At 37.4% G+C, this 72,089-nt stretch overlaps 2 protein-coding genes and 2 non-coding genes across 7 annotated transcripts; 2 read left to right on the top strand and 2 right to left on the bottom strand.

The window, feature by feature from the left end:
* Window positions 1-34,626: 34,626 nt before the first annotated feature.
* LOC141715967 (small nucleolar RNA R71) lies at window positions 34,627-34,733 on the top strand. Its single transcript, XR_012572705.1, has one exon. It is a non-coding gene; the product is annotated as a small nucleolar RNA R71 (small nucleolar RNA).
* Window positions 34,734-41,905: 7,172 nt separating this feature from the next.
* On the top strand, window positions 41,906-45,661 carry LOC141713028 (uncharacterized). Its single transcript, XM_074516223.1, has 8 exons — window positions 41,906-42,352; window positions 42,480-42,611; window positions 42,781-42,904; window positions 43,239-43,675; window positions 44,144-44,220; window positions 44,334-44,469; window positions 44,793-44,996; window positions 45,425-45,661. Exons 1-8 carry the CDS (start codon window positions 41,981-41,983, stop codon window positions 45,479-45,481), a joined length of 1,539 nt encoding a protein of 512 aa, XP_074372324.1. The 5' UTR covers window positions 41,906-41,980; the 3' UTR covers window positions 45,482-45,661.
* Window positions 45,662-47,877: 2,216 nt separating this feature from the next.
* On the bottom strand, window positions 47,878-49,738 carry LOC141713027 (protein yippee-like At4g27745). 4 transcript variants are annotated; one of them, XM_074516218.1, is made up of 4 exons: window positions 49,320-49,737; window positions 49,107-49,223; window positions 48,562-48,785; window positions 47,878-48,159 (listed from the first exon to the last, which is right to left on the bottom strand). In XM_074516218.1, exons 1-4 carry the CDS (start codon window positions 49,485-49,487, stop codon window positions 48,132-48,134), a joined length of 537 nt encoding a protein of 178 aa, XP_074372319.1. In that variant the 5' UTR covers window positions 49,488-49,737; the 3' UTR covers window positions 47,878-48,131. The 4 variants fall into 4 exon arrangements, with proteins under 4 accessions (XP_074372319.1, XP_074372322.1, XP_074372321.1 ...); XM_074516221.1 differs by having other exon boundaries at window positions 49,578-49,734; XM_074516220.1 differs by lacking the exon at window positions 49,107-49,223 and having other exon boundaries at window positions 49,320-49,738.
* A 10,257-nt stretch (window positions 49,739-59,995) lies between these two features.
* LOC141715899 (small nucleolar RNA R71) lies at window positions 59,996-60,102 on the bottom strand. Its single transcript, XR_012572641.1, has one exon. It is a non-coding gene; the product is annotated as a small nucleolar RNA R71 (small nucleolar RNA).
* Window positions 60,103-72,089: the final 11,987 nt, after the last annotated feature.

Raw genomic sequence — 72,089 nt, 5'->3', positions numbered from 1 at the left:
GATTCTTCTAACCTTGAAATCAGGATGATTATTGACTTGCCTTATGTGATTGATGATGATTTCACTAGCCTCATCTTTAGACTTTAGGAAAAATATCCAAGAGAACTTTGAGAAATCATCTACAATTACTAGGCAAAATCTTTTCCTTGAGATGGACAACACATTGACTAGTCCAAACAAATCCATGTGTAGCAGTTGCAAAGGTTCTTCAATTGTTAAATCAAGCTTCTTTCTGAATGATGCTTTGATTTGTTTTCCCTTTTGGCAAGCATCACACATTCCATCCTTAAAAAACTCCACTTGAGGAATACCTCTAACCAGTTCTTTCTTTACAAGCTCATTCATGGTCTTGAAGTTTAGATGGGATAGCTTCTTGTGCCATAGCCAACTTTCATCTTGACTTGCTTTACTGAGAAGACAAGTAACAGATTCTGCATTTGATGAGTTGAAGTCAGCTAGGTACACATTTCCTTTTCTCATTCCAGTGAGAACCACTTTGTTGCTCCCCTTGTTTGTCACAACACAGGCTTCTTTAGTGAAGGTTACTGAATTGCCTTTATCACAAAGCTGGCTGATACTCAACACATTGTGCTTGAGACCATCCACTAAGGCAACCTCCTCAATGATGACATTGTCTTTTGAAATTAAGCCATATCCCACATTATAACCCTTGTTGTCATCTCCAAAAGTAATACTTGGGCCAGCTCTTTCCTTGAACTCTATGAGCAGGGTAGAATCTCCAGTCATGTGTCTTGAACAACCACTATCCAAGTACCACAGTTTCTTTCTGTTTCCCTGCACACATTAAAATCAAATCAAGTTGATTTTGGTACCCAAGTTTCCTTGGGTCCTGCCTTGTTAGCTTTCTTCTTTTGTTTCTTAGGTTTGATCTCATTTGACTTGGGGATATCAGATTCATCCTTAGTCATCTGAGTTGGACCTTTGAAACCATTCATTAAAACAGAATTATCATGCACATTTTGATTGACAGGAAATGGCATGCTATTTGCAAATGTTAGGTCACACACACTGTAGAGGGGGTGAATACAGTGTAAACACTTGGGCCAGCTTTCTCCACAAAGTCTGATAGCAGGGCCTTATTTCCAGTCATATGTCCTGAACATCCACTGTCCAGAACTAGAATATTTTTCCTGTTGCCCTGCAATCACAAAGACCACTAATGATTAGTTTTAAGGACCCAGACTTGCTTGGATCCTTTGGCCTTATCAAGTTTGTTAACATTTGCAGCGGATTTAGCATCAGAGTTTATGTTAACATTGTTCTTATCAGAACTTACACTGTCAGACTTTGAATCAGAATTTACACTAGAAGGAACAATGGAAACTTTCTTCAAAGAAGGTTTTATTTGATAATAATCATAGTACAAACTATGATATTCCTTACAAGTATAAATGGAATGCCATAAACTACCACAATGAAAACAAGGATTTTGTGGTTTATATCTAACAGACTGACTCTTAACTCCTGATTTTGAAGGTAAGGAGTTTATGTTCTTATTCTTCCTGCAAAAAGAAGCCAGATGGTTAGAACTTCCACAGTTATGACACGTTTTCCTAGGAGCATCAGGAACAGGCTTATAATCATTGCTTTTATTCACACCTTCCTTTCCATTCCTATTTTTCCTAGGTGATTTTACCTTGTTTGCATTCTTAACATCTTTCAGCTTATGCTTAAGCTGCTTCTTAGTCATTAAGCTTATGCTTACTTCAGCTGTCTTTTCCTGTTTTAGTTTGTCAGAAGTTAATTCCACTTTAACTTCTGATTTCTCATTATCAAACTTTACAGTTACAAACTTAACAGGTTTTAACTTTGGCTTTTGCTTAACAACAACAGGCTTAATTTCTACAGTTCCTTTATCATTCTTATCCTCTCCATAACCTAAGCCCTCTTTCCAATTTTCACTACTTAGCAAATTTTGAGTTGTTCTACCAGAGTTACTCCAAGTCCTGATAATCTCTCTTTCCTTTTCTAACTCAGTTTTTAGAGATTCATTAATTTTTAGCACTTCATCCCTAACATAAAAAGCATCATCTCTATCCTTCTGAGTTTGATGGAACATAACTAACTCTTTTTCTAAGAAATCATTTCTTTTCTTAAAAGCAAGATTTTCAGAAGTTAATCTTTCACATGTTAAAGTTTGATCTCTATAACTAACAAACATGGTTTTAAGATATCTTCTCAACTCATTAATATCATCAGTATGAAAAGCATAAGTAGTCTGAGGTACCTTTGTTTCAGCAGCTTCAGAACTGCTCTCAGCACTTTCTTTATCAGCATTTGCCATCAAAGCATAATTCTCCTCACTTTCAGAGTCTGAGGTGTCTGTCCAGCTTTTCTTCTTTGTGACAAGAGCCTTGCCTTTATCACCCTTCACTTTCTTGCAATCAGGAGATATGTGGCCTTTCTCACCACAGTTATAGCATTTGACATTGGTATAATCTCCTCTATCAGACTTTCCTCCTCTGCCCTCAGATCTTCTGAAATTCTTCTTATCAGAACTTGTGCCTTTCCTGAAAAACTTCTTTCCCTTCCTGAACTTTCTGTATGCAATATTTGTGATCCCTTTCACCATAAGAGCACACAGCTTCATCATCTCCTCATCAGCATCAGTCTCAGGAAAGCTTTCAGAATCTGAGTCATCATTACTTTCAGAACTTGATGACTCAGTATCAGACTTTGTGAAAAGAGCTTTACCCTTGTCTTTCCTTGAGGTAGCTGCCTTGGGGGATTCTTCTTCAGCCTTAAGAGCAACTGTATTTGACTTTCCTCCTTTCCTCTTGCTTCTTTGTTCTATCTCAAGTTCATGAGTCTTGAGCATTCCATAAATTTCATCAAGAGTTGTTTCATCAAGATTGTAGTTGTCTCTTATTGTTGTTGCCTTCAAATCCCAGCATTCAGGAAGAGCTAACAGGAATTTAAGGTTTGAATCTTCAAGATCATACTCCTTATCAACCAATGACAAATCATTCAAGAGTTTGACAAATCTATCATATAAATCAGTCAATGACTCATTAGCCTTTGAGTCAAAGTGTTCATACTCTTGAGTGAGTATTGTCTTCCTGTTCTTCTTAATTGTATCAGTTCCTTGACACCTTGTTTCCAGAGCATCCCATATCTCCTTAGCAGTCTTGCAGTTAATTACCCTGTTTGACATTACATTATCAATGACACTATGCAATAAGTGTCGTACCTTAGCATTCTTAGCAATTGATGCGATATCTTCAGCAGTATAATCACTCTTCTCCTTTGGTACGGTCTTTGCTGCTTCACCTGCAACTGCAACAACGAGCTTGGTTGGTTTGTGAGGCCCTTCCTTGATTCTATCAAGATATTCTGGATCTGTTGCTTCCAGGAACATGGTCATCCTCACTTTCCATATGGGATATTCAGATGGTCTCAGTATGGGAACTCTGATGGTCTCATACCGACTTTGAATTTGTGTCTTTGGTGGTTCTTCAGTTTTGGTAGGCTTAGTTGGAGTTTCTGTGTTAGACATGATTGTGTTTGGATCTTAAACTGTATGTGCGTTAACAGATCAGCTCTGATACCACTTGTTAGGTCACACACACTGTAGAGGGGGTGAATACAGTGTAAAGTACAATCAAATCGAACTTTAATATCTCAAGTGACAGAAAACAAACTTTATTGAAACAATAAACTCTGTTACAGTATGGAATTGTTACCTCTCAGTGATGAATAATTATCATGAGAGCTGCTAGGGTTACAATGAATAATCTTCTCGAATATGATAACACTTATAGTGTAAACTCTATGTCTGTGTTTATATACTACACAGTTACAAGATAATCACTAATTGATATGGAATATAATTCTGCTTCCTAAAATATATCAATCAGATATCTTTTCTTCCGAGTATTCTATTCTTCATAGAACTCCTTCTTCATGCATATCTCTTCTTATGTTTATCTTGATCTTCTTTCCTTTAATCAGCTACTGTCCTTATCTGAACATCCTTCAGCACTTAAGTTCTGATCTCCATCTACTGATGATTATCTCCTGATAATATAAGTACTAATATTCTTAAGTCCTGACTTCCAGTAAGTACTGATTTATCCTGTTTAAGTAAGATCTGAAAACTAAACATAAATCATATTAGCCATGACATTATCAAATATATCTAACAGCAAATATGTTATTCCAGTAGGGCATGCTAAATGGCATTTGAGGCATATTAAATGCAGCATAATAAGGATTAGGTGCAAATGGCATATTAACAAATTATGCATTCATATTCTGTGTAGACATAGCATTCAAAGGCATAGAAGGCATAGCACTCATATTGGAAAAAGAAGGTGGTACAGTCATGGAAGTAGGCATGGCAAGTTTGCAATTAACAGACAGATGATTAACACTACCATACTTAACACAGAGTTTTCTAGGAGCATACATATCAGGTGTGTAGTTGTTATATTTATTAATCCCTACTTTCCCATTTCTATTGTTTTTCTTTTTAGCCTCTATTTTAAACTCAATCTTTTCTAGTTTGTCATTTAATTGCTTGATGGACAGATGACCAACATTCACTTTCTTCTCCATCTTCACTTGACTAGACTCTCCTAAAATAAAGTTTTTGGAAACTGATCCATATTTTTTATTTAACTTGGCAAGTTTGGCTTTACTCACATGTTTGCTCACAGCCGATGGATAAGGATTTATGTCACTCGACATATAACCTTTTTGATTATCCGACAGATGACTCTCATCATCCGTCGAGTCTACATCTGTTAGCAATCCTTCAACCAAATTGGATTCTAGCTTCTCTTTATTCCTTTTTCCAGGATGCATCATAAAAAGACTCAATACCTTAAACTTTGGTGATTTGAGCATGGACATCTATAGATGATTTCCATCCCCTAATTACCTCCTGTTCACGATCAAACTGCTTCTTCAAAATTTCTTCTTTCTTCAAGAACTCAGTTAATTCCTCCTTAGCAATCTTACATTCTATTCTCAATTTTTCAAATTCAATAAACTGAGACTCTAGCACATTATTCCTCTCACTTAAAAACAAATTGTTTTCTTTGATTTTAGCATTTTCCTTAGTGAGGGACTTAAGTGTAACACACAAATGATATAATTTTGTAGACATGTCATTTAATGCATCATTACACTCAGCTTTAGATAAATGTGTAAGGTTAGTGGTGATTACCTGATTACTTGAAGAACTTGTCTCTCTTTCATCAGACTTGGCCATTAGGGCTAGATTGACATAGTTGACATCTTCATCCTCATCCAGACCAACTGCTGCCCAGTCACTTTCTTTTATAATAAAAGCCCTTTCCTTTTGTTTGAGAAACTCAAAATACTTCTGTTTATAATCCACAGGCTCAAACTTTTTCTTGCTGGAATCTGATTTTCTACACTCACTGGCAAAGTGCCCTGCCAAGCCACATTTAAAACATTTGAATTTTGATTTATCCATCATGTTTCTATTTGGCTTAGCTGCTCCAAAGTTCTTCTTGAACTTGAGCTTGGAAAATCTTCTGGAAAGAAATGCAAGATGTTCATCAATATCATCCATATCATCTTGGCTCAAAGAATCTTCATGTTCTGCTACCAGGCCCTTGCCCTTATTTTCACAGACCTTTGAAGTAGACTCAACAACTTCTATCTTCATCTCCTTCTCTTTCTCTAACTCAGCAACTAGTGCAATGGATCCTCCTTTCTTTCTCCCTTTCTCCATTCTTTCATCTTGCTCTATTTCAAGCTCATAAGTCTTTAGAATGCCATACAGTCTCTCTAGTATAAACTCCTTGTATTCTTGTGAATTTCTCAAGGAGACTGTCATTGGTTTCCATTCTTTTGGAAGGGATCTCAGGAATTTGAGGTTAGAGTCTTTGGTTTGGTAGACTCTTCCATGCAGCTTCAGAGCATTTAGTAACTTTTGAAATCTACTAAAGATATCAGTGAGAGTTTCACCTTCTTCACAGTGGAAATGCTCATAATGTTGAATTAGTAACTGCATCTTATTTTCTCTAACTTGTTCAGTACCATCACAGAATATTTGAATGGTGTCCCAAACCTCCTTGGCTGTCTTGCAATTGATGATGTTGTCAAACATGTCACCATCAACTCCATTGAATAAAATATTCATGGTCTTCTTGTCTTTCCTGACTTGTTCAATATCAGGATCTGACCATTCATGCCTTGGCTTGGGTTGATGGCTTATTTCCAGTTGTAGCTCTCAATGGTACGTGAGGACCTCTCTCTATGCAATCCACATAGGCCTCATCTTGAGAAATTAAATGAAGATTGTTAGTCCCTTAACAATGTAACAAAAATTACAGAAGGGGGTTGAATGGAATTCTTGAAACTTTTTCTTGAATAAAAATGTTCTAACTCAAATATATATAAGTGTGAATTGATTAGCAGAATGCGGAATAGTTACTTGAAATGAATCAAAACACAAGTAATTAAAAACAAGAGTCTTTAAAAACTTTCTGGTGGATTTGAATGATTCCAACAGAGATATATAATATATATCGAGAGAACTCTGTGTGCAAAAAGCTCACAGCTGCTTACAAAATGATAACAACTAAGAACAAGAGAAATGCTAAGAATACAGCTTACAAATGTTTCTCTCTTGGTTGCTTAGTTCCTTAGTTCCTATTCTATTGGTGTTTCTTGGTTTATATATTACCAAGATTACAAAGTAATAAGACAGGATAATAAAACAAAAACTATCAAGTCTAATACAATGTTATTCCATTACTCTATTCCAACATCTTTGAATATTGTCATAATATCATGGAAATGGCAATGCTTCTTTGTTCTCGAAAACCCAGTTGAATAGGCTACCACATTCCATTTGCATACACTCGACACATGTGACTCTGTTGTCACTGTTAACAGATATTTGAATTCTTTATCCGTCGGGTTTATGATCATCCATCGAGTTATTGATCATCCGTCGGGTTGTTGATCATCCGTCGAATTTATTGTTGTTTATCCGTCGGGTAGCAATCAGGCACTTGACTCTATTTCATTTATGCAGAATTACAAGACATCATCTATGTACAATTAATCAACCAATTCTGCATATCTAGTTACAGTCAACATGACTTAAGTACTACTACAGATTCTAAACAATGTGTATGCAGAAATGTGCTACAGACTTATTGTTACATAAGCTACTCACTCGATCGATAATAAGTCATCATCCGTCGGGACTGAAATGAGTTATCCGTCGGGACTATAATCCTTATCTGTCGAGTGCTACATTTTCGCTAAGTAAAATCTACCAAGGTGTTTTGTTCATGAAATCATCAAGTACACAACATATACACAACAATCTCCCCCAATTTATGTATACTGGAATTGTAGCCATAAATTAAGAGATACTTGATGATAACAAAACACCCTAAAAATACAACTTTAAAAGAAAGTAGATGATACTGAAAAGTGCGTCAATTAACAATATGTACAAAGTTTTGCTCACTGTCATTTTCAAGATGCTCCTCTAGCCTGAGCAGATTTATCTAGTTTCTTGAAGGTCTGGATCTCTTTCCAAGCTTTCTGTTGTTTTCTTCAATCTAATTTTGGAGCTGCCTGTGGAATTCCAGTTCATCAGATTCTGAGAGATTTAACTTTTCTTGCATTTCCAAGATAGTCTCATTGCTAGAGATGCTCAATTAGTTTTCTAATCTGAAAAATCTTCTCACTCCTTTGTCATCCATTAACTCCATCAGCCAGTAGGGCCTTAGATGCACTCTTCTCCCTGTGTAAGGGATGATTAGAGTCTTTGGGAGTGCATCTTTAGATCTAACACTCCTTAGTTCTTCAATCTTCTTCAGTACCAATCTTCTTGCAGTAACATTGAACCCAAAGTTCTTCTTGAAAGATGAATAAACCTTAATCAGTACAGCTTGGCTTTCTAGAAGGATCCTGTGAAGTGGCCACTGAATCTCCTTTCCTCCCTTGTACTTGAACACTAACCTTTCAGGTAGGTTTCTGTATGCATCAATTCCTCTCACTTCATCTAGTTCATCTAGATAGAGATTTAGATCAGAAAACTCTTTGATGTTACACAAGCACATATAATCTCCTTTGTTGACTTTAAATTGAGCTTTGACTAGAGATTTGGATTTGAGAGGTGACAACTTCACTTTCTTGACTGCTCTTGACTTTGTTCTTTTTGGCTTGCTGAGGATTGGTAAATTGAAATCAGGAATTGGTATGTTTTCCCATTCTATTGGCTCATCCTTAGGCACAATAGGTTCACCATGAATGTTCCTGTAAGGATCCACCACCTTGATATCTTCAAATACCACAGAGGGTTTTGATGCTTGAGTTGTAGTTGAAGTGGACTCCTTGGGAAACTGATTCTCCAATTCCTTATCAACAATCTCCAGTTTCCTTTTGGTTCTTTTAGCCAATTCCTTGATTCTTGGAGACTTCTTCTGTTGTTCAACTTGCTTCTTTGGATCTTGAGATTCAGTGATTTTAGATGGCTGAGCAGGAATTTGTTTTGTTGAATTTACAGCATGTAGCTTGGCCAAGATAGCAATTTGCTCTTTCTTTTGTTTAGCCTTTTTAGCATCTAGAGCAGCTTGCTTCTTTTCCTGCTTCAATCTAGCATTTTCTTCTCTCTTTGCTTGAGCAAATTGAGGATGTCCAGCCACCACACAAATTTCTTTCCCATTCCTGAAAATTTTAGCAATTCTCTTTTTGGAAGCTAAATCAGCTGGATATTTGTAGAAAGCAATTGACCTTGACAGAAGCTTCTTTTCATCAGGCTTAGGTGTCTCAAACATAGTATCCAAAGGGTTCTTCAATGATAATTTTGGATAATTTACCCTTGATTTCAGAATTATTTCAGCCTTTGGAGATTTGATGCAGGATGACTGTCCCCTTTCCAGATAGTCCATGCTCATCTCATTCACAGAAATTTGCTTGACTTGAGAGTGATGGATGGTTGACTTTACTGGCTCCCTGACTAGTCCAAACTTCTTTTGTATATCCTCATCAATCTTCTCCCAGTTGATTGGCTTCAACTGCTTCATTTCAGCTGATCTAATATTGGCTGCTGCTGCATTTATCAGATCTATACTGTCTGTAACTGGTGGCTTTGAGATAGTAATTGAAGGCAGAATTACTTTACTGATTTGAATTTGAAGCTTCTCCCCCTCACTTGGTCCTTTCTCCCCCTTTATGTTATCATCAAGTTGAGTAGAGGAGGGGGTTTGAGTAGCCACCAATTTTTGAAGTAAATCTGTTTGCTGGGCATGATGAAGATGAATGGCTGTTAAAGATGCTTCCATGGCTGACATTCTTGTATCCAAGGCATCTATCTTGGTTGCAAGATCAGAATTTATCCTTAATTGCCTCTTGATGTCAAGCATTGTAGCTTCTGGAAGCTTAGAATCCATCTTGTCTGAAATGGCCTTCTTCATCTCCTCAATATCACCCTTGATGGTGTTTACATCCCTAGCATGTTGGAAGCCTTGAATTTGTTGAAGTTGCAGAGAGGCTAGATGTAACACCCCCAAATCCGGGCCGGGGATCCGGGTTATCACGAGTTCCATTTCCCTTAATAACACCCAATCTTAATAAACAATCAACTACTCCGTACTGTGACCCCACAATAAACACACACACCACAAGTTATAGTCTCAGAGATGAATATCCAAAAATAACACGAGCCATTTTATTCCACAATTATATGCCATTACACCTTAAAAGGGTTTCTGAATAATTTACATATTCTTTGCCATTATTACAATTCATAAATATACATAAGTCTGGTTCATCAATAGTTGAAAACCTAGCCTATTGGTAGCTCCTACCTCAGCTACGACGGCATCAACACTTCCAGAAAACTGCGGAACGTTTCCTAACCGCTTGTGAATTGGAAGCTTGGTCCTGTTCATCTTTTCTATCTGTTGTTGTGTGATGAAAGAAGAAAACAAGGGTGAGCAACAAGCCCACCGAAATAATATGTATAATAATTATCAATATATGAGCATTCTCATAGTACTCATGAAAGTCTTGGTCAAGAAGAATTGAACCAAGTTTGATATCTTAACGCGACCAAGTCGCAAAATATTCAGTATATATATACATATATACTTTTCACCATCTTTGAAATCCTCTGACATATATAATATACACAGAGTTCCAATTTATAACTGTATAAAAATATCGTTGCAAGGTGATCTCATATATCTAACCTTGTCTCAACATTTTTCTGAAAATATTTGACATGCACAAGATAATCATTTACTAGATATAAGTTTAAAAGATGAAGTTACAAGATACTCCAATATACTTATATCTTTTCCGAATACTAGTTGAACTACCACCGTTCAAGGTATCATCAGTTTCAAAAGTTCATCACATAGATGAGACTACAAGAAAAGGTGTGAATAGATTCAATCTTTGAAATATCATTCAAAAGAAATGAAGTTACGAGATACTTTATTTAGTCCCGATATATATATCCACATATATATCTCTTATACATTTCCTAGAAACCTCAGTTATGTAAAGTATGAACAGAGTTTGTAACATCCAATGAATTTTGGAAAGGAAAAGAATTTTGGCATAAACCCGATATCTTACTGATCAGGCAAAGATACCAATAAGTAACCTTTTCTACTGTAGATGGATGAATTCCTCGCCGGTCATCACCCTGGCCGCATTCGGACCTCGCGCTAGACCGTTACCCGGCCACTCACGCGTGGATGGATTGTCACCCAGCCTCTTACACCTTCATAAACCGTACCCGGCCTGTCGCTTATGCCGACTCAATCAGATGGACTTACTTCCCGAACATTGGGCAAGTAATCAAATTGTTGTCTGAAAACAGCAACCACGTTGCGAATATAAAATACACCACAGAGCCGGATCCCTCAGGTTTTGAGCGAGTATTTAAATCCCCTTGAAATGAAGATCTTAAATATAAAAATGAGTTTTGGGATCCGCTCTAACTTTTAAAATCATTTTGAAGACTCGAAAACATTTTTAAGAATGTTTGAAGTAATGCTGATTTAATGAAATAAATCAGTCCCGATATATTAGAAAATATCTGAATATTATTATTTAAATAATATTCCCATAAGGATAATCCTTATAAAAATAATTGAAGTAAAAGTTTTAAAACTCATACTTGAAATGGATATTAAATAACCAAAAATATACTTATACGAAAGTATGATCTTTATTTAAATAATCGAAAATAAGTTTGATTATCGAAACATTATTCTTTAATAAAATAAAGAATATTATTTAATAAATAAGCGGAGTCATAAGTCCTCAAATTAATATTCAAAATAATTATCATTAAATAAAATAAACGGAGTCATAAGTCCTCAAATGAAAATTCAACTAATATTCATTAAATAAAATAAACTGAGTCATAAGTCCTCGAATGAATATTCAAAGTAATATTCATTAATAAAAATAAAGTTATCGAATAAAACTTATTCGATTAATAGTTTTGAAAACTATATCCATATATAAATATATATAAGAATATATATATATATATATATATATTATACTCGGGAACATCGACTCCCGGTTTTAGAAAATGTTCACCTTGGGGTCCCCTATACAAAGGGTATACGCAAATACTTCTTATCTCTAGCATAGGTATTATGCAACTGAATCAACAGATATATGTATCAAGATTACGAAACAGGCATGCATATATACCATATCACATGCTCCAATATATCGCAAGAATTTGCTAATTAACCATCATGCATCTATCACAAGATAATGCATATACATATATACATCACAACAATAGTATAACGGGTAGAAAACTTGCCTGAGTGTTCCCGGATAGACTTAAGCTTAGAGTGGGTCCGATAACCTATGAACAACAAAATAAGTCGGAATTAAACCCTGGTTGCTTAAGAAACTAGACTTTAACCAATTGAACCTTAATGTTCGTGTTTGCGCTTAACGATTCACTTAAGTCGCTCGAGTACCCTCGGCTCCACCATTTTTAATAAATTAACCTTTAAGAATTTTAAAGCGATTCTTTCGCGAGTACCTTACCAACTGCCTAATCCATTTAAAATAATTGTTTCATATTATAATTAGTCATTTAAGGTCCTTTACCAAAGTTTCAAAGTAAGGCGAGGGGAAATGTTTCGTTCGCGAAACGCCGTTACTTAAAACGGTCGTTTCTCCTAAATCGTACATCGGAATCAAACGAACCACATATCAAAACGAAGCTTGTAACATGAACTATCTAAACATGGCAATGGTCAAAACCTAACAGTGAGTTCAAGGGTTCTGATGTTAAGAACAAAAACAGTCTAAGGTAAATCGGGCATTACGACGGCTATATTTACGCGATTACCCAAATTTATACCACTCCAAATCAACCCACAATCAACATCACAACCAAACTCCATCCATACTTCACCATAACAGCCCCAACAACTCAATATTATCAACTTATACTACTTCCCAATCATGAACTAAAAGCTTACTTAAGTTCTTTAACTAATTATCAAGATTTACAACTCCAAACACATCATAAGACCAACCCATCTCTAAATACACAATAACCAAGCATCTTATGAACCATACAAAACACAAAACTCTAAATATACAAAAGTAGGGCTAGGGTATGAGGTTATACCTTCCTTGGTGAGTAAAAGTAACTAAAGAGCTTGGAATCACCCTTGAATGTCCTTACCAAAGCTTAATCTAAACAAAAACTTAAGAACAAAATTTTAAGTTCTTGAAAAACACTATTCACCCTCTTCTTCCATGATTTTTAGGAAGAGATTGTGAAGGAAATTGAAGCTTAAACTTATAGGATATCTATATCTATACACAAGGAACCTTAGATAATTACCTTGCTAATTAACAAAGCTTGGATCTAGGATTTTGACTTTTTCTTTCTTTGAAGAAGAAGAAAGCCGAGAGCTTTGATGAAGAAAGTGAAATAAACTTTGTGTTTTGTGATTTGTTTGCTTGGTTGCTAGCTTTTGTTATTTGATTAATTACCTTTTTAACCATGAAAAATTGTGTGGTTATTAATCAACCACACCTCCTTCCCTTATGTCATGCTTAGGTCATCATGTGATGTCACCCTCCCACACTTGTCCTCTTCTTGTTGGTTTGATGACATCATCATCCCTAATCTCCTTGATTAACTCTTAATTGCTTGCCTAATGACCGTTGATCTATTATACGGTTCGCTTAACTTTCGTTCTCGTTTATCGTTTGAGGGATCATACCCGGGATCTTATTACTTGGGTTCCCTTAACCTTTCTCAATACATTATATTCCTTTTATGATCCTCTCTTAAAATCCTTGAATTTAAATCCTTTTTATCCTGTTTCCTTATACTAAATTCTTTCGGTATCTGGTGGATTTTCGGGAAAAATCAAAGTGTTCGGATTTGGATTCTGACGATCTTTACATACACTTATATACCATATAGAGTACTAATAAAATCTCAGAATATCAATCAAAGAACCCCTACATAGTGTGGCAAGAAAAGTTTTCTTATTCAGCATAATCAGCAAAATCACCATTCATAAGGGTTTCAAAAAAAATTCCAAAAATTGGGGTTATTACACTAGATGTGCCTGAAGGAGCTTCTTGGTGCTGGCATTTGAAGTGGTTTGAAGAGCAGTATTTGTCTGACTGATTAGTTGGATCAGGGTTGTCTTGAAGTAGTGCTCATCACAGTGCTTTGAAAATGCCCATGATGGCATACCTGATCTTGAACTGGAACCTACTTCTCCCCCTATGTCCATTGCTTCATCTTCACTATCCCCACTTTCATCACCAAAGAAATCAGCTGAGCCACCAGTCTCATAATCCACATCACCAGCTGTAGAGGGCAAAGCTGTGATGGCATCCTTAGCTCTTATCATAGACTGTGTGGTATGCACCAGATTGAGCATCCTTTCTGCATTGTCATTGCCCTGTTCAGCTAGAAGTTGATAAGCTAGAACAGGGTGAGTAAATGCCTCAGCATCAAGGGAGGTGGAATCTATAACAGCTTTAGGTTGCTGAGATAGTCCCTCCCTGTCTGCATCCTGGACATTCATTAACTCACTAGCAATGACATTCATCCTTAAAGCTTCAGTACCTGCATTTCTCTCATTTTCTCTCTTTTATTGCATCAGGTTCTCACCCTGGCTCCCCACCCTCACACCCTCACCTTCACCTTCTAAGGTGGTACTCCTCTCACTTTCTTTTGCCAATCCTGAAGAAGTGGATTGCATAATTTCACTCATTTCCTCTCCTTTTTCCTGGGAGCAACCCAGACTCTCACTCATAACACTCTTCTATCTCAGTCCTAATAGTGATTGTACAACCACTAATTCTTCTGCACTTGAAATAAATGAAGTTTGAAGTTATGCAGAGATACTTGATGGATGAGTGATATCCATCAGGTGAGTGGTTTTGCTATCCGACGGTTAACTGCTGTTAAGCTTATCCGTCGGGATACAATCACTACTCGACGGATGAGCAATATCCATCGAGAGAGTAGAAATGAATGAACTAGGAATGGAAACTATTGTGGACTATGTGCTGATTGAAGATATTTATGGCACAGATGATTCAACAGTTCCTGAAAGAATGGGCAAGTGAGCCAACAAATCATCTAAAAGATGATGCTCACTTGCACTAGATTTTGGCTTCCCCAACAAAGTTAAAGAAGGGGAATCAGGAATTGATGTGTTTATCATATCCACATCTAGTGAGTTTGTGGGTGTGTTTGGTGTTTGAGGTGCTTCTATTACTAGAGATTTTGGCTGTGACTCCACATTTATTGGAGCCACATCAAACTGGATTTGTGAAGGTGCAGTGACTGTGTCTTTAGCACCAATTTGCACAGTGTGTGTACCCTATGCATCCCCAAGGGTTTTAGATTTCTTCTTTCTAAGTTTGGGGTGAGCTTGTGTCCCTAACCCTCTTGGCTTGTGCTCTTGGTTGAGAGCTTTGTTTAATAACTACATCCTTTTGGGAGGATGCAGCTAGAAATGAGCTTTTATCCTTTTTAATCACTGCAGTTTGTTGGGAAACTGCAGTGTGGCTAGGCTGGGAACCACTCAACTCTCCATCCTTATCCTTAGGGTTTCTTTTATGTTCACCCCTTCCCTCACCTATCTTACCCACCTGCACACTCCCCTATTTGGTTTTGGTGGATTTTGCAACTGGCATCTTTTAAGAGATACCAGATGGGGCTTTCTTTGATTTAGATTTTGAAATATTTGCAGGTTTGGTAGCTTGGGTAGGCAACTGTTGGGTCATTGACACAGTTTCCATAGCCACACTAGAACTCAAAGAAATTAGGGAGGTTGGAAAAGTGGTAGGAATAGATGAACTTACCTCACTTACCTGAGGTGCTTCCATTACAGGGAAATAGAACAGTGGCACCTCCTTTCGATGATTGGCCCTGTTCAAATCTGCAATGAGCCTTCTCTCTTGAACCCAACAATTTAATTTGTTATTAGGGTTCTCAAGCACAATACCCTCAGACAGATGGTTAGCTAACATCATAAATAATCTAGCATAATACACATTCTTAACTCTCTTATTTAACTCTCCTAGTTTAAAACCTAACTCAAACAAAACAAGGTCATTGAAATTATAGAATCTATCTGTAACTAGCATGTAGAGCATGTTAAGCATGGAGATATTGACTGAATCAAAATTACTGACTTTACCTGAAAAGACCTTTGTCACTACATCACACATAAAACTCCATTCTTTCCTAAGGCCCAGTCTCCTAATGTCACTTAACTTAAAAGTAGAAAGAGCATAGTTCATGGAATTAAGCATATTGATTATATCAGTGTCAGTGTGTAGTGAGGTCACAGTGTTATCAGGAATCTTGAAACATGCTTTTATAACATCACTATTGATACAGAATTCTTTACCTTTAATGGTGAGTGCGATTGTCTTATCTGTTGAGTTGTATGTAGCAGTGGTCCACATCTCTTCAACAACTTCACAAAAGATTGTAGGTGATTCCAGCATGGTATAGCTAAGCTTGCAATTCTTCACAAAGTCAATCACCTTGTGATAGTCACCAGATTGCTGAATACCCTTGTTTACTAATGCAGTGAAATTGTTCTTCTCATAAATAAAGCCAGTTTGAGACATAATCTTGACAACGGGCGCCATTGTTAGAGATTGAGAGCTTGAAGATAAAGAGTAAGTGCTTTGAAAGAGAAAGAAATTTGAGCAGTTGATTTGAGAATGATAAAAGAAAAGCAATTGAAATGAAATAAGCTTTTATACTATCCCAAAGAATAACTGCTAAAAATAATAAAGTAAAATAAAGTAACCAATGAAAATTGCCGAAAATTTCCGTTTAAAAATAAACTGTAAAAATTCCACACATTATCCGTCGTGTTATGCTTACAAACTGTAAGTATACTCGATGTATAATGTTCAGGGAATGAACGGATGAGATTAAGACAATTCGACGGATGAGGATAGACTGTTATCAGTCGAGTCATAAAATATTCAAGAAAAATAATTGATTTTTATCAGCAAATAGTATACCGACGGTTGATCAAACTCGATGGAAAATGATCATCCGTCGAGATGTAAATTTTGACTTAGCCAAAATTTCATCCAAGACTGAAAAATCAATTAAATTTCTGGCTGTATATTAACTTGCAAATTATCTCATATAGATTTAAGAATAATTAAGCATACTGTTAGGGCAAAAACACGCTAATATTCACGCAAGTATACGCGTTCGCAAGTAATATAGAATACTTTCTAGTTCATTCCCACAGAGACTCAGACTAATTACTGTTCAATTAAACTCACTCACCAATGTATGATTACTTCTCAATGTTAAGACACTAACACTTAAAATTGTTGACTAAATATTAACTACAATTAACTATCTAATTAATCACTTAATTAACACTTCGAATTAACAATATTAAAACACTCATGAGATCACAACTTCATTACTACTTCCTTCAATAGTTATTATTATTACCCTTAGCATGCAACAACGATGATATTAATCGAATAACACGAAACTGATAAAAGCCAACTTTCATTGTACTAATACCATTCTACCAAGCATCCACAATTAAGATAGAAGTTGAATAGGCATCAATTATGTTGAGTTCCTATATGTCTACAGAAATTGACAATATAATGATTGAAGCACAAGTTATTCCTTTTGATTACACAGGGCGAATAAACCGGTTAGAGTTACCCACTAATCATGCACATCATACATGAACCTATGCTAGCATGGCAAGTTCTAAATCTCGAGATCCACTGTCGCTTCACAAGATATTAACACCCTATCTTATATGTTCGCGACGCACATAAGACGAATACGCACAACCAATACTATATATCATACAGTCATCACACACTAAGGTATTAAACAACTAACTAAAGAATTCCATAGTAAATCCGTTACGAACCCATGATCACGATTAGCCCATAATAGCACTTATCGTCATCATGGGTTCATATGAAAACATGATAAACAAACACAAGAGAATAATAACTAAACTAATTATATTAAACCAGAGTACGTCACAAGAGTAATAGGTTCAAAGCAAAGAAAATTAGCATCCAACGTTACAACGAAATAAGAATCACAAGAAAATATGCTTCCTCTTCTTTGCGGTGTGCTAACACGGTCTTCTTCCTTGTCTCTTTTTCTCCTTGCTTAATACCACGATCCCACCTCGTGAAAACGTCTCTAAATCTACTTATATAATAGTCCCACAAAACTCAGATTACATAGAAGTTGGAAGCCAAACAGAAGTAGAAGTCTAAAATAATTTATCAAATTTCCCGACCCTGCGCGGCCGCTCAGCTATGCGCTCAACTTTCTGCGCGGCCGCTCAGCATAGCTGAGCGGGCGCTCAGGACCCTACTGGAATTTTCCTGATTTTGCTCCGTTTCTTCGCTGTAATCTGCCCCTTTCTTTCCTCTCGCAATGCTGAACATATGCCAAGGCTTATTCTTGATGATTACTCCCCCGAAATGCAACTAGTACCCTGAAATGCACAAATACTAGAAAAACGCATCAAATACACAAAATACTTGATTTCAAGACACCAATTTAAGCTATTTTAAGACGTTCTAAGTGGTATAAAATGCCACTTATCACACCCCCAAACTTAAATCGATGTTTGTCCTCAAGCGTCACAGACTCAAAAACAAATAAAAACATGCATGAATGCAATCTATATGAAATGCAGCGATCCCACTTACTACAAACAAACCAACAAAATCTCAACATCTCAACAAATGCAGTTAGGCGACTAAAGATCAATCAAATCATGCCAACTAACATACAGCCAGAAACGTGGTGTGTGCAGATGCTTAACAGATATGCTTCGGAACTAGACCAATTATTATAACTCAACTATCATCAAGGCAATCACATGATTATACAAAGAATAAAAATTCTAGGCACAAAGTGACTTATAACACTACGAGAATCATGGAGCTTATTACGGAATCATGCTTTTTATTCACAACAATAATGCTTATTTGACCATGCAAGGAGTGAGGTCCACAAAAGACTTATACAATGACATCCATGTAGCGAGCGTTAGGTCAGCGGATCCCAGACTCTAAAAGCCTTAGGTCACTAGGCACAAAGTCCCCTAAGAACTTAATAACTCGAATACCAAAGAGCCCACTCGTGATCAATTATGCATAAACACATACTTCTTTTTTTTCTTTTTTTCTTTTTCTCTTTCTTTTCTATATTTTTTTTCTTTTTTTTCAAAATTTCTGAGCAAGTGCGTTTCGCTCCATCTTGCTCAACCCTAGACTACTCGCATAACATGCGAGCCGGCTACTAGCCATTTGACGCCTAGCCATAACTAGCAACAAATTCCATTTTTTACGTCATTTTTTCCTTCTTCATGCCTTTATCACTTAGAACCTATTATCAAATTCTAAGCATAATAAATAGATTAACCTCGAAAGCAATCAGATCATAACAACAATCTAGTCCTTACGCATTCTCTAAGACTTAGTGAAAATACAAGTGTTTCTAGCATGCATATCAACCTACACGACTCAACATCACTTTAATGCTATCACTACACTTGTATCAATATCACAATTCAGTCGGTAAATCATTGCAAAAGGGATCATGGCATATGCATGAGCTACATGACATGATAAATAAATAAAGCTATAAATAAATAAAAAAAACTCATATGGCAAAAATTATGCAACTATATGAACTAAACTACCATGAATATGCAGCTATATGACACACACACAAAATATTCCTTATCTACCACCCCCAAACTTAAAATCTTCACTGTCCCCAGTGAAGGTAGTAGAAAGGAACACAGGGTATACCTACTCGGAGTCATCATCATCATCACCCTCAGTGGGTGGAGTATCAGGCGGCGGGTATGCAGAGTCCTCACCAAAAACTGGCCACTGGATGTCAGCTCCAAGGCCCCGAAAAGCAATCCTTAACGCAAGGGTGAGCTCCTGAGCAAACCTACTCTGTGTCTCGTACATGGCATCCATCCGCCGTGACAACCTCCTATACTGGGCGTCAGCCATCCTAGCACCCTCCTGAGCTCTCGAAGAACCAGCCTCATCACGCCTAGGCCTAGCCATAGTAGCACCTCGTGCTGGACGCCCTCCTGGAAGATGATAACCCAGCCCATGCTCCTCGGGCTCACCACTGGTCCACTCCTGCATCCCATTCAGAGTCCCAGAATCAATCGGAGCGGCCGACAACTGCAACTGCTCATGAGACGGCCAGTTCACTCCCACTGCTCGGCAAAGCTTCATGACCCTGGATGCATAAGGGATGTTCATGTGCTTAGCTCCCCTCAAAAACTTCAGAATTCCTTGGTAGATAAACTCACCAAGGTCCACATAGTACTCCTCATTCAAAATTCCCCACAACAACTGTGCTCTCTCAACTGTGACCTCATGTGCATGCGAAGAAGGCAGAATATTAGCACAAATAAACGCATTCCATGCACGGGCATACCTGTTCATAGCGATCGCCGGAAAGTGACGATACTCATTAGTTCCTGTTTTGAAGGTCCAAAATATGCCCGACTATAGAGAGTAGCACAAATCAAATCCAAGTCAAAATCCTCAGCAGTCTTCTCATTCTAGTTCTCCTCCTCGGGCTTCCTCTCTCGCTGCCCAATCACACGGCGAATCGCCGCTGGGTGATAATCAACCGTCAGCCCTCGGACCACAGAAAACCCATTCTTCTCAGCCTTCGCGTTCGCATAGAACTCATGAACCACGTTCATCGGTACTGCTTCAGGTGACTCACAGAAAGCTATCCACCCCTTCTCAGCAATCATCGGTAGCAACTCACCATCCCTCCCCGATGGTAAAAACCCCCTCTCCTTCAGAATCGGCTTCCCCAAAAGCCTAGTGTATTCCTCCTCCACAGCTCTGTCATTCAACCGAGGCCTCGCAGCAGTACCCCTCGATAAATCAGCAGTAGGGACCGTGCTGCTGCTATCAATAGTCCTTACTCTCTTGGGTGCCATTGAATCTGAATAAAAGTGCTTGAAAATAGTGTTTTTGTGTTTGGGAGAGAGTTTGAGTGTAAAAGGTGTGTGGGAGATGTATGGAATAAGTGTATGTATATATAGGGTATAGGATTAGGTTAAAATTAGATTAGGAGTGGGTTTGAGGTATAAAATCATGGGTTAATGGGAAAAGAAATCGTGGGTAGTGGGGCTGTAATTGGTTTTTTAATTTTCTAATTTTTTTGATTTTTTTCTGAACTTAAAAAAATTCTGGCAGTCGACCCCTGAGTGGTCGCTCAGCAGAGCTGAGCGGGCGCTCAGGGGGTCTCTGGAAAAAAAAATTTGAGCCCGGTTTTTATGATTTTTTTGTGGTTTTGTATAGGTTATTAACTTCTAAGGGTTCCTGTAACAACAATTTATGGGTTGCCTCCCACGCAGCGCTTCTTTTTCGTCATTAGCTTGACGTTGCGTACCTTCCTTAAGTTGACAGTAAAATGGCACTAACCACTTCTCGGTTTGCCGTGTCCCCATAGTAGTGCTTCAAATGCTGACCATTAACCTTGAATGCTTGGTCCGGCTCATTCTCAAAAATCTCCACCGCTCCATGTGGAAACACAGTTTTGACAATAAAAGGTCCAGACCACCTTGATTTCAACTTCCCAGGAAAAAGTCGGAGATGAGAATTGAATAAGAGAACTTGTTGCCCCGGCACGAATGACTCAGGATGTAGCTTCCTATCGTGCCACCTCTTCACCTTTTCCTTGTACATTTTGTTATTCTCGTACGCTTGAAGTCGAAATTCATCAAGTTCGTTAAGCTGAAGCATTCTCTTCTTACCAGCTGCATCTAAATCCTGGTTAAACTTTTTCAACGCCCAATAGGCCTTATGCTCAAGCTCCGCAGGTAAATGACATCCCTTACCATACACCAGTTGAAACGGGGACATACCAAGTGGAGTTTTGTATGCTGTTCTGTAGGCCTAAACAGCTTTATCGAGCTTTAAAGACCAATCCTTCCTTGACGGACAAACAACCTTCTCTAGAATGCGCTTGATCTCTCTGTTAGACACTTCCGCTTGACCATTTATTTGTGGATGATAGGCAGTAGCAACTCGATGATTCACATTATAACGCTGCATCATAGAAGTGAACTTACGGTTGCAGAAATGCGACCCTTCATCACTTATGATTACCCGAGGCGTTCCAAACCTTGTGAAAATCTACTTATGCAGAAAATTCAATACTGCCTTTGCATCATTTGTCGGTAGAGCTTTGAATTCTACCCATTTTGAGACATAATCGACTGTCAGCAAGATGTACTGATTATTGCAGGACGAGACAAAAGGCCCCATGAAATCGATTCCCCAAACATCAAAGACCTCGACTTCAAGCATCACATTTAACAGCATCTCATCCTTTCTCGTCAAATTTCCCACTCTTTGGCAACGATCACACCTTAAAACAAACTGGTGAGCATCCTTAAACAAAGTAGGCCAGAAAAAACCTGCTTACAGAATACGAGCTGCCGTCTTCTCACCACCATAGTGTCCACCATAAACTGTGGAGTGGCAGTCTCGTAATATCCCCTCCGTCTCACAGAACGGGATACATCTCCTGATGATCTGGTCAGCTCCCTGTCTAAACAAATATGGTTCATCCTACATATACCACTTCACCTCATGCAGAAACTTCTTCTTTTGAGCTGAGGTCAAATTAAGAGGCATTATATTATTGACAAGATAGTTTACAATATCTGCAAACCATGGCTCTTCCTCCTGAACTGCGAACAACTGCTCATCCGGAAAAGATTCGTTGATCAATGTCTTATCTTATGAAGTAGACTCGGGATTCTCCAATCTAGAGAGATGGTCAGCTACTTGATTCTCAGTACCTTTTCGATCTTTGATCTCTAACTCAAATTCTTGAAGTAAGAGCACCCAACGAATGAGTCTCGGCTTCGAATCCTTCTTGACAACCAAATAGCGAATGGCCGCATGATCAGTGAATACTGTCACTTTTGTCCCAAGCAGATAAGATCGAAATTACTCGAAACCAAAGAGTATAGCCAAGAGCTCCTTCTCAGTAGTGGTGTAGTTCAATTGGGCCCCATTTAAGGTCTTACTAGCATAGTAGACCACATGAAAGAGATTATTCTTGCGGTGCCCAAGAACTGCACCTACCGCATAATCACTCGCATCACACATCATCTCAAACGGCTCTGTCCAATCCGGTGTTGTAATAACCGGTGCAGTGATTAAACTCTTCTTGAGAGTCTCGAATGCCGTCAAGCATTCATCATCAAATTTAAAAGGAACATCTTTCTCAAGAAAGTTGCACAATGGCTTAGATATCTTTGAAAAGTCCTTGATGAACCGCCGATAGAAACCCGCATGACCAAGAAAACTACGGATTCCTTTCACGGAAATAGGTGGTGGAAGATTTTCAATGACTCCCACCTTGGCTTTATCCACCTCAAGACCCTTGCTAGAGACCTTATGCCCAAGAATAATGCCTTCACGCACCATAAAATGACATTTCTCCCAATTGAGCACCAAATTAGTTTCCACACACCTTTTGAGCACGGCACGAAGATTATTCAAACATTCATCATACGAATGTCCAAAGACGGAGAAGTCATCCATGAACACCTCGACATTTTTTCCAATCATGTCAGAGAATATAGCCATCATACATCTCTGAAAAGTGGCCGGTGCACCACATAAACCAAACGAAACTCTGTGAAAAGCAAACGTGCCAAATGGACAAGTGAAGGTAGTCTTTTCTTGATCCTCTGGTGCAATACAAATCTGATTATACCCTGAGTAGCCATCCAGAAGACAATAATACTCATGAACAGCCAACCAGTCAAGCATCTGATCAATAAATGGAAGAGGGAAGTGATCCTTCCTCGTGGCTTTATTCAGCTTTCTATAATCCATGCAGACTCTCCATCCTGTAACTGTTCTTGTTGGGAACCACGGACTTAGGGTGTTACTACGTTTTATGATAAAGATTACGAAAAGAGGATTACCTTGTTAATGGTTGATTCCACACTCTTCTATTGTATTCCCAAATTCCCTTGAGCGAAGTGTGGCCTCCGTCTTCTCAAGTTATCCTCTCTTCTTGCTCCTTGGTGGCTACAATATGTTTTCACACAATCCCAAGCAAGAAGAGAATAAGAATATATATAGGCTACAATAGGGACCATGGATAATTAGGTTGGGCCTTCTAATTACATCTTGAGCCTAGCCCAATGTAATTAAATATTAATTCAATCCACTAAAGAATTAATATTTGCACTACCTTTCCTAATACCGTAATTTAATTAATTCGGTTCCAATATTATTTGCTTATTAAATTCCCCATGTTTAAAATATCATATGTCCATTAATTAAATAAATTACTGATAATTTATTTAATTAATATCTTTTATCCTTGATCATCCACTCAACCTTTATTTAATTATGCTAGAATAAATTCCACCTGCAGGGTTTCACATAATTAAATCTTTTTGAGCTTTCAAGGGGACATCATTAACCCGAATATTATCAGGATATGGATTCCTTCAATAAATAATATCCACCATGTATATAATTTCATCACCCAAAATATAATGATATAATTCAAAAGAATTATTTCATATATAAATCAAAGCATGTAAATAATATACACGTGTCAATTACTATTTCCGGATTAAGAACCTAAGCATTAATAATAACATAGAATCTTAGTTCTTCTTCTTAATCAGTATTAAGGGAACAATTCTAAATTTGATCCTGTTTAATATACACAAAGTATACTAGTATTATTTATTAGTCAATATAAACTAATCTAAATAATACTACAGCCATACCAGTGGATTGTCCAACACCACATGTGCTGTGAACCTTATTATATTATATAACCGTATTTAACAATCTAATATTCTGTATCCCATTTTGATACTAGATTGTTCACAATATATAATATTAGACCACATGTAAACATTCAAATGATTCTCAAATAAATTGGCCAGAAATAAATGTACATACTTCAAATAAATATTTTCAGTATACACTAACAATCTCCCACTTATACTCAAAATATTCTATGTGTACATCAGTGTTTATTTAATCCACTATTACATAAAAATCTATGTGTCCATCCATCTGACTCCTATCGCTTCCACGTGCTTGTCAAAAACCTTGGTTGGCAAGCTCTTTGTGAAAGGATCTGCTCGGTTGTCTTCTGATGATATGTGAGCCACAACTATATCCCCTCGCTTTACGATTCCTCGTATGAGATGATACTTACGTTCAATATGTTTTGTTGCTTTGTGGTCTCGCGGTTCCTTTGAATTTGCCACAGCACCAGTGTTATCACAATACACCGTCAAGCTCCTAGGCAAATTAGGTACCACATCTAAGTCCAAAAGGAAGTTCCTGAACCATACAGCCTCCTTGGCAGCCTCAGAGGCCGCCACGTACTCGGCCTCCATGGTGGAGTCTGCAATGCATTTCTGCTTTACACTCCTCTATATAACGGCTCCACCTCCCAAAGTAAAAACATATCCCAAGGTTGATTTCCTCTTATCCCTATCTGATTGGAAATCTGAATCAGTATATCCCAAAGGAAATAGATCTGAGGCCTTGTAAATTAACATATACTCCTTCTCAGGTACTTGAGTATAGTTTTTACTGCACTCCAATAATCCTGACCTGGGTTTGATGGATATCTACTATCCGTGCCTACAGCAAAGCAGATGTCAGGCCTCGTACATAACATAGCATACATTAAGCTTCCACATGCTGAAGCATAAGGAACTGCTTTCATGCTCTCTATATCCTTAGGTGTCGAAGGACACTGCTTCTTAGATAGAGCAACTCCATGCTTAAAAGGTAAAAAACCTTTCTTGGAGTTCTGCATGTTAAAACGAGCTAATACTTCATCAATGTAGGGCTCTTGAGATAAAGCCAACATCCTTTTCTTGCGATCCCTTATAACTTTGATCCCAAGGATGTATGCCGCTTCACCTAAGTCCTTCATGTCAAATTGTTTGAATAACCATGCCTTTACTGATGATAACATCTCAACATTATTTCCAATGAGTAAAATATGATCTACATATAGTACTAGAAAAACCACTGCATTACCTTCACTTCTCTTATACATGCATGATTCGCTTGGACTTTGATCAAATCCATATGACTGGACTGCCTGATCAAAACGAATATTCCAGTCTCTAGAAGCTTGTTTAAGTCCATAAATAGACCTCTTAAGCTTACATACCAGATGCTCTTGGCCTTCCTTAATGAATCCTTTTGGTTGCTGCATATAGATGGTTTCTTCAAGACTTCCATTAAGAAAAGCTGTCTTGACATCCATTTGCCAAATCTCATAATCGAGATGAGCTGCTATAGATAAAAGAATACGGATTGACTTAAGCATGACTACCGGTGAAAAGGTTTCCTCATAATCGATACCTTCTTTCTGAGTATACCCTTTCGCAACAAGTCTTGCTTTCCAGGCTTTCACCTTTTTATCTAATCCCCTCTTTTTCTTGTAGATACACTTACATCCAATAGGTTTTATACCTTTGGGTGGTTCCACGAGCTCCCAGACTTGATTAGAATACATTGATTCTATCTCAGATTCCATCGCCTTTTGCCAAAGATCTGCATCTTTGTCTTGTACTGCCTCTTCGTATGTACGGGGATCATCATCATGTTCACCAGGGACCAAGTCTGAAGACTCTCCCAAAAACATGAATCTATCAGGCTGTTGAACAACCCTCCCACTACGACGAGGCACTGGTGCGGTATTAGTGACAGGTTGTACATTATGTTGTGGTTGTTCTACTTGTACTACAGCTTCATGGGTATTATTTGTCCCTCCCACTAGTTCCTCTAAAATGACACTACTCATGGGTTTGTGATTCATTATATAGTCCTCCTCCAAGAATCTTGCATTAGTGCTAACAATGACATCCCGATTCTTCGGACTATAAAATAAATATCCTTTCGTTCCCATGGGGTAGCCTACAAACAACCTTACTTCTGTACGAGATTCTAACTTAGTCGCGTTCTTGTTCAGCACATGTGCTGGACAACCCCATATTCGAATATGTCTTAGACTCGGTTTATCCCCGATCCACAATTCTAAGGGGGTTTTAGGAACCGACTTAGAAGGTACTAAGTTCAGAAGATAAGCTGCTGTCTCTAAGGCATGTCCCCAAAATAACTTGGGTAAATCCGAATAACTCATGATCGATCTAACACTCTCTAAAAGAGTCCGGTTCCTTCTCTCTGCTACACCGTTCTGCTGGGGTGTGCCTGGTGCAGTTAACTGGGATTCTATCCCATTTTCTGATAAATATTCCCTAAATTCTCCAAGCAAGTATTCGCCACCACGATCTGATCGTAGTGACTTGATACTTTTATTAAGTCGCTTCTCCGTTTTAGCTTTGTACTCTTTGAACTTATCAAAGCACTCAGACTTACAGCGCAATAAATAAACGTACCCATATCTAGAATAATCATCAATGAAAGTGATGAAATATTCATAACCACCTCTTGCTTGGATATTCATGGGTCCACATAAATCAGAGTGAACCAATTCTAACACTTGTTTGGCTCTATTCCCCTTTGCCTTGAAAGGCCTATTAGTCATTTTACCTTCCAAGCAGGATTCACAAACTGGAAATGGCTCCACTGCCAATGAGCTTAAAGGCCCGTCTACTACCAGTCTTTGAATCCTCCTCAAGTTAATATGACCTAATCTCAAGTGCCAAAGATATGTTTGGTTCAAACTAGAAGGTTCCTTTCTTTTAGTAGAGTTAGAAGATGTGTTGTTCAATTCCCTAAATTACAGTTGCAGTGCAGGTTGACTAGGATTAATTATATAAAAATTGTCTTGCAATGTACCAGAACATATAATTCGTTTATTCATCATAATAGAAACATTACGATCCAAACAAACATTATAACCATCCAAAGCAAGTTTAGAAACCGAAATTAAATTCCTTCTAAAAGAAGGTACATAAAGACAATTGTTCAAAACCAAAATCCTATCAGAACCAAAAGATAAATGAATAACTCCTACTGCAACTACTGCTACTTTCGTAGCATCTCCCATGAACACGTATATCTCACAATCTCTAAGCATTCTGGATAGTTGGAACCCCTACATAGAATTACAAACATGATCAGTGGCTTATGTATCTACACACCAAGTGCTCGTAGATACAGCCGCTATAAATGTTTCTGTAACTAGAGAAAGAGACATACCAGTATTGTTTGTCTTCTTAGGAAGAGGACAATCATGTTACCAGTGACCTGACTGTTTGCATCTGAAGCACTTTCCCTTAGGCTTTTTCACACCACCCTGAACTCCCACTGCCTTCACAGCTTTCTGTGTCTGAGCCTTTTTCTTCTTCTTAATACCTTTCAGCTTAGAGAAAGAACCTTTCTCAGCCACATTCACTTGAACACTCTGCCGAAATAATCCTTCAGCTGCCTGAAGTTCTGTCAGCAGTTCCGCGAGACTATACTGCCTCTTTTTCATGTTGTAATTCAAGCGGAACTGCTCAAAACTCTTGGACAAGCTCATAAGGATAATGTCAATCTGGGTTTCCCCGTCAAGTTCAGCACCGAGGATCTCTATCTCATTCAGATGCGACATCATCTTGAGAACATGATCCCTTACAGGTGTGCCTTCAGCCATCTGAGTGTTCATTAAAGCCTTCATGGCTACTTGCCTAGCAGCCCTATTCTGATCTCCAAAAAGTTCCTTGAGATTAAAGAGCATATCCGAAGTAGTGGCCATAGACTGATGCTGATGCTGTAAAACACCCGACATTACTGCCAGAATGTAACATCGCGACATCTCATCAGCCTTAATCCACCGTTTATAATACTCTTTCTCATCTTCAGGAGCATCAGCAGCAGGCTGTTCAGGCTTGGGTTCATAAGTGCAAAACTTGTACTCCTCAGCAGTCAACACAATGTCCAAATTTCGTTTCCATTCAATATAGTTAGGTCCGGTAAGTTTGTTATCCTTAAGTATGGTGAATAGTGGATTAAAGCCCATTTTATCCTGAGAATCATGCATAAAAACATCACATAAATAAGGGTGCATTAATTATTAAGATCTAAATTATTAAAATTTAATGCACTAACATCTAAACACCATAAGCTTCTGGTACGCCACGATGTGTGACATGTATACCACCTAATTTTTTTTAAATGTTACTTCGGTCCTATTACTAAACAATATGCCACGTTGGGGTGGACTATATTATTTTTCATAGCTAAGTGTATACCATCATCAAATCTTAAATTATTCGAAATCTATGGAACTTGGTACGCCACGATGGGTGGCGTGTATACCTTCCAATATTCGTAATTTTGCCTTGAATAGAATACTTCAATTCAATATTCATCAATGGTTTGATTTCCAGGTAGTGGAGGAGTCACATCGGTCTCGCTTAAAACCCACAGCCTTACAAGTTCGATGAACCCGTTTTTGACAAAATCGCCCCAAATCAGAAATAAAGAAAATCAGTATTTATTCCTTTCAAAATTTATTAATTTAAGAAGTTTGTTCTAGTAATTTCTATAACATTCTAGACACCATAAATTACATGCCACGATGGGTGACGTATATATAATTGTTAGGAATATATGTATTAGTTTGATAATAAGTTCAGCAAAATACTTAAGTAGAAATCTAGTGTTTGTAGCCTCAACGGATAAGACCATCTTGGCTATCCGTTGAAGGAGTAGCCTTACTTAGCAATAAGTTTGGTATTGTAGCACATCTCACTCTCTGGTTTCAAGCTGTAATTCTTAGATGTTGTTAGGAGATAATCAGTCATGTTGACTACTAATGGATGTACAAGTAGGAGGGCTAATTGTAAATATTTCATGCCTTGTAATTTTGTATAAGTGAAGAAGTGTCAACGGATATTGAAGACCCTCAACGGATAAGAAACTAAGCTTCAACGGATGTCTCTAACGCTTCAACGGATAAAGCTTCAACTGCTAGAGCATCAATGGATAAAGCCATCAACGGATGAAAGCTTCAACGGATGCACTGCTAGAGCGTCAACGGATAAAGCCATCAACGGATGAAAGCTTCAACGGATGCTCAGTCTCATAGCAGTTGATAGTGACAGTTAACAAAGCTGACAGAGGCACATGGATTGACAGAGATATGGTAGCCTATTTCAGGAACAGCAGAAAAAGCAGCCGTTTTTAGTCTGGTTCATAATGGAAAGTCAACAGATAATTCCATATTACACTGGATAAAAATGGAACAGAAACAAGTGGAGAACTATTGTCTTATTGTACTTTATCTTTGTCTTCACTTGTAAACTTGGTGTTATATAAACCAAGTAGTAGCTAGTAATTAGATGAGAATTTTCCCTGAGCTGTTTAGAAATATCAAGAGAGAAAATCATCTAGTTTGTACTAGGAAGCAGCTGTGATTTAATTTTGAATCACAGATTTTCTGAAATAACACATCTCTGGTGGAACAACAAATCTACCAGAAAAGTTTTTAAGTTCTTTGTGTTCATTTCATTTGTGTTTAAATATATATCTGTCTGCATCAGCTCCAAGCAATTTACACACATTTGATCACTCAAACACTTAGTCTTACAAATTGCTCAAAACTTGAAAAAGTTTTGAGATTTACATTCAACCCCCCCTTCTGTAAATCTCATTGTTAGTCCACTGGGAATAACAATAATTTATATTCGTCTTTATGTTAAATTACCTACAACCAATAATGGAGACCATGAGATTTAATTTCATATTAATTCCCTCTCCCACTTAGAATTTTTTTTTTAAATTGAGGAATTTTTAAATTAAATGGGGCCTTATGTTGTTATAATTATGTCTAATCATGCATTCAAAATACACACATAATTTTAGCAACATATAACATTTAATTAAAGCAATAAATAAAATTTATGTCCATGTCGTCCTAATTAAGTTAAACATACAATTTTAAAAGAATTACACACATAATTAACGACACACATAATCAATAAATTAAAGAAATAATTAAAATTTAATGGAAAAAATTAAAATAAATTTTCCACTATTATGGCCCTTGAAAAAAAATCCAGCTCTCAAAAAAAATCTGCCCCAAGCATGCCTCGACGCCCCCAGCAGCCCCCGCAGCCCCAGCAGCCCAGCAGCCCCAGCAGTCCCAGCAGCCCCAGCAGTCCCAGCTGCCGCAGCAGCCCCAGCAGCCCTAGCAGCCCCAGCAGTCCCAGCTGCCGCAGCAGCCCCAGTAGCCCCAGCAGTCCCCGCTTTCGCCGCGGCCCCAGCAGCCGCAGCTGCCTCAGCGGCCGCAGCGCGCGCGCCTGTTGCTTTTTAGTGAGTTTTGTTTTGATTTTGTTCGATCCAAACATCAACAGCAGCCCCTTGTAATCACACAGCGGAACAAAAAACTACCGGAATTGATTTCCGATCGCACATAACTATTACAAAATACCCGGAACAATTACAAAAAAAATAGATCTAATACAAAACTAATTTTTTAAAATCTATTCTAACACGATCAACCCTCGTGTAAATTACAACCACGATTAAACCACGTGGAAACCAAAACAAAAATTAACCACGATTAAACCACGTGGGATCCAAACACATAATTAAAATATACATGGCCATAATAGTGGATTAACAACCTGCATCAAAAACAATACAAGCAAAACACTATATGCACGCATATATAATTACGACATGGACATTATATCATAAAATGTAGAACCCATTACCAGGCTCTTGATACCAATTGTTGGGAACCACGGACTTAGGGTGTTACTACGTTTTACGATAAAGATTACGAAAAGAGGATTACATTGTTAATGGTTGATTCCACGCTCTTCTATTGTATTCTCAAATTCCCTTGAGCAAAGTATGGCCTCCGTCTTCTCAAGTTATCCTCTCTTCTTGCTCCTTGGTGGCTACAATATGTTTTCACACAATCCCAAGCAAGAAGAGAATAAGAATATATATAGGCTACAATAGGGACCATGGATAATTAGGTTGGGCCTTCTAATTACATCTTGAGCCTAGCCCAATGTAATTAAATATTAATTCAATCCACTAAAGAATTAATATTTGCACTACCTTTCCTAATACCGTAATTTAATTAATTCGGTTCCAATATTATTTGCTTATTAAATTCCCCATGTTTAAAATATCATATGTCCATTAATTAAATAAATTACTGATAATTTATTTAATTAATATCTTTTATCTTTGATCATCCACTCAACCTTTATTTAATTATGCCAGAATAAATTCCACCTGCAGGGTTTCACATAATTAAATCTTTTTGAGCTTTCAAGGGGACATCATTAACCCGAATATTATCAGGACATGGATTCTTTCAATAAATAATATCCACCATGTATATAATTCCATCACCCAAAATATAATGATATAATTCAAAAAAATTATTTCATATATAAATCAAAGCATGTAAATAATATACACGTGTCAATTACTATTTCCGGATTAAGAACCTAAGCATTAATAATAACATAGAATCTTAGTTCTTCTTATTAATCAGTATTAAGGGAACAATTCTAAATTTGATCCTGTTTAATATACACAAAGTATACTAGTATTATTTATTAGTCAATATAAACTAATCTAAATACTACTACAGCCATACCAGTGGATTGTCCAACACCACCTGTGCTGTGAACCTTATTATATTATATAACCGTATTTAACAATCTAATATTCTGTATCCCATTTTAATACTAGATTGTTCACAATATATAATATTAGACAACATATAAACATTCAAATGATTCTCAAATAAATTGGCCAGAAATAAATGTACATACTTCAAATATATATTTTCAGTATACACTAACAGTTCTCGTGGGGATGAGCTCATTCTTCTCATTTGCTACCACAGTGATACCTCCTTTCTTAGGCACACATTGTACGGGGCTCACCCAAGAACTGTCAGAAATAGGATAAATGATGCCTGCATCCAGCCATTTCAGAATTTCTTTCTTCACCACCTCCTTCATGATAGGATTAAGTCTGCGCTGCTGCTCAACAGTTGGCTTACTACCCTCCTCTAGCAGAATCTTATACATACAATATGAAGGGCTGATCCCTTTGATGTCTGCTATGGTCCATCCAATAGCCAATTTGAATTCTCTCAAAATCCTTAAGAGCTTGTCTTCCTCACTACCTGAAAGGTCAGATGCAATAATAACAGGTAAAGTAGATGCATCACCTAAAAAAGCATACCTCAAGTGTTCAGGTAATGGCTTGAGCTCCAAGGTAGGTGCTTCCTCAATTGATGGTTTGAGCTTTCCTTCAGCATTCTTGAGGTCAGAAGTACCAAGAGATTCAAACGGCATATCCAGCTTTCGCCTCCAGGGAGAAGCATTCAGATATTGTAATTGCTCGTTGCCATCTTCATCATCGTTGTTAAAATCCCCCACTAAGGCCTTTTCTAATGCATCAGACATTAACATATGATCGAGTTCTGAAGTAATCGCAGAATCAATTACATCCACTTTTAAGCACTCCTCATCTTCTGTAGGTTATTTCATTGCTTTGAATACATTGAAGGTCACATCCTGATCCTGCACCCGCATAGTAAGTTCACCTTTCTGCACATCTATCAAGGTACGGCCAGTGGCCAAGAAAGGACTTCCCAAGATTATGAGAATCTTCTTATCTTCCTCGAAATCTAGAATAACAAAGTCTGCTGGAAAAAAGAGCTTATCCACCTTGACTAGCACATCCTCCACTATGCCCCTTGGGTAAGTAATAGAGTGATCAGCCAGTTGTAGAGACATGTAGGTGGCTTTTGGATCAGGCAAATCCAACTTTTTAAAGATCGACAACGGCATCAGATTGATGCTTGCTCCCAAATCACAAAGGCACTTGTCAAACGACAACTTGCCAATGGTGCAAGCAATGGTGAAGCTACCTGGATCTTTAAGCTTTGGAGGTAACTTTTGCTGCAGAACAGCGCTGCATTCTTCCGTTAGAGAAACGGTCTCAAGGTCATCCAGTTTCACCTTCCTTGAAAGAATACTCTTCATAAACTTCTCATAACTAGGCATTTGCTCCAGAGCCTCAGCGAAAGGTATATTGATGTGAAGTTTCTTGAACACCTCCAGAAACTTACCGAACTGCTTATCCAGCTTTTGTTGCTGCAATCTCTTAGGGAAAGGTGGTGGAGGATAGAGCTGTTTCTCCCCTGTATTACCCTCAGGCAGAGTGTGTTCAACAGTAGTCTTCCTTGGTTCCGCCGCTTTCTCCTTTTGCTTAGCTTCTTCATCTCTAACTTCAGCTTCTCCTTCTTTTGCCTTTTCAGCATCAGCAACTTTCCCAGACCTTAAGGTAATAGCCTTGACTTGCTCTTTAGCTTCCTTCCTGCCTGGTACTTCCGTGTCACTGGTAAGTGTTCCAGGTTGACGATTGAGCACTGCATTGGCTATTTGACCGATTTGATTTTCCAAGGTCTTGATAGAAACCGCCTGACTCTTGCATAACAGCTTAAGTTCCTCAAAATTAGCACTAGTAGGTGCAGCTGCACTTCCCTGTTGAGGATATGATTGCCTTTGAGCATACTGTTGTGGTTGCTGGAATACAGGTGGATTAAACTGTTTACTCACACCTTGCTGATATGGTGGCTGAATAGCATTCTGATTATTACCCCAGCTGAAATTTGGATGATTTCTGTTATTAGGATGATAAGTAGCCGGCACAGGCTACTGTTGTCGCTGATAATTGTTCACATACTGAACAAATTCGTTGACAAGAGAACACTGATCCGTAGCATGAGAACCTGCACAAAGCTCACAGACCATAACTATTTGATTAACTCCATATGTAGCTAGAGAATCAACCTTCATCGGCAGCGCTTGAAGCTGCGCTGCAATAGCGGTGGCTGCATCGACTTCCAGAATACCTGCTACCTTCCCAGGCATCATCCTCTGAGTTGGGGTTTGGTGCTCATTTGCAGCCATAGTCTCGATAAGATTATAAGCCTCATAGCTTTTGCCCCACAAGGCGCCTCCAGCTGCTGCATCGAGCATGGGCCGAGATTGGGCCCCCAAACCATTATAGAAACCAGTGATCACCATCCAATCGGGCATTCCATGATGTGGACACTTTCTCAACATTTTCTTGTATCGTTCCCAAGCTTCGCACATAGATTCTGTAGGTTGCTGCGCAAACTGAGTAAGAGCACTCCTCATAGCAGTAGTCTTTGCCATCGGATAAAACTTCACCAGAAACTTTTGCGCAAGATCTTGCCAAGTAGTGATGGACCCAGCTGGTTCAGAATGTAACCAGTCCTTAGCTTTGTCCCTCAGTGAGAATGGGAAAAGCCTCAGCTTGATAGCCTCATTAGTCATGCCATTATACTTGAAAGTACTGCAGATCTCGACAAAATTCCTTATGTGCATGTTGGGGTCTTCAGTCGCAGCACCTCCAAAAGAAACAGAATTCTGCACTATCTGAATAGTGCCTGGCTTGATTTCAAAGGAGTTAGCTTGAATAGCCGGATGAAGAATGCTTGACTGAATGTCATCAATTTTAGGCCGAGAAAAGTCCATAAGGGCTGGATCGGCCTGAACAATACGATCACCCATGATTACTGGTTCTTTCTGCTCACTTCCTGAATCCGAATCTTCAAAATCTATCTTCTCCGGAATATCAAGAACTTTGTCTGTCTCCTCAGCTGTATCTAAAGTCCTCTTGCGAGTACGAGAACGAGTTTGCATAAACGCTCGCTAAAGTACCTGAAACACAACCAGGAACAATAAGTAACAATTACGTCTTAATCACTGAGTCCTAACGACCAATGATGGTAAGTACATAAACTAAACAAATACGCCGAGTCCCCGGCAGCGGCGCCAAAAACTTGTTAGGGCGAAAACACGCTAATATTCACGCAAGTATACGTGTTCGCAAGTAATATAGAATACTTTCTAGTTCGTTCCCACATAGACTCAGACTAATTACTGTTCAATTAAACTCGCTCACCAATGTATGATTACTTCTCAATGTTAAGACACTAACACTTAAAATTATTGACTAAATATTAACTACAATTAACTACTTAATTAATCACTTAATTAACACTTCGAATTAACAATATTAAAACACTCATGAGATCACAACTTCATTACTACTTCCTTCAATAGTTATTGTTATTACCCTTAGCATGCAACAGCGATGATATTAATCGAATAACACGAAACTGATAAAAGCCAACTTTCATTGTACTAATACCATTCTACCAAGCATCCACAATTAAGATAGAAGTTGAATAGGCATCAATTATGTTGAGTTCCTATATGTCTATAGAAATTGACAACATAACGATTGAAGCACAAGTTATTCCTTTTGATTACACAGGGCGAATAAAACGGTTAAAGTTACCCACTAATCATGCACATCATACATGAACCTATGCTAGCATGGCAAGTTCTAAATCTCGAGATCCACTGTCGCTTCACAAGAGATTAACACCCTATCTTATATGTTCGCGACGCACATAAGACGAATACGCACAACCAATACTATATATCATACAATCATCACACACTAAGGTATTAAACAACTAACTAAAGAATTCCATAGTAAATCCGTTACGACCCCATGATCACGATTAGCCCATGATAACACTTATCGTCATCATGGGTTCATATGAAAACACGATAAACAAACACAAGAGAATAATAACTAAACTAATTATATTAAACCAGAGTACGTCACAAGAGTAATAGGTTCAAAGCAAAGAAAACTAGCATCCAACGTTACAACGAAATAAGAATCACAAGAAAATATGCTTCATCTTCGTTGCGGTATGCTAACACGGTCTTCTTCCTTGTCTCTTTTTCTCCTTGCTTAATACCACGATCCCACCTCGTGAAAACGTCTCTAAATTTACTTATATAATAGTCCCACAAAACTCAGATTACATAGAAGTTGGAAGCCAAACAGAAGTAAAAGTCTAAAATAATTTATCAAATTTCCCGACCCTGCGCGGCCGCTCAGCATAGCTGAGCGGGTGCTCAGCTTTCTGCGCGGCCGCTCAGCATAGCTGAGTGGGCGCTCAGGACCCTACTGGAATTTTCCTGAGTTTGCTCCGTTTCTTCGCTGTAATATGCCCCTTTCTTTCCTCTCGCAATTCTGAACACATGCCAAGGCTTATTCTTGATGATTACTCCCCCGAAATGCAACTAATACCCTGAAATGCACAAACACTAGGAAAACGCATCAAATACACAAAATACTTGATTTTAAGACACCAATTTAAGCTATTTTAAGACGTTCTCAGTGGTATAAAATGCCACTTATCACATACCTAACTCGCTTACCAACCTTGAAAATGTGGATTCATCCGGTGGCTTGGTAAAGATATCTGCAAGCTGCTTCTCACTTGGAACAAAGTGTAGTTCCACAGTACCATTCATTACATGTTCCCTTATGAAGTGGTACTTGATATCTATGTGCTTTGTCCTTGAATGTTGTACTGGATTTTCAGTGATGGCAATTGCACTTGTGTTATCACAGAAAATAGGAATCCTCTCAACTTGCAAACCATAGTCTAAAAATTGATTTTTCATCCATAATATATGTGCACAACAACTACCAGCAACAATATATTCAGCTTCAGCTGTAGAAGTAGAAACTGAATTTTGTTTTTTACTGAACCAGGACACAAGCTTGTTTCCTAGAAATTGATAGGTTCCTGTTGTACTTTTTCTATCAATTTTACAACCTGCATAATCTGCATCTGAATAACCAGTTAGATCAAAACCAGAATCTGTAGGGTACCAAATGCCAAGTTTTGGTGTTCCCTTGAGATATCTGAAAATTCTCTTAATAGCTATTAAGTGAGATTCTCTAGGAACAACCTGAAATCTAGCACATAAACATGTAGCAAACATTATATCTGGCCTACTAGCTGGTTAAGTACAGAAGTGAGCCAACCATGCCCCTATAACTTGAAATATCCACAGACTTTTCAGTAGTGTTTAATTCAAGCTTAGTTGCAGTAGCCATGAGAGTTTTTGTAGATGTGCAATCCATGAGATCAAACTTCTTTAAAAGATCAAAAATATATTTAGTTTGACTAATGAATATTCCATCACTAACTTGCTTAACTTGCAAACCAAGAAAGTAAGTTAGTTCTCTCATCATACTCATTTCATACTTACTTTGCATCAATTTGGCAAACTTTTTGCAAAGTTTATCATCTGTAGAGCCAAAAATAATATCATCTACATAAATTTGAACAAGTATACTAGAGCCATTAACATTTCTAAAGAATAAAGTTTTATCTACAGTACCTCTTGTGAAATGATTTTCCAAAAGGAACTTTGATAAAGTGTCATACTAGGCTCTAGGTGTTTGCTTCAATCCATAAAGTGCTTTCAAAAGATAATAGACATGTTCTGGAAAATTTGGATCTTCAAAACCAGGAGGTTGACTGACATAGACTTCCTCCTCCAAATCTCAATTCAGAAAGGCACTTTTGACATCCATTTGATATACCTTGAAATTGGCATTGGCTGCATAGGCTATGAAGATTCTGATGGCTTCAAGTCTTGTAACATGAGCAAATGTTTCATCAAAATCTATTCCTTCTTGTTAACAATAGCCCTTAGCAACCAATCTAGCTTTGTTCCTGACTACTATGCCATTTTTATCCATCTTGTTTCTGAATACCCATTTGGTGTCTATTGGATTCTTTCCTTTAGGCTTGGGCACCAGCTTCCATACTTTATTCCTTTCAAATTGGTTTAGCTCCTCCTGCATAGCTAAAATCCAATCAGGATCCAACAAAGCTTCTTCTACCTTCTTTGGTTCTTCCTTGGAAAGAAAGCTGCTGTATAGACATTCTTCTTCAGTTGCTCTACTGGTTTGAACTCTAGAAGAAACATCACCAATTATAAGCTCAAAGGGGTGATCTTTTATCCATTTTCTTTGTTAAGGTATATTAGCTCTAGATGAAGAGGCCTCATTGTTGTCTTAATGTGTGATTGAGTTTTGATTGTTAGAAATTCCCCCTAAGTTTGTGGATCTTTGATTTGAGAAAGGGGAACTTTCTGTAGGTGATCTATCCTGACTTCCTGCTCCTTTTGATAACCCGACGGATGGTGAATTTTGAGTACTGACGGATGAAGCTGGTTGTCTCCCGACAGATAACGTAGATTGCCTCCCGACGGATGAAGCATTATGCAACTCGACAGATGTTGAGTTTTGTGCTTCATTGGTAGTAGATTTTTCTGCATTATCCTTTGATACTGTTTCTTGATCACTTTCATCATCACTGTCATCACTAACCATCTCCGTATTATCGAATTTGAGGCTCTCAGGGTAATCTCCATCTTGAAGTCCTTCAATCTTTATATCATCAAACATAACATGTATTGATTCCACAACAATCTTGGTTTTTAGATTGTAGACTCTATATGGTTTACCAACAACATATCCAACACAAATTCCTTCATCTGCTTTAGCATCAAACTTCCCATTTTGATCAGTTTGATTTCTCATAATATAACATTTACAACCAAAGATATGAAGAAAATTTAGAGTTGGTTTCTTGTTATTGAACAATTGATAGGGAGTCATGCATCTTGCTTGATTAACCAGGGAAATATTCTGAGTGTAGCATACAGTATTTACAGCTTCAGCCCAGAAATATATTGGCAGTTTAAATTCTTCAAGCATTGTCCTTGCAGCTTCAATAAGTGATCTGTTCTTCCTTTCCACTACTCCATTCTGTTGTGGAGTTCTTGCTGCTGAAAACTTATGCAAAATCCCATTTTCCTCACAGAATGCTCTCATGACTGAATTTTTGAACTCAGTTCCATTGTCACTCCTGATTCTTCTAACCTTGAAATCAAGATGATTATTGACTTGCCTTATGTGATTGATGATGATTTCACTAACCTCATCTTTAGACTTTAGGAAAAATGTCCAAGAGAACTTTGAGAAATCATCTACAATTACTAGGCAAAATCTTTTCCTTGAGATGGACAATACATTGACTGGTCCAAACAAATCCATGTGTAGCAGTTGTAAAGGTTCTTCAATTGTTGAATCAAGTTTCTTCATGAATGATGCTTTAATCTGCTTCCCTTTTTGACAGGCATCACACAGTCCATCCTTAGAAAACTCTACTAAAGGAATGCCTCTAACCAGTTCTTTCTTTACTAGCTCATTCATGGTCTTGAAGTTTAAATGAGATAGCTTATTGTGTCATAGCCAACTTTCATCCTGACTTGCTTTACTGAGAAGACAAGTAACAGATTCTGCATTAGATGAGTTGAAATCAGCTAGGTACACATTTTCTTTTCTCACACCAGTGAGAACCACTTTGTTGCTTCTTTTGTTAGTCACAACACAGGCTTCTGAGTTGAAGGTTACTGAGTTGCCTTTATCACAAAGCTGGCTGATACTCAACAAGTTGTGTTTGAGACCATCCACTGAGGCAACTTCCTCAATGATGACATTGTCCTTTGAAATCAAGCCATATCCCACAGTATAACCCTTGCTGTCATCTCCAAAAGTAATACTTGGGCCAGCTCTCTCCTTAAACTCTGTGAGCAGGGTAGAATCACCAGTCATGTGTCTTGAACAACCACTATCCAAGTACCAAAGATTCTTTCTGTTTCCCTGCACACATCAAAATCAAATCAAGTTGATTTTGGTACCCAAGTTTCCTTGGGTCCTGCCTTGTTAGCTTTCTTGTTCTGTTTCTTAGGCTTTATCTCATTTGACTTGGGGATATCAGATTTATCCTTGGTCATTTGAGTTGGGCCTTTGAAACCATTCATTGCAACAAAATTATCATGCATATTATAATCAACAGGGAATGACATGCTATTAGTGAACATGTTATTCCAGTAAGGCATGCTAAATGATATTTGTGGCATACTAAATGCAGCATAATAGGGATTAGGTACAAATGGCATATTAGCAAATTGTGCATTCAAATTCTGTGTAGACATAGCATTCATAGGCATGGGAGGCATGACATTCATGTTAGGAAAGTGAGGTGGCACAGACATGGAAGTAGGCATGGCAGATTTGCAATTAACAGACAAATGATTTACACTACCACACTTGACACAGATTTTTCTAGGAGCATATTTATTAGGTGTGTAGTTATTGTATTTGTTAATCCCTACTTTACCATTTCTATTATTTTTTCCTTTTAGCCTCTGTTTTCACCTCAATCTTTTCAAGTCTGTCACTTAACTGTTTGACAGTCATGTGACCAACATTAGCCTTTTTCCCTTTCTTAACTTGACCCGATTCTCCTAAAACAAAGTTCTTGGAAACAGATCCATACTTTTCATTCAGCTTAACAAGTTTGGCTTTACTGATAGGCTTGCTTACAACCAACGGATGAGGATTTTCATCAGTCGACGGATAACCCTTTTTGTTATCCGACGGATGATCCTCATCATCCGTCGAGTCTACATCTGTTAGCACTCTATCAACCAAATTTGGTTCTAGTTTCTCCTTGTTCTTTTTCCAGGATGCATCACAGATTCCTTGAACTTTGGTAATTTGAGCATGAACATCTCTAGATGTTTTCCATGCCTTAATCACCTCCTGTTCACGCTCGAACTACTTCTTCAAAATTTCTTATTTCTTCAAGGACTCAGTTAATTCCTTTTTGGCAATCTTACACTCAATTCTTAATTTTTCAAAATCAATGAACTGAGACTCTAGCACATTATTTCTCTCACTCAAAAATAAATTATTCTCTTTGATTTTAGCATTTTCTTTAGTAAGAGACTTAAGTGTAAAACACAAATTATATAACTCTGTAGACATGTCATTTATAACATCAAGTTCACAACATATTCCCAACAGTTATCTAATACCGCTTTAATAGTATGTATGAAAAGAAAAAGAAGTAAGACAATACAGTGAAAAGTTAAAATATTCATTTATCGTATTCAAAAATTATTTCTGTATAGATGTAAATTCGTTCGAGATAATATTTAAATATATATGCAGGTTCGTGGCTTGCACGGGTTTTTACGTTAATTATATTTTCAATGTGATAAAAATAATACATATTTTATTAAAAGATATGGGCTAGAAACCGCGGACAATGTTTCTTTTAACCACGGGGTTTAGAAACTGTTTGTTGTATAATACGATGTTATATATATTAAATATATATATATTTATATTTATATATAATGGTAAGTTTTTGGATATATTTTATAAATATATATGAATTTTATGTATATATATAATATTATGATATTATGTATATTTAAATAAATATATATATAAATATTAAAAAAATTATTAAAAAATATCCGTTTAAACACATATTCGTATCCGTTTAAATTTCGGTAACAAAAGGCTGAACACATATATGCCGTCTCATGCTGCCGTGTCTTGTAACAAATTGCCAGCCAGACCCCTTCACTTTTTGAAAGAAGAGTAGGTGGTAGGGGCTATGGAGCTCATGTCATCGCCGATTTATTTCGTCTCCTCGACCGAGTCACCGGAATTTAATCAGCTGAACTCATCTCTAACTCGTTCGTCACTCGTCGGACTCGACGCGGAATGGAAGCCTGTTCGAACTCATCAATCAACTTTTCCGACCGTCTCTCTCCTCCAAATCGCTTGCCGACTCATTCCAGATGAAACTGAGTCAGTTGTGTTCTTACTCGACCTATCAACCATTCCTCTTCATTCAATCTACGACTTGTTGAAACAAGTGTTCGAGTCGCCCTGTATTTTGAAATTAGGTTTTAAATTTAAACAAGACCTCAAGTATTTGTCTTCCACTTTTGTGGCTCAAGGCTGCCATCTCGGCTTCGAAAAGGTCAAATTTGCATTATTAGTAATTTTATACATTGTGTATGTTTGGTTTGATTAATTATGTTATGTAATTTGTTTATTTCGTATTTTGTCATTAGATCATTGTGAATGTGATTATATATGTAATGTAGGTGGAGCCTTATTTAGATATCGCAAGCGTATATAATGCATTACAAAATAAACAAAAAGGAAAAGAGTTACCCAAGCAAAGTAAGAGCTTGGCTGCTATTTGCAAGGACGTGCTCCGCATTTCTCTTTCCAAGGTTCCTGTTCTGTTCCTTTTTTGCCTTATACATACATGTTGAAACTTTGATTTAATGACTCTTATGGTATCATTTTGAATGAATTACTATAAATCTGTGTCGGTCTTAAATACAATTTCAAGTAAAGTATTTGCCATTTAATTAATTAGTGTATATTTGTATACTTTAGGAGCTTCAATGTAGTGATTGGTCGTGTCGTCCTCTATCCGAAGAGCAAGTTCAGTATGCAGCTGCAGATGCTCATTGTCTGCTTAAGATATTTGATGTCCTGCGGTGCAAGTTTTGTAAAGAAGGTTTGTGACTGGTTGCGCAGGGAAGCAGTTATACTATTGCAAATAGTCTTAAAAATTATAGAAAAATTAAACGAAGGTTAAGATAACCATTTCTTTAAACCACCAAATGTCGTAGAAGTGTAAAACACTTGAGTATATGAATGAGTAGGAAAAAGTTCATTCACGATTGTGTTTCTTTTATGTTAACTTTTGTCTGTAGAAGTTCAAGATATCAGCATCAGTGTCAGTGGTTAACCAATATAATCCGTATGAATTTATAGCTTAATTTAGCTCAGTCAGCTGTTTCGTAATTCCTGAATTGATTTTTAAATGATTAATCGGTTTATACCAACAGGAAATTCACGAGACGGCGTTGCTGAAATTCATCCTTTTAATGTTAAACTTGGATTGAAACTTATTATGGAGGAGCCTGATACTTGTAATGTGATTATAAAGACCAAGTTCTGCAATGCTATAGAAATGGTCCAGGCTACAACTACTGAGTTTCCTCAAAAAATAACTACCCCCAGTGATTCTGATTTGGGTAGGCTATCACTAAATCACAAGGCTATTGATGACACAATCTTGCGAATTATTAAAAGATATGGTGATAAAATTGTGCTGAAGCTATTTGATAGAAGCCCCAAAGGATCTAAAAAGAAGGGGAAAAGACAAAGCTCGTCATATAACAAAGAAAAGAGATCAGAAGATATTGACGAATGGGAAGGCCCTCCACCATGGGATATGTCATTAGGAGGGGATGGATGCCCAAAATTTCTATGTGACGTGATGGTAACTTGTGATTGATTTTGTTTTTCAGTTTGTTCTTAGTCCTTTTATCTATTTGAATTCTTCAACTCTTACATTGTGTTTGGTTGAGGCTAATTAAACTGAAGGGAATGGAATGAAATCTGTACTAGTTTATGCTTCCTTTCTTCATTTAACTCCTACCAATATCAACTGAATCTCAAACCTACAAATTTGAGAAGGAATGTTCCATTCTTTATCTTATTATCTTCTCAAGCCTCTCAAATTTTTTTCTCTCTAACCTCTTCTTACCTCCAATTTTCTACAATTATGTTCACAATTCTCCATTCTATTGCATTCTCTTCTATTAAAAGGAGCATTTGCGATTCTCTATTTTCCTCATAACTGGAAAAGGAAACATAAAGTTGTAGATTTCTGAAATTGATTTTGTTGTTGAGTTTCCCTGTTTTGGCCAGCATCTCACCGGCTAGATGAATATAAAATGATTTTCAGATTGAAGGCTTAGCTAAACATCTAAGATGTGTTGGAATAGATGCTGCAGTTCCTTACACTAAAAAGCCTAATACAAGGTATCGACCAAAGAAGTATTTTATTGATCGTAACTGAAAACCAAAAAGCATTGGTACATTTAGTTCTTTCTGAAAGTGATAACATTTCTTTTCTTCTAACTTATTGTTTTCAGAGACTTGATAGAACAAGCAGAGAAAGAGAAAAGGGTTCTCCTAACACGAGATGCAAAGCTTTTGAGACATAAATATCTGATACAGAACCAGATATATCTGGTGAAGAGTCTTCTGAAAAATGACCAACTAGTTGAGGTACATAACTTATATGCTGACATGAATTTTTGATACTTTATTATTGTTGTGAATACGTCCTTCCACAGCCAGGAAAGCAGAAAAATAAAAAAAAAAAAAATTTGAAAATGAGGTCTTAATCACAAGAAATGTTATGACTGTGTGATGTGATTGGTAGAAATGATATGTCTTGGCGATTGAAATTTTGTACAAAAACAACATAGAAATTAGTTGATCTGTTGACTTCTCAGTTCTATGCCAATGTAGGTCATATATTATTTTTCCCAATGTCCATCTTTGAGTCCATTTAATCTGTGATAGAGGCTGACAGAAGATGTTGGCAGGTAATTCATACTTTTCAACTGGATATTAGTGAAGATAAGCTGATGTCAAGGTGCGCAAAGTGTAATGGGAGGTTCATCCAAAGACCTCTGTCAACCGAAGAAGCACTTGAAGTTGCAAAGGGTTTTCAAGTGATTCCTAATTGCCTATTTAACAAGAATGTGGAGTTTTGGCAATGCAAAGACTGCAACCAACTTTACTGGGAGGTATGATGAACATTATATATTTCCTTAATTTGTATTGTCATTGTGCTGACTTCTTCAATTGATACCGTGTGCTATGTTGCATCTCCACTAAAGAACTTATAATATATTTGCTAGACTAATCTGAAACAAATATATGACAGGCCTTCAATGTACGTCCTTTCAGTTCTTCCAAACTTATTGGATTAGATCCCTAGGAATATATTTTGTTTTATATTGAATCCTTTTTTTTTTTCTTTATCTATATGTTCTGAACTATTAAAAAGGAAAAAAGTACTGGCTTAATAGATTAAATGTTTTGAAAACCATTTTGGATCTTTCAAAATATATTGACTTTTACTTTATTGTTATTGAGTAGTGGAGCTTTATTGTTATTGGTGTAAGATTTTAGCAATCCTGCTAATATATGTTTTTGTGTAATTTAATTGCAGGGAACTCAATACCACAATGCTGTACAAAAGTTCATTGAGGTATGCAAGCTAAGCTGACAAATTTCAGAAAAACGTGTCTGTAATTTTGTGATTGCAATAGTTAAGGAAGTTTGTGTATTTTTTGCTAATTAAGCTTGTGTATTTTTGTTATCTTAGACTCTAGCATTTTGTATGTGACAAATTTTTAAAAGATTATTCTGAACTTGAAGTGTTTCCAGTTAAAATGATTTATATTATCTTCTTGGGTAGATTGTAGATTCAAACAAGTAAAATCTTAGATACTTTGGATGTCAAACCATCTCGGAACATTGTATTACTCACCATACAGTGTACCAAGATGTTCTAGGACATACAATTTGCTGACTATAACACCCTATTTAAATTTGGAGATGCATGTAAGCAGAATAATAGTTCTATCTGAGAACTTACATACATCAACTTCCTTCACTCTTCAGATGGGTGACAAAAATGTGAAGTAATAGATTAAATGAGCTGATAGCTGCCATTGCCTACTGAAGTCCAAGATGATAAGTGAACTTCAGAAGACCCTCTAGTGGTTCTATACTTCTATTCCTTTTTACCCTTTTTTTCAAATGACTTGGGTTTTTTTTTACCAGATCACTTTTGGTTTGAAGTGTGCTTAAACAATTTGGTTTCTCTTCTCGCTCACCTTTCCCGCGGTTTAGACACAAATACCAAGAATACATTTTCGCAGTTCCAATTGCTGCCAACCCTAATGTGTACTTTTTCATATAGTTCATGGCATACGGATATGCAATCCTAAGTAATCATTTAAAACCAGTAGATATTTCACTGAACAAGCCAAGAAGTACGTACTCTTGAACTAACTATTGTCATTGGAAATTTAAGATTTTTAGGTGGTTTGTCATCATTTTGTAGACCAGGTATACTCCTTGGTTCGGATGACTTTTAATATTTGACTTTCAATTTGAGCAACAATAATGCAGCACGAAATTTAAGTAATTGGGGGAAAAGCTATTACAAATCAGAGAAACACTCACAATAACTTCTCAGGTAACAAACTTTTGACAGAATTGTAGACTAAACTTGGTGCTTCAGCCTGCAGAGTAAAAAACCCGCTGCATTCTACTGTTGGACTGAAGAATTGATAAAGTCCACGAATCCCTTTTGTTTAATCCCTTCGTTGCATATGCTCTAAGCGGGGAACACTTGGTAGTATTCTTTCTGTAGTACTGGTGTGCTAGATTAGGTCAGGAAGAAGTAAATTAGAGCTTCCTCTTGAGAAGAGGATTCAAGGGTAACCAATTTGTTGTCACTGCATTAGATGTCTCTAATCCAAAGATATGGATAGAACTGTTGAAACGATCTTCAAAATTTTTTCTGCAAGATGTGTTCTTGTAATTCGATAAATGCTGCTTACTGCAAGACGGTAAATATGTCCAGTTTATATTAAACTAGCCAGACCTTTAGCGGGATATCATTTCTTGGAACTCAATGATGATAACTCTATCTCACAGAGTCATCAACATATATCTTATCGGTCTACCACAACACACAACACGTATAAATCTGCTAATCTCTTATAGTCAAGGAAGTGCTCTACCTAGTTGTACTAAGAACGGTTTAAACAAGATTAGGAATGTAGATTCACATTCAATCATTAAAGACATGCATTCAAATTCTTTTGTGGGTGGATCATGTGTAGAACTGTATTAAATGTCAGGACTAAAGTCAGCTCAGATTTCTTCATTAAAATTAAGGAGATATAGCTACATGGAATACTTGATCTCTGGATATTTTCCAGTCAATCACGTTGTACATGTCCAGACTAGTCTTTTGGAGGTATGAGCAAATATCTTTGAAATGGCCTGTACATATAACGCATGACAATGGTCTCTACATCGGTTGGCTCTGAAATTATTTTCTAAACGCATATTTTAATTGCAACCTGACATGCAAAATTATCAACAAAAAAAAACCTTACATGCAAAATGTGGAAGTATAAAGCATTCCCACCTGGCTTGCAATCGAATATCAACGCAATAAAATTTTATTGCCAACTACATATGCAATGCACAAACGTGAATATCAATTGACAGGAAGAAATTCTTTAAAGATGACATCATAGAGTGTAACCTCCTTTTAAACACTTCACGTGTATGATCGATTCTCATGTAAGCTGAGTGTAGCACACATATACATTGCCTCTACAACCTGATTTAGTAATTTTGAGGTCTTTGCTTGGAGGTTGGGGTACTATCAAAGATGGGTTGGGCGAGCTTGCAGCAAAGAGACCAATAAATTTGGAGCAAGATACAACTGCAAACCATCTGTATGCTTTTATGGGTAGATTTTGGGGGAGGGGGACGCATGATGAAAAAGTAAACACATGAGCAACAATTCAGGATGCAGGTGGGATAAAATTTTTAAGAGATTCATGTAGTATTGCCACTGGGAGACACTTTCTCATTAATAGAAGCAAATACGATATAGGCAACTTTATTTAACTTAAAATTCCAGACGAGACATAAACAAGCAACACCGCGATGATATTCCCTGTACCATATTTTGTACAGTTTGATAACAATTATAGGTGTCAAACAAATTACGAGCTTTTTGTTTGAGGAGTCCAAATCAATTCCAATCACCAGGACTGGATTTTCAATTTAAACATATATTTACAGCAAAAGTATATTTACCCCAAGGACGCAGAACATTAAGCAAATTATAATCCAGTGAGAACCCGAGCCACACTGCACAGAGTCACATACCACTTTAGTATTACAACTTTTGTTGTACGAGCTCTGCTTTAAGGAAGTTAAACAACATTTCTTGAAGCATATAAAAAACAGAGAGCAAGGAAACAATGTCGAAAGCTCAGCCATATTGCAATATTTTGCTAAATTCTTAATAAATTTTCCAAGCATCTAAGATTCACATATACATTAAGCAACAAGGTTTTCCTAAGGTGTGGCTTGTACATTATCACAATTTTATTAATAAAATAAAGAACTTCTGGTTCAGTGAGATCTCGAGCATAGTACATACAGTAGAAGCAGTGAACCTATTTGATAGGGTAGGTATATTATGTACAAAAGAGACGTGATGCACATACATAAAAGTCTAAAAGAAATAGAACAGTCTTCGAGAATTACCAGTTTTCATTTACAATTTTTGACTTTTCAAGAATGAACTTCCCTTCCTTATACTTCTGTGACGGTTCATAAGCTCTTTCATACTTCCAGCCCAAAACCTCACAGCAATCAGCACAAGATATATCAGCAACTGTGTGAAGACCCGTCATAAGATTTCTGTCTTCTTTGCGCCCAACAGTAATGTTCATTGCATGTGAGAACAAGAATGCTCTTCCATTTCTTCCCTAACATGATCATCGCGAAATAATACACAAATTAAGCAAAAAATTAAGCATAGATGGATCGATATCCGAAAAACGGATTCCTTAACGAGAAGACTTGACACAAACTAATAAGAAAAAGCCAAGATAGGTTCCCTTAAGTTCAATTAATCTCTCAAACACCCAATATCTGGATATACGAAATGGCTTAAAGAGCCTCAACTACATGGGTCTAATCAAGATAAATCATACACACGTTAACAGTATAGCAATAGAACCAAAGGCCAACAATTAAAAGAGAAAACTATTTCTATCCATAATCAAAGAGCATATATAAAGTTGGACCTGAAAAGCCTTGGATATAATATCATCATGAAGTGCGATATGATTTCGACATTTACAACAGCTATACAATCGAGGTCCATATTCAGCCATCAAAATCCTACCCCAAGACAGAAATGCCTAAAAACCAACAAAACTGAACAATTTCACAGTAAAAAAATCTAAAATTCATACCCAAAATCTTAGAAAATAAATTCAAGAACATCGATTTCGTACCTGAAACAACAAAGTAGAGAAAACCCACAAGTCTGAGATTAGAACATGAGATTGGGTAAAAGACAGCAATTGGGGAACAGTGACGGTTGATGAAGAGAGTGTAATTAAACTTAAGCGATCTTCACCGATTTTAATGAATCCATCATATTTGTTGAACATACAGAACATAGGTGTTTATGAGATATCCCATAAAACAGTGGTCTTCGTATAATCTGACTCACAAATTACAATTGTACATACAAATTACACAAAGTTTACCTCGGAAAACATGAGTTTCAGTGTCGAGGGACGAATGACGTTTGAAAACGTTTGAAAAACATTCTCCTCCACACGCTTTAAATTAAACAAGATATGATTATACAAAGTTGTTCTTTTACTTTTGAAAAATATGTTAGTGACTTTTAAGTCCCACCTTAAATGTAAAAGAAATTTCCATAGTTTTATATAATAACTCACGCTTATATTGTTTACACCATCATCTGCGGGCGCGCATGTGGGGCGAATTGTGGGCTTTCGAGGTGTAATCCGAGACTTGTGAAGCCTTCGAGCTTGCTTATGTGTACAACGTGCGGATTTGACGTAATAATAAATTTGATCCAGTTACAGATTTTATTTATTAACCGACTAATTATTTAACGTGTTTTAATTATTTAACACATTTTAATTAATTACGTGTGGAGTAGCGCACACGTTTTATCAGGCCTATATAATATCGTATCAGACTTAGGATTTTTCATTCGTTCGACACACAAAAACATACTCGCCTCTTAAACACAAATCCTTCTCACTCTCTGTTCCGGTGATAGTTTCTTACTCCTAACTAGTTCGCAGAAGGTGCTGTTCGCGTAACATCACCGTTATCCCATTTTATCATGGGAGGTTATAGACTCACACGTACAGTGAGGGTCGTGATAACTTTAAGGAGAAAGTTATATGACCAGACTCGAGAACCTCTCCGCTCATATCCATTCTTTGTTAATTTATTTATTCACAATTATTTATGTATTTGTTATTCGCACGCACGCACACTTATTTTTATTATATTGATCGCAGATTTCTATTATCTATTATATCTATGACTAATATATCTATGACTAATACTATGAATGAAAAGATGCGGTTAATCCCAACGCACAGATTGTTATATCTGATTGGGGTCACCAGCCTCTTGTTAACCATAACACACAGCTACCGATATCTGATGAGGGTAATATACCAGTTCGACATGTACCGTTGGGACATAATTTCGTTCGACAGTTTAGTGTGCTTTTTGGGTAGACAGCAAGATACGTTCCTCCGATTGTACATGCGGTGTCTAATGGTGTACATACACTTGTTGTAATATCCGGGATATATCGTGTAATTATTTTTATCAATAAATAAATATTTTGTGTTTATTATATGAATTTTTGGTGAATTATCTATAAAGTGGTATCTGTGTTTGGATGTTCAAATGTGAAAATATTTGAGTATTTTAATTTTTATATGTCCAAAATAAAGTATAGATAATTGTGATATTTTTCAATTAATTTTTCTATTGTTATATAATTTTATAAATAATTTATGGATTTAATAAATTATTTTTCCGAGTATTTATAAACTATTTTGTATAATTAGGTACCAACCGACTTCAATCGTTTGTACATTTTTACAACCCGGAAGTCTTGGGAAAACTCCTTTCTAACCGAATTGTAATATTCCGAGCATTTTCCATGTTTTGACTTTTTCGATCCGGAGTACGGTTTTCCCTATGCGGGTCCTGGCGCAAAATTTTCGATATAGTATTCGTTTCGGTAAACCGATAAAAACCCGTACTTTCGAGAAACGAGATATTTTGATTAAACTATTATATTATCTTCTCGTAATTCATGAACCAAAGCGTTGAGACCAAGTCTGCATCTACAAAATGCTTAGTTTGGATATTTTTCCTAAACCGATACCGAATTGGATCTGTTTTATCACTTAAGTATTATATTTTATATCCGATATGATCCAACGGGATACCAATATTCCGTAATTATAAATAGCCCTTACTGTATTTTATTTTGTACAGATAATCATTTGCAAATAGTAAAATATATAATTTTCAGAGAAAATCAATATATTCATAATAGTTCTTGAGAATCAAACAAACATTTGAAGGTGTTATCGAATTTGGATTTCCGTGTTCTAGTAACCAAAACGAAGGTCTTGGAGAGTACTACTAGATTCTGTAACCCTTATACATGCAACATCAACCGATATTTTTCTATAAATTTATTTAAATTCAAATTATTTTGGATTTAATTATGAATTTTTAATTTTGATGTTGTTTGTGTGTTTTGATGCTTGCATGTTGTTGATAATTTGATTCTGATCATTTTGGTATGTTATAATAGTCATTTGGAGTTCAATAACATGCTCAAAAGTGGGTTTAATCTTCGAATTCTAAAATTAGGGTTCTTAATTTGTATGAATGTTTTCAATTGAAATTAGGGGTTTTTGATCTAGGGGTTATGTTATGTGCTGATTCTCAATGATCAGAAGAAACTCAGGATCTGACTGTGTTTAGATGTCATCAGTATTTGATGTGTTGTCAAGATTTGATGCACCATCAGTATTTACATATCATCAGCATCTGAAGGCAGTCTGTTATGAAGATTGATTATGTTCCTTATTTTGAGGGATGGATATCTGTTACATCCTGAGTGATAGGACTTTGTATATTTAGTTGAAGATATGTATCATTTTCTGTTAGTATTTGATAATGCATATCTTAGATTGATTTGTAGTAGCAGTGTAATATATAAACACAGTTTAGGTCATCACATAGTAAAAAAAAACTCGAGTATTGTACGACCTAGCAGCTCTCAAGAACATCAGTATTTCTTGAGAGAGTTTGTAACAGTTTTTATCAGAAATATAAAGAATTGTTATATTTTCATACTTTTTCGAAACATCTATACAATTATATCCAACCCCCCTTAAACAATTGTATTACTACTAGGCAACAACTGGTATCAGAGCGAACTGATAATTTACTATCAGAAACGATTTAAACATGTCTCTAAACAAGTATGAAAGTATCAAAATTCTCATTCTGAAAAAGACTGAATATCCCACATGGAAGGTAAAAATGCTCATGCACTTGGAAGCTACAGATCCATACTACCTCGACGTAATCAATGATAGACCCTACAAGTCAACAAAACTGGTGCCTGTAATTTCTACTTTTGCTGAACATCTTCAGTTGAAGACGAAGAGTGAGTGGTCACCAGAAGAAAAAGTTCTTGTGCTGAAGGATGCAAAGGTAAGAAACATTTTGCATAACAGTCTTGACTCCGTGATGTCAAACAGGGTTATAGCCTACAAGACTGCCAAGGAGATCTGAGATGCTCTTGAGACTCAATGTCAAGGAACCATGGCCATCAAGAAGAACAGAACGACTATTCTAATTTAAGAATATGAACATTTTGAGGCCAAGTCTGATGAAAGTCTCATTGACATCTATGACAGGTTTCTCACTCTGCTAAACAACCTATCTTTGGTGGGAAAGGTGTACGATCTGGAAGATTCAAACACCAAGTTTCTGAGAGCTTTGAATGAGGAATGAGAGACTTAGACTTCAATCATACGACATCAGTATGATATGGAAATAGTCACTCTGGATGAAATCTATGGCATGCTGAGAACTCATGATTTGGAAGTCCAACAAAGGAAAGAGAGGAAAAACAACAAAGAAAAATCAGTTGCTTTGAAAGTGAATGCTAAAGCTTCAAAAGACAGGTATGTTGAGGCTGCAAGGAAAAAGAACAATCTGCCAGAATCAGATACTGATGATTCATCATCAAATCCTGATGATGATACTGATTCTGAAACTGATGAGAACATGACAGATTCTGATGTCATGGAAATGGCTACATTACTAGTTAAGGGCTTCAAGAGGATACAATTCAGGATGTCTCAGAAGAAAGGAAGCTTCAAGAAGAAGTTCACTGGAGGAGAAAGGAAGTCGTCTGGAAGAAGAGAAGGAAAAAACTCTAAAGCTGGAAAAGTCGACAGGTCAAAAATCAAGTGCTACAACTGTGATGAACCTGGTCACTTTACTATAGAGTGCAAAAAGACAAAGCATGAAAAAGGGAAGAACAAAGCCTTGATTACTTCAAGAAAGGATTGGATGGATTCCACTGACTCTGAAAATGAAGAAACATGCTATGCACTGATGGCTAGCTTTGATGCTCCTGCTTCCTGTGATTCTAAGGTATCAATTTCCTTCCTCTCTCTTGATACTGAAGATATATCTGAATTGAAATCTATTCTTAAGTCTCACCATGGAAATTTTAAAAATAATATTCTAGAGAACAATAGACTATTGACTGAAAATGAAATTTTAAAATCTAGGAATGATCAGTTGGAGTCTGACTTAGTAAATCAAATTGAAATTCAAAAAGAATGTGAGAAAGCTAAACATACATAAAAAATATTGGAAGCTAAGTACAATATGTTAAAAATGAATTAGAAAATGAGAGGAAAACCCCTGGACTGTTTCAGGAAAAAAGGTTCATGAGATGATCTCTAAGAAAAACTGGAAAGAATGTCTTAATTATGTTGATGGAGTTAAGGATGTTGACACTGAAAATAAAACTACCCTTAAGACTCATGTTAAGTTTATCTCTTTAGAAGCTGATGAACCCAAATCTACCTTTGAGAAGGGTTCAACCTCAGCATCCCAAGAAAAGTCAGTAAGTGATAAATCTCAAAGAAAGGAAAACAAGGAAATTATTAAGACTGTTAAGAAAGAAAAGAACATAGGACTTTTGTCTAAAAGACAATTGAAATAGAAATTATCTGAGGTTACTGACAAACCTCAAGTAAAAAGTCCTAAAAGAAACATGAATGGTAAGCAAGGTATTTCTAAGGATTCTAATTATAAGTTTGTTCCTAATGCTCCTAGAAAAACTTGTTTTAACTATGGTAATACTAATCACCTTGCTATTGATTGCATGAGGAGTAAGAAAATGAAAACTTCTATTCCTGAGTCTGATGTTAGGGGTAGATTAGTATTTTATAAACCGCAAAATCCTTGTTTTCATTGTGGTAGTAGTTGGCATTCAATTTACACTTGTAGTTCCTATCATAAGCTATACCACAACTATTATGAACCTTTGCCTAAATTCAATAAAACTGCTTATGTGCTTAATTCTTCTAGTTCTACTAAATCTACCTCTGATAAGACAAATCTTGACATGGGAAAAACTGTCAGAAGTAATCCTGAATCATAAAGACTTAAGTTGTCTAAAAAGAGGGCCCAAAAAGTGTGGGTCCTTAAAAATCCTTCTAATTAAACACTCTTCTGACTGCAGGGTAACAGGAAAATACTTTTGTCTTGGATAGTGGATGTTCATGACACATGACTGGAAATAAATCCCTGCTGTCAGAATTTGAGAGGAAGCTGGCCCAGATGTATCTTATGGGGATGGAAATATAGGACATACTCTGGGATATGGAAACTTGATAATTGGAAAGGACTGAAGCACAATCTTCTAAGCATCAGTCAAATCACTGACAGAGGTTATCATGTGGTATTCTATGACTCACACTGTGAAGTTGTTCATAACAAGTCAAAGAAAATTGTCTTGATGGGATATAGACATGGCAACATGTATGAAGCAAGACTGCATGAAAGTCTTGAGCAAGAAGCGACTTGCTTTATCTCAAAAGCATCAGTAGATGAGAGCTGGAATTGGCACAAGAAGCTCTCACATCTCAACTTTAATTCAATCAATGAACTTGCCAAGACTGCCAAGGAGATCTGAGATGCTCTTGAGACTCAATGTCAAGGAACCATGGCCATCAAGAAGAACATAATGACTATTCTAATTTAAGAATATGAACATTTTGAGGCCAAGTCTGATGAAAGTCTCATTGACATCTATGACAGGTTTCTCACTCTGCTAAACAACCTATCTTTGGTGGGAAAGGTATACGACCTGGAAGATTCAAACACCAAGTTTCTGAGAGCTTTGAATGAGGAATGGGAGACTTAGACTTCAATCATACGACATCAGTATGATATGGAAATAGTCACTCTGGATGAAATCTATGGCATGCTGAGAACTCATGATTTGGAAGTCCAACAAAGGAAAGAGAGGAAAAACAACAAAGAAAAATCAGTTGCTTTGAAAGTGAATGCTAAAGCTTCAAAAGACAGGTCTGTTGAGGCTGCAAGGAAAAAGAACAATCTGCCAGAATCAGATACTGATGATTCATCATCAAATCCTGATGATGATACTGATTCTGAAACTGATGAGAACATGACAGATTCTGATGTCATGGAAATGGCTACATTACTAGTTAAGGGCTTCAAGAGGATGCAATTCAGGATGTCTCAGAAGAAAGGAAGCTTTAAGAAGAAGTTCACTAGAGGAGAAAGGAAGTCGTCTGGAAGAAGAGAAGGAAAAGACTCTAAAGCTGGAAAAGTCGACAGGTCAAAAATCAAGTGCTACAACTGTGATGAACCTGGTCACTTTACTATAGAGTGTAAAAAGACAAAGCATGAAAAAGGGAAGAACAAAGCCTTGATTACTTCAAGCAAGGATTGGATGGATTCCACTGACTCTGAAAATGAAGAAACATGCTATGCACTAATGGCTAGCTTTGATGCTCCTGCTTCCTGTGATTCTAAGGTATCAATTTCCTTCCTCTCTCTTGATACTGAAGATATATCTGAATTGAAATCTATTCTTAAGTCTCTCCATGGAAATTTTAAAAATAAGATTCTAGAGAATAATAGACTGTTGACTGAAAATGAAGTTTTAAAATCTAGGAATGATCAGTTGGAGTCTGACTTAATAAATCAAATTGAAATTCAAAAAGAATGTGAGAAAGCTAAACATACATAAAAAATATTGGAAGCTAAGTACAATATGTTAAAAATGAATTAGAAAATGAGAGGAAAACCCCTGGACTGTTTCAGGAAAAAAGGTTCATGAGATGATCTCTAAGAAAAACTGGAAAGAATGTCTTAATTATGTTGATGGAGTTAAGGATGTTGATACTGAAAATAAAACTACCCTTAAGACTCCTGTTAAGTTTATCTCTTTAGAAGCTGATGAACCCAAATCTACCTTTGAGAAGGGTTCAACCTCAGCATCCCAAGAAAAGTCAGTAAGTGATAAATCTCAAAGAAAGGAAAATAAGAAAATTATTAAGATTGTTAAGAAAGAAAAGAACATAGGACTTTTGTCTAAAAGACAATTGAAAAAGAAATTATCTGAGGTTACTGACAAACCTCAAGTAAAAAGTCCTAAAAGAAACATGAATGGTAAGCAAGGTATTTCTAAGGATTCTAATTATAAGTTTGTTCCTAATGCTCCTAGAAAAACTTGTTTTAACTATGGTAATACTAATCACCTTGCTATTGATTGCATGAGGAGTAAGAAAATGAAAACTTCTATTCCTGAGTCTGATGTTAGGGGTAGATCAGTATTTTATAAACCGCAAAATCCTTGTTTTCATTGTGGTAGTAGTTGGCATTCAATTTACACTTGTAGTTCCTATCATAAGCTATACCACAACTATTATGAACCTTTGCCTAAATTCAATAAAACTGCTTATGTGCTTAATTCTTCTAGTTCTACTAAATCTACCTCTGATAAGACAAATCTTGACATGGGAAAAACTGTCAAAAGTAATCCTAAATCATAAAGACTTAAGTTGTCTAAAAAGAGGGCCCAAAAAGTGTGGGTCCTTAAAAATCCTTCTAATTAAACACTCCTCTGACTACAGGGTAACAGGAAAAATACTTTTGTCTTGGATAGTGGATGTTCATGACACATGACTGGAAATAAATCCCTGATGTCAGAATTTGAGAGGAAGCTGGCCCAGATGTATCTTATGGGGATGGAAATATAGGACATACTCTGGGATATGGAAACTTGATAATTGGAAAGGACTGAAGCACAATCTTCTAAGCATCAGTCAAATCACTGACAGAGGTTATCATGTGGTATTCTATGACTCACACTGTGAAGTTGTTCATAACAAGTCAAAGAAAATTGTCTTGATGGGTTATATACATGGCAACATGTATGAAGCAAGACTGCATGAAAGTCTTGAGCAAGAAGCTACTTGCTTTATCTCAAAAGCATCAGTAGATGAGAGCTGGAATTGGCACAAGAAGCTCTCACATCTCAACTTTAATTCAATCAATGAACATGCCAAGAAGGAGCTAGTAAGAGGATTACCAAATATGCTATACTCATCTGATGGTCTTTGTGATGCTTGTCAAAAGTCCAAGCAAAGAAGAGTATCTTTCAAAAGTAAAACATAATTCTCTATCACTGAGCCACATCATATGTTACACTTGGATCTCTTTGGACTAGTAAACATAATGTCTATCAACAAGAAAAGGTACACACTTGTAATTGTTGATGATTTCACTAGATACATACGGGTTTATTTTCTATACAGAATGGATGAAACTCCAGAAATTCTTCTGGATCATATAAGGCAAATTGAGAATAGATCCAACTTCAAATTGAAAATACTGAGAAGTGATAATGGCACTGAGTTCAAGAACTCAAAAATGGAGGAAGTCTGTGATAAGTGGCATTTTATACCACTTAGAACGTCTTAAAATAGCCTAAATTGGTGTCTTGAAATCAAGTATTTTGTGTATTTGATGCATTTTTCTAGTGTTTGTGTGTTTCAGGGTAATAGTTGCATTTCGGGGGAGTAATCATCAATAATAAGTCTTGGCATGTGTCTAGCATTGCGAGAGGGAAGAGAGGAGCAGATTACAGCGAAGAAACGGAGCAAAAGTCAGACATTTTCCAGTAGGGGTCTGAGCTGAGCGGCCACGCAGGAAGTTGAGCGCCCGCTCAGCTATGCTGAGCGGCCGCGCAGGATCGAGAAATCAGATTATTTATTTTAGACTTCTATTTCTGTTTGGCTTCCAACTTCTGTGTAATCTGAGTTTTATGGGACTTCTATATAAGTAGATTTCAGAGACGTTTCACGTGTGTTGAATCGTTGTATTAATCGAGGAGCGAAGGAGATAAGGAAGAAGACCGTTTTAGCACACCGCAACGAAGATGAAGCATATTTTCTTGTGATTCTTTATTTCGTTGTAACGTTGGATGCTAGTTTTCTTTGCTTTGAACCTATTTACTCTTGTGATGTACTCTGGTTTAATATATTTAGTTTAGTTATTATTCTTTTGTGTTTATTTATCATGTTTTCATATGAACTCATGATGACGATAAGTGCTATCATGGGCTAATCGTGATCATGGGGTCGTAACGGATTTACTATGGAATTCTTTAGTTAGTTGTTTAATACCTTAGTATGTGATGATTGTATGATATCTAGTATTGGTTGTGCGTATTCGTCTTATGTGCGTCGCGGACATATAAGATAGGGTGTTAATCTTTTGTGAAGCGACGGTGGATCTCGAGATTTAGAACTTGCCATGCTAGCATAGGTTCATGTATGATGTTGCATGATTAGTGGGTAACTCTAACCGTTTTATTCACCCTGTGTAATCAAAAGGAATAACTTGTGCTTAAATCATTATGTTGTCAATTTTTGTAGACATATAGGGACTCAACATAATTGATGCCTATTCAACTTCTATCTTAATTGTGGATGTTTGGTAGAATGGTATTAATACAATGAAAGTTGGCTTTTATCAGTATCGTGTTATTCGATTAATATCATCGCTGTTGCATGCTAAGGGTAATAACAATGACTATTGAAGGAAGTAGTAATGAAGTTGTGATCTCATGAGTGTTTTAATATTGTTAATTCAAAGTGTTAATTAAGTGGCTAATTTTAGTAGTTAATTGTAGTTAATAATTAGTTAACAAATCTAAGTATTATTGTCTTAACATTAAGAAGTAATCATACATTGGTGAGTGAGTTTAATTGAACATAATTAGTCTGAGTCTCTGTGGGAACGAACTAGAAAGTATTCTATATTACTTGCGAACGCGTATACTTGCGTGTATTATTAGCGCGTGTTTTCGCCCTAACAAGTTTTTGGCGCCGCTGCCGGGGACTCGGCGTATTTGTTTAGTTTATGTACTTACCATCATTGGTCGTTAGGAATCAGTGATTAAGACGTGTTACTTATTGTTTCCGGTTGTGTTTCAGGTACTTTAGCGAGCGTTTATGAAACTCGTTCTCGTACTCGCAAGAGGACTTTAGATACAGCTGAGGAGACAAATGAAGTTCTTGATATTCCGGAGAAAATAGATTTTGAAGATTCGGATTCTGGAAGTGAGCAGAAAGAACCAGTAATCATGGGTGATCGTATTGTTCCGGCCGATCCAGCTCTTGTGGACTTTTCTCGGCCTAAAATTGATGACATTCAGTCAAGCATTCTTCATCCGGCTATTCAAGCTAACACCTTTGAAATCAAGCCGGGCACTATTCAGATGGTGCAGAATTCTGTTTCTTTTGGAGGTGCTGCGACTGAAGACCCCAACATGCACATAAGGAATTTTCTCGAGATCTGCAGTACTTTCAAATACAATGGCGTGACTGATGAGGCTATCAAGCTGAGGCTTTTCCCATTCTCACTGAGGGATAAAGCTAAGGACTGGTTACATTCTGAACCAACTGGGTCCATCACTACTTGGCAAGATCTTGCGCAAAAGTTTCTGGTGAAGTTTTATCCAATGGCAAAGACTACTGCTATGAGGAGTGCTCTTACTCAGTTTGCGCAGCAACCTACAGAATCTATGTGCGAAGCTTGGGAATGCTACAAGGAAATGTTGAGAAAGTGTCCACATCATGAAATACCCGATTGGATGTAATCACTGGTTTCTATAATGGTTTGGGGGCCCAATCTCGGCCCATGCTCGATGCAGCAGCTGGAGGCGCCTTGTGGGCCAAAAGCTATACTGAGGCTTATAATCTTATTGAGACTATGGCTGCAAATGAGCATCAAAACCCAACTCAGAGGATGATGCCTGGGAAGGTAGCAGGTATTCTGGAAGTCGATGCAGCCACCGCTATTGCAGCGCAGCTCCAAGCGCTGTCTATGAAGGTCGATTCTCCAGCTACCTATGGAGTCAATCAAATAGCTATGGTCTGTGAGCTTTGTGCAGGTTCTCATGCTACGGATCAGTGCTCTTTTGTCAACGAATCTGTTCAGTATGTGAACAATTATCAGCGACAACAACAGCCTGTGCTAGCTACTTATCATTCTAACAACAGAAATCATCCAAATTTCAGCTGGGGTAATAATCAGAATGCTATTCAGCTAGCATATCAGCAAGGTGTGAGTAAACAGTTCAACCCACCTGGATTCCAGCAACCGCAGAAGTATGCTCAAAGGCAATCATATCCTCAACAGGGAAGTGCAGCTGCACCCAGTAGTGCTGATTTTGAGGAACTTAAGCTTTTGTGCAAGAGTCAGGCGGTTTCTATCAAGTCCTTGGAAAATCAAATCGGTCAAATAGCCAATGCAGTGCTCAATCGTCAACCTGGAACACTTCCCAGTGACACGGAAGTACCAGGAAGGGAGGAAGCTAAAGAGCAAGTCAAGGCTATTACCTTAAGGTCTGGGAAAGTTGCTGATGCTGAAAAGGCAAAAGAAGGAGAAGCTGAAGTTAGAGATGAAGAAGCTAAGCAAAAGGTGAAAGCGGCGGAACCAAGGAAGACTACTGTTGAACACACTCTGCCTGAGGGTAATACAGGGGAGAAACAGCTCTATCCTCCACCATATTTCCCTAAGAGATTGCAACAACAAAAGCTGGATAAACAGTTCGGTAAGTTTCTGGAGGTGTTCAAGAAACTTCACATCAATATACCTTTCGCTGAGGCTCTGGAGCAAATGCCTAGTTATGCGAAGTTTATGAAGAGTATTCTTTCAAGGAAGGTGAAACTGGATGACCTTGAGACCGTTGCTCTAACGGAAGAATGCAGCGCTGTGCTACAGCAAAAGTTACCTCCAAAGCTTAAAGATCCAGGTAGCTTCATCATTCCTTGCACCATTGGCAAGTTGTCATTTGACAAGTGCCTTTGTGATTTGGGAGCAAGCATCAATCTGATGCCGTTGTCGATCTTTAAAAAGTTGGATTTGCCTGATCCAAAACCCACCTACATGTCTCTACAATTGGCTGATCATTCTATTACTTACCCAAGGGGCATAGTGGAGGATGTGCTAGTCAAGGTGGATAAGCTCTTCTTTCCTGCAGACTTTGTTATTCTGGATTTCGAGGAAGATAAGAAGATTCCCATAATCTTAGGAAGACCTTTCTTGGCTACTGGTCGTACCTTGATAGATGTGCAGAAAGGTGTATTTACTATGCGGGTGCAGGATCAGGATGTGACCTTCAATGTATTCAAAGCAATGAAATTTCCTATAGAAGATGAGGAGTGCTTAAAAATGGATGTGATTGATTCTGCGATTACTTCAGAAATCGATCATATGCTAATTTCTGATGCATTAGAAAAGGCCTTAGTGGGGGATTTTGACAGTGATGATGAAGATGGCAATGAGCAATTACAATATCTTAATGCTTCTCCCTGGAGGTGAAAGCTGGACATGCCGTTTCAATCTCTTGGTACTTCTGACCTCAAGAATGCTGAAGGAAAGCTCAAACCATCAATTGAGGAAGCACCTACCTTGGAGCTCAAGCCATTACCTGAACACTTGAGGTATGCTTTTTTAGGAGATGCATCTACATTACCTGTTATTATTGCATCTGACCTTTCAGGTAGTGAGGAGGACAAGCCCTTAAGGATTTTGAGAGAATTCAAATCGGCTATTGGATGGACCATAGCAGACATCAAAGGGATCATCCCTTCTTATTGCATGCATAGAATTCTGCTAGAAGAGGGTAGTAAGCCAACTGTTGAGCAACAGCGTAGACTTAATCCTATCATGAAGGAGGTGGTGAAGAAAGAAATTCTGAATTGGCTGGATGCATGCATCATTTATCCTATTTCTGACAGTTCTTGGGTGAGTCCCGTGCAATGTGTGCCTAAGAAAGCAGGTATCACTGTGGTAGCAAATGAGAAGAATGAGCTCATCCCCACTCGAACAGTTATAGGATGGAGAGTATGCATGGACTACCGAAAGTTGAATAAGGCCACGAGGAAGGATCACTTCCCTCTTCCATTTATTGATCAGATGCTTGACAGGTTGGCTGGTCATGAGTATTATTGTCTTCTGGATGGCTACTTAGGGTATAATCAGATTTGTATTGCACCAGAGGATCAAGAAAAGACTATCTTCACTTGTCCATTTGGCACGTTTGCTTTTAGCAGAGTTTCGTTGGGGTTATGTGGCGCACCGGCCACTTTTCAGAGATGTATGATGGCTATATTCTCTGACATGATTGGGAATAATGTCGAGGTGTTCATGGATGACTTCTCCGTCTTTGGACATTCGTATGATGAATGTTTGAATAATCTTCGTGCCGTGCTCAAAAGGTGTGTGGAAACTAATTTGGTGCTCAATTGGGAAAAATGTCATTTTATAGTGCGTGAAGGCATTATTCTTGGGCATAAGATCTCTAGCAAGGGTCTTGAGGTGGATAAAGCCAAGGTGGGAGTCATTGAAAATCTCCCACCACCTATTTATGTGAAAGGAATCCGTAGTTTTCTTGGTCATGTGGGTTTTTATCAGCGTTTCATCAAGGACTTTTCGAAGATATCTAAGCCGCTGTGCAACTTGCTTGAGAAAGATGTGTCTTTCAAATTTGATGATGAATGTTTGACGGCATTTGAGACTCTTTAGAAGAGTTTAATCACTGCACCAGTTATTACAGCACCGGATTGGATAGAGCCTTTTGAGATGATGTGTGATGCGAGTGATTATGCGGTAGGCGCAGTTCTTGGGCAGCGCAAGAATAATCTCTTTCATGTGGTCTACTATGCTAGCAAGACCTTAAATGGGGCCCAAATGAACTACACCACTACTGAGAAGGAGCTCTTAGCTATAGTCTTTGGTTTCGAGAAATTTCGATCTTATCTGCTTGGGACAAAAGTGACAGTATTCACTGATCATGCGGCCATTCGCTATTTGGTTTCCAAGAAGGATTCGAAGCCGAGACTCATTCGTTGGGTGCTCTTACTACAGGAATTTGAGTTAGAGATCAAGGATCGAAAAGGTACTGAGAATCAAGTAGCTGACCATCTCTCTAGATTGGAGAATCCCGAGTCTACTTCACATGATAAGACATTGATCAACGAATCTTTTCCGGATGAGCAGTTGTTCGCAGTTCAGGAGGAAGAGCCATGGTTTGCAGATATTGTAAACTATCTTGTCAGCAATATTTTGCCTTATAATTTGACCTCAGCTCAAAAGAAGAAGTTTCTGCATGAGGTGAAGTGGTATATGTGGGATGAACCATATTTGTTTAGACAGGTAGCTGACCAGATCATCAGGAGATGTATCCCATTCTGTGAGACGGAGGGGATATTACGAGGACGCCACTCCACAGTTTATGGTGGACACTATGGTGGTGAGAAGACGGCAGCTCATATTCTGTAAGCAGGTTTTTTCTGGCCTACTTTGTTTAAGGATGCTCATCAGTTTGTTTTAAGGTAAGATCGTTGCCAACGAGTGGGAAATTTGACGAGAAAGAATGAGATGCCGTTAAATGTGATGCTTGAAGTCGAGGTCTTTGATGTTTGGGGAATCGATTTCATGGGGCCTTTTGTCTCGTCCTGCAACAATCAGTACATCTTGCTGGCAGTCGATTATGTCTCAAAATGGGTAGAAGTCAAAGCTCTACCGATAAATGATGCAAAGGCAGTGTTGAATTTTCTTCATAAGCAGATTTTCACAAGGTTTGGAACGCCTCGGGTAATCATAAGTGATGAAGGGTCGCATTTCTGCAACCGTAAGTTCACTTCTATGATACAGCGTTATAATGTGAATCATCGAGTTGCTACTGCCTATCATCCGCAAACAAATGGTCAAGCGGAAGTGTCTAACAGAGAGATCAAGCGCTATCTAGAGAAGGTTGTTTGTCCGTCAAGGAAGGATTGGTCTTTAAAGCTCGATGAAGCTGTTTGGGCTTACAGAACAACATACAAAACTCCACTTGGTATGTCCCCGTTTCAACTGGTATATGGTAAGGGATGTCATTTACCTGCGGAGCTTGAGCATAAGGCCTATTGGGCGTTGAAAAAGTTGAACCTGGATCTAGATGCAGCTGGAAAGAAGCGAATGCTTCAGCTTAATGAACTTGATGAATTTCGACTCCAAGCGTACGAGAACAACAAAATGTACAAGGAAAAGGTGAAGAGGTGGCACGATAGGAAGCTACATCCTAAGTTATTCATGCCGGGGCAACAAGTTCTCTTATTCAACTCTCGTCTCCGACTTTTTCCTGGGAAGTTGAAATCAAGGTGGTCTGGACCTTTTATTGTCAAAACTGTGTTTCCACACGGAGCGGTGGAGATTTTTGAGAATGATCCGGACCAAGCATTCAAGGTTAATGGTCAACATTTGAAGCACTACTATGGGGACACGGCAAACCGAGAAGTGGTTAGTGCCGTTTTATTGTCAACTTGAGGAAGGTACGCAACGTCAAGCTAATGACGAAAAAGAAGCACTGCGTGGGAGGCAACCCATGATTTGTTGTTACAGGAACCCTTAGAAGTTAATAACCTATCCAAAACCACAAAAAAAATCAGAAAAACCGGGCTGAATTTTTTTTTTCCAGTGACCCCCGAGGGCCCGCTCAGGGGTCGGCTGAAAGAAATTTTTTTAAGTTCAATAAAAATTCAAAAAAAAATCAGAAAAATAAAACACAAATTACAGTCCATAAACCCACGACCTATTCCCCATTATCCCATGATTTTTACCCTTAAACACACTCCTAATCAAATTTTACCCTAATGCATACCCTATATATACATAGACCTATCCCATATATCTCCCACACAACTTCTACACTTCAACTCTCTCCCAAACACAAAAACACAATTCTCAACCACTTTTATTCAGATTCAATGGCACCCAAGAGAGCAAGGACTATCGATAGCAGCAGCACTGTGCCTACGGCTGATTCTTCAAGGGGTACTGCTGCAAGGCCTCGGTTGAATAATTGGGCTGTGGAGGAGGAGTACACTAGGCTTTTGGGGAAGCCGATTCTGAAGGAGAGGGGATTTTTACCATCGGGGAGGGATGGTGAGTTGTTACCTATGATTGCTGAGAAGGGGTGGATAGCTTTTTGTGAGTCGCCTGAAGTAGTGCCGATGAGTGTGGTTCGCGAGTTCTATGTGAACGCGAAGGCCGAGAAGAATGGGTTTTCTGTGGTCCGGGGGATGACGGTTGATTATCACCCAGCGGCGATTCGCCGTGTGATTGGGCAGAGAGAGAGGAAGTCCACAGAGGAGAACTGGAACGAGAAGACTACTGAGGATTTTGACTTGGATTTGATTTGTGCTACTCTCTGTAGGCCGGGCACAGTATGGACTTTCAAGACTGGAACTAATGAGTATCATCACTTTCCGGTGATCGCGATGAACAGGTATGCCCGTGCATGGAATGCGTTTATTTGTGCTAATATTCTGCCTTCTTCGCATGCACATGAGGTCACCGTTGAGAGAGCACAGTTGTTGTGGGGAATTTTGAATGAGGAGTACTATGTGGACCTTGGTGAGTTCATCTACCAAGGAATTCTGAAGTTTTTGAGGGGAGCTAAGCACATGAACATCCCTTATGCATCCACGGTTACTAAGCTTTGCCGAGCGGTGGGAGTGCAGTGGCCGTCTCATGAGCAGTTGCAGTTGTCGGCCGCTCCTATTGATTCCGGGACTCTGAATGCAATGCAGGAGTGGACCGGTGGTGAGCCTGAGGAGCATGGGCTGGGTTATCGTCTTCCAGGAGGGCGTCCAGCACGAGGTGCTACCATGGCGAGGCCAAGGTGTAATGAGGCTGGTTCTTCGAGAGCTCAGGAGGGTGTTGGGATGGCTGATGCCCAGTATAGGAGGCTGTCCCGGAGGATGGATGCTATGTATGAGACGCAGAGCAGGTTTGCTCAGGAGCTCACCCTTGCGCTAGGGACTGCTTTTCGAGGCCTTGGAGCTGACATCCAGTGGCCAGTTTTTGGTGAGGAGCCTGCATATCCGCCTCCTGATACACCACCCACGGAGGGTGATGATGATGATGACTCCGAGTAGGTATACCCTGTGTTCCTTTCTACTACCTTCACTGGGGACAATGAAGATTTTAAGTTTAGGGGTGGTAGTTAAGGAATATTTTGTATGTGTGTCATATAGCTGCATATTCATGATAGTTAGTTCATATAGTTGCATAATTTTTGCCATATAGTTTTTTTATATAGATTTATTTGTTTATCATATCATGTAGCTCATGCATATACCATGATCCCTTTTGTGATGATTTACCGACTGATTTGTGATGTTGATGCGAGTGTAGTGTTAACATTAAAGTGATGTTGAGTCGTGTAGGTTGATATGCATGCTAGAAACACTTGTATTTTCACTAAGTCTTAGAGAATGCTTAAGGACTAGATTGTTGTTATGATCTGATTATTTTCGAGGTTAATCTATTTATTATGCTTAGAATTTTATAATAGGTTCTTAGTGATAAAGGCATGAAAAAGGAAAAATATGGAGTAAAAAATGGAATTTGTTGCTAATTGTGGCTAGGCGTCAAATGGCTAGTAGCCGGCTCGTATGTTTATGCGAGTAGTCTAGGGTTGAGCAAGATGGAGCGAAACGCACTTGCTCAGAAATTTTGAAAAAAAAACTAGAAAAAAAAGAGAGTGTGTTTATGCAAAATTGATCACGAGTGGGCTCTTTGGTATTCGAGTTATTAAGTTCTTAGGGGACTTTGTGCCTAGTGACCTAAGGCTTTTAGAGTCTGGGATCCACTAACCTAACGCTCGCTACATGGATACCATTGTATAAGTCTTTTGTGGACCTCACTCATTGCACGGTCAAATAAGCATTACTGTTAGGAATAAAAAGCATGATTCCGTGATAAGCTCCAGAATTCTTGTAGTGTTGTAAGTCACTTTGTGCCTAGAATTTTTATTCTTTGTATAATCATGTGATTGCCTTGATGATAGTTGAGTCATAATAATTGATTTAGTTCCGGAGCATATCTGTTAAGCATCTACACATACCACATTTTTGGTTGTATGTTAGTTGGCATGATTTGATTGATCTTTAGTCGCCTAATTGCATTTGTTGAGATGTTGTAAGTTGGTTGGTTTGGTCGAAGTAAAGGGGATCGCTGCATTTTATATAGATTGCATTCATGCATATTTTTATTTGTTTTTGAGTCTGTGACGCTTGAGGACAAGCATCGATTTAAGTTTGGGGGTGTGATAAGTGGCATTTTATACCACTTAGAACGTCTTAAAATAGCTTAAATTGGTGTCTTGAAATTAAGTATTTTGGGTATTTGATGCATTTTTCTAGTGTTTGTGCGTTTCAGGGTAATAGTTGAATTTCAGGGGAGTAATCTTCAATAATAAGTCTTGGCATGTGTCTAGCATTACGAGAGGGAAGAGAGGAGCAGATTACAGCGAAGAAACGGAGCAAAAATCAGACATTTTCCAGTAGGGGTCTGAGCGCCCGCTCAGCTATGCTGAGCGGCCGCGCAGGGTCGAGAAATCAGATTATTTATTTTAGACTTCTATTTCTGTTTGGCTTCCAACTTCTATGTAATCTGAGTTTTATGGGATTTCTATATAAGTAGATTTCAGAGACGTTTCACGTGTATTGAATCGTTGTAATAATCGAGGAGCGAAGGAGATAAGGAAGAAGACCGTTTTAGCACACCGCAATGAAGAAGAAGCATATTTTCTTGTGATTCTTTATTTCGTTGTAACGTTGGATGCTAGTTTTCTTTGCTTTGAACCTATTTACTCTTGTGATGTACTCTGGTTTAATATAATTAGTTTAATTATTATTCTTTTGTGTTTATTTATCATGTTTTCATATGAACCCATGATGACGATAAGTGCTATCATGGGCTAATCGTGATCATGGGGTCGTAACGGATTTACTATGGAATTTTTTAGTTAGTTGTTTAATACCTTAGTGTATGATGATTGTATGATATCTAGTATTGGTTGTGCGTATTCGTCTTATGTGCGTCGCGAACATATAACATAGGGTGTTAATCTCTTGTGAAGCGACGGTGGATCTCGAGATTTAGAACTTGCCATGCTAGCATAGGTTCATGTATGATGTTGCATGATTAGTGGGTAACTCTAACCGTTTTATTCGCCCTGTGTAATCAAAAGGAATAACTTGTGCTTAAATCATTATGTTGTCAATTTCTGTAGACATATAGGGACTCAACATAATTGATGCCTATTCAACTTCTATCTTAATTGTGGATGTTTGGTAGAATGGTATTAGTACAATGAAAGTTGGCTTTTATCAGTATCGTGTTATTCGATTAATATCATCGCTGTTGCATGCTAAGGGTAATAACAATGACTATTGAAGGAAGTAGTAATGAAGTTGTGATCTCATGAGTGTTTTAATATTGTTAATTCGAAATGTTAATTAAGTGGTTAATTTTAGTAGTTAATTATAGTTAATAATTAGTTAACAAATCTAAGTATTATTGTCTTAACATTGAGAAGTAATCATACATTGGTGAGTGAGTTTAATTGAACATAATTAGTCTGAGTCCCTGTGGGAACGAACTAGAAAGTATTCTATATTACTTGCGAACGCGTATACTTGCGTGTATTATTAGCGCGTGTTTTCGCCCTATAATTTACAAATCTTGTCAATGAACTTGGTATGGTTAGTTGGGACATATAATTTCCTTTAATTTATATTTGATCAAATCCTGATGTATATTGATCAAATCCTGATATGTTCTAAATGCTGTTGAAGTTATTACGTAGGGAATTTTTGATGTATTTTATTATATGCATGATAAATTAAGTGAATTTATTTGCTAAATGTGCATTATTGAATATATATCATTGTCATCATTGCAAATCAGTCTAGGAAGACGCGCTTCAATAAGATATTTTTTGGTTAAATTATTAAGTTAACTCTATACTTAATAATTAATCAAACCCCTAGTCCTTTGATATTCCCTCTCTCTCAGTTATTTAAACCATCATTTATCAGCAAGTCGAATCATATCTTTCCCAACACAAATCGTTCTCATCACTCTCATTTCTCACATCTCCTTCTTCACTCGATCAATGGCAAGTTTCACTTGGTTCTACAGCGTTGGCACTAATATTGTGACACTTTTTCATGAGGGAATGTAAACTTAATATCATATCAATTCCATTCCATATAACATTTGGGTTCAACTTCCTGAAGTCACCAAAAATGATTTTCTGGGGTTTCAAAGAGATCTTCATCTCTACATCCTTCGTCAGCAAGATAGGATCATTCGTCTTGCTATCCTCTCTGTTGAAAGCAGGAAGAAGCCCTGAACATCCCTTGGCTGTTTCTCTTCACCATCAGCTTTGTCAAGCTTTTCAGACCAAGGTTGTTGTAGCTGTTCTTCTCTATTAGACTAGGATTCTCTTGTACTCACCTATGCATGTAATCAAAAATTTCATGAAATGTACTCTCTTGAACTATTAATGAAATTTTGTTTGTTTTGTTTACAAGACCTAATCTATGTTCCTTAGTTGTGTATGCATGTGCTTGTTCTTAATTGTAGCCCGTTTGTTGTGTATATGTTGTGTACTTGATGATTTCATGAACAAAACACCTTGGTAGATTTTACTTAGTGAAAATGTAGCACTCGACGGATAAGGATTATAGTCCCGACAAATAACTCATTTCAGTCCCGACGGATGATGACTTATTATCCATCGAGTGAGTAGCTTATGTAACAATAAGTCTGTAGCACATTTCTGCATACACATTATTTAGAATCTGTAGTAGCTCCTAAGTCATGTTGACTGTAAATAGATATGCAGAATAGGTTAATTAATTATACATAGATGATGTCTTGTAATTCTGTATAAATGAAATAGAGTCAAGTGCCTGATTGCTATCCGACGGATAAACAACAATGAATTAGATGGATGATCAACAACCCGACGGATGATCATTAACTCGACGGATGATCATAAACCCGACGGATAAAGAATTCAAATATCTGTTGACAGTGACAACACAGTCACATGCGTCGAGTGTATCCAAATGGAATGTGGTAGCCTATTCAACTGGGTTTTCGAGAATAAAGAAGCATTGCCATTTCCATGCTATTATGAAGATATTCAAAGATGTTGGAATAGAGTAATGAAGTAGCATTGTATTAGACTTGATAATTTTTATTTTATTTTCCCGTCTTATTACTTTGTAATCTTGGTGATATATAAACCAAGAAGTAGCAAATAGAATAGTAACTAAGGAAGTAAACAACCAAGAGAGAAACATTTGTAAGCTGCATTCTTAGCATTTCTCTCATTCTTAGTTGTTATTATTTTGTAAGCAGCTGTGAGCCTTTTGCACACAGAGTTCTCTCGATATATATTATATATCTCTGGTGGAATCATTCAAATCCACCAGAAAGTTTTTAAAGACTCTTGTTTTTAATTACTTGTGTTTTGATTCATTTCAAGTAACTATTCTGCATTCTGCTAATCAATTCACACTTATATATATATTTGAGTTAGAACATTTTTATTCAAGAAAAAGTTTCAAGAATTCCATTTAATCCCCTTTTGTAATTCTTGTTACATTGTTAAGGGACTAACAATTGGTATCAGAGCAAGCTCTTGAAGAACAAAGAGTTTAAAGATCAAAACAATACAGCAAGATGAACACGAAGGATGTTGGAGTCAAGATTCCTTTTCTGGATAAAGATAATTACCATCATTGGAAGGTAAAGATGCATCTTCATTTGCTTTCTCAAGATGATGCCTATGTGGACTGCATAGAAAGAGGCCCTCATGTTCCAATGAGAGCTGCAACTAGAAATGAGCCATCTGTCCCCAAGCCAAGGCATGAATGGTCTGATCCTGATATTGAACAAGTTAGGAAGGATAAAAAGGCCATGAATATCCTGTTTAATGGAGTTGATGGTGATATGTTTGACAACATTATCAACTGCAAAACTGCCAAGAATGTTTGGGATATAATACAGATCATCTGTGATGGCACTGAGCAAGTTAGAGAAAACAAGATGCAGCTACTGATTCAGCAATATGAGCATTTTCATAATGAAGAAAGTGAGTCACTCACTGACATTTTTAGTAGGTTTCAAAAACTTTTAAATGCTCTAAAGTTGCATGGAAGGGTCTGTCAGACAAAAGACTCCAATCTGAAATTCCTTAGATCTCTTCCAAAGGAATGGAAACCAATGACAGTCTCATTAAGAAACTCACAAGATTATAAGGAGTTTACTTTGGAGAGTCTGTATGGCATCCTGAAAACATGTGAGCTTGAAATAGAGCAAGATGAGAGGATGGAGAGAGGAAAGAAGAAAGGAGGGTCCATTGCACTAGTTGCTGAGTTAGAGAAAGAGAAGGAGATGAAGATGGAAGCTGTTAAATCAACTTCAAGAGTCTGTGAAAATAAGGGCAAGGGGCTTGCAGTAGAAAGTGAAGATTCTTTGAGCCAAGATGACATGGAAGACATTGATGAACATTTAGCATTTCTTTCCAGAAGATTTGCCAAGCTCAAGTTCAAAAAGAACTTTGGAGCAGCCAAGCCAAATTGAAACATGGTGGATAAATCAAAATTCAAATGTTTCAAATGTGGCTTGGCAGGGCACTTTGCCAGTGAGTGTAGAAAGTCAGATTCCAGTAAGAAAAAGTTTGAGCCTATGGATTATAAGCAAAAATACTTTGA

Source organism: Apium graveolens, chromosome 3 (assembly GCF_009905375.1).
Source record: "Apium graveolens cultivar Ventura chromosome 3, ASM990537v1, whole genome shotgun sequence".
In the NCBI taxonomy this organism is placed as follows: domain Eukaryota; kingdom Viridiplantae; phylum Streptophyta; class Magnoliopsida; order Apiales; family Apiaceae; genus Apium; species Apium graveolens.
This window is presented reverse-complemented; position numbering and strand designations above follow the sequence as displayed.

What these genes read in the sequence shown, in the direction of transcription:
- LOC141713028 (XM_074516223.1), top strand. Translation starts at nt 41,981, where the DNA reads ATGGAGCTCATGTCATCGCCGATTTATTTCGTCTCCTCGACCGAGTCA. An exon ending in AATTTCTATGTGACGTGATG is followed by an intron (nt 43,676 to 44,143) that starts GTAACTTGTGAT and finishes AATGATTTTCAG; the next exon opens with ATTGAAGGCTTAGCTAAACA. An exon ending in AAAATGACCAACTAGTTGAG is followed by an intron (nt 44,470 to 44,792) that starts GTACATAACTTA and finishes AGATGTTGGCAG; the next exon opens with GTAATTCATACTTTTCAACT.
- LOC141713027 (XM_074516218.1), bottom strand. Translation starts at nt 49,487, where the DNA reads ATGTTCTGTATGTTCAACAAATATGATGGATTCATTAAAATCGGTGAA. An exon ending in TCTCTACTTTGTTGTTTCAG is followed by an intron (nt 49,224 to 49,319) that starts GTACGAAATCGA and finishes GTTGGTTTTTAG; the next exon opens with GCATTTCTGTCTTGGGGTAG. An exon ending in TTATATCCAAGGCTTTTCAG is followed by an intron (nt 48,786 to 49,106) that starts GTCCAACTTTAT and finishes TGATCATGTTAG; the next exon opens with GGAAGAAATGGAAGAGCATT.